This window comes from Lissotriton vulgaris, chromosome 9 (genome assembly GCF_964263255.1).
Source record: "Lissotriton vulgaris chromosome 9, aLisVul1.2, whole genome shotgun sequence".
In the NCBI taxonomy this organism is placed as follows: domain Eukaryota; kingdom Metazoa; phylum Chordata; class Amphibia; order Caudata; family Salamandridae; genus Lissotriton; species Lissotriton vulgaris.
In genome coordinates this window covers 694,541,816-694,613,904 of record NC_141697.1, presented here as the reverse complement: position 1 = coordinate 694,613,904, position 72,089 = coordinate 694,541,816, and the positions used below count along the sequence as shown (strand labels likewise).

The window sequence follows — 72,089 nt, the reverse complement described above, 5'->3', positions numbered from 1 at the left end:
AATATTTAAGTCACTTTACTTACTAATTTTCTTTTTCATTGATTCATTTAATTATTGAAGTTATGCAAAACGTTACGGCTGCACCCTTCTTCCTGTCAAAACCAGGGGATCCACCTATTCGCTGGTCTAAATGGAAAAAGGTATTTTTAAATTATGCTAGGGTATGTGGCACTTCTCTTTCCGCAGAAAGAAAGTCTGCGCTCCTAATGCACTGCTTAGGCTCTGAAGGGCAAGATGTATTTGAGCATTTGCCTGAATTAACTACTGAAGAGGCTGACAATTTAAATGAATTCGAGGTCAACATTAAAAAACTAGACAAACACTATCTACCAAAAGTGAGTACCATTTTAGAAAGGTACCACTTTGGTAGACGCATGCAGAAAGAGGAAGAGTCTATTGAAACTTATGTCACGGCTTTACGAAAGTTAGCTGCCACTTGCAAATTTGATGGTACCTTAGAAGAAAGGCTGCGTGACCAATTCATGCTAGGATGTTGTCTAGAAAAAATTAAGGACGAACTGTGGCAAAAAGATGATCCTAACTTAGACGAAGTTATTACTATAGCCAAAAGACTAGAACACTCGGATGCATGTGTGAATGTTTTTAAAAAACAGAAGGAGATCTCGGAGGAAAAGGTTTTTGTGGTTAATAAAAATAAATCTAGAGAGAGATCAGACCCGAGATCAACTTCTAAAACCTCTAAGAAAGTGTACAGTACACCTTCTTCTTCCCATAATTTTTCAAGAGTCTCTACCAATTCAAAGTTAAAGTGTTTCCGATGCAATGCCTTAGATCATTTAGCTAATGATAAGTCATGTCCTGCCTTGTCCTCTAAATGCAATAATTGTGGTAAAGTAGGACATTACTCTAAAGCTTGCAGGTCTCAGGTAATCAGTAAGAAAAAGCAAGTTAAGGAGGTATTGGTTGAGGATGACTCTGACTCTGATTCTGATGAATTACATTGTGAGGAAATTTCTATATTTGATGATGACTATGATCCTGATTCAGACTGTAGTGAGGTATCCTTATCTGATGGGAAAAAATGTAAGGGTGCTGTTGATGTGGTTTACATTGATAAGTGTGAAGTCAAGATGTTATTTGACTCCGGAGCAAAGATTACTTTAATTCCTGAAACTTTCTTTGATGAAAAACTGTTTGGTAAAGTAAAAGTGTTTAAACCCGACATAAGGCCATTGGCCTATGGTAGAAAGCCTATAAAAATCGTGGGTTACTTCATTGGTCATATTGACTACAAAGGACGACTCACTGCAGGTAAAATCTCCATCTCATGTAGGGGTGACAGCATTTTAAGTTGGTTTCATCAGGCTGATTTACGTCTTGCCTTATTTCCGGGTGAAGACCCTTGCATTGTGTTAAGGGATATAGTCTCCCACTCTGGGGACAATCTTTCTTCCTTAAAGGAAGTGACTCCATCTACATCTGGCTGTAATAAGGTCTCAGTTCAAAAATCCCCTGATGTGTGTAAGAATGTTGGGTCGTCAGTTCAAAAGTCCTCTGATGTGTGTAAGAATGTTGGGTCTTTTCCTGATTGGCGTAAGCTTTTTGAGAGAGTTTTTAGTGGCAAACTTGGTTGTCTTTCTGGGTATGTTCATAACATTGTCTTAAAGACAAATGCTATTCCTGTGGCATGTAAGGTGCGTAATGTTTCTTTGGCCATGCAGGAGCCAATGCGGTTAGAATTGGATAAACTTTTAAATGATGGGATTATTGTTAATACTGAGGTGAGTGAATGGGTTTCGCCAGTTGTTTTAGCTCGTAAACCCTCAGGCGAGATTCGTTTTTGTGTGGACCTCAGGGCTCTCAATAGGGAGGTCGTGGCAGATAGATACCCTCTTCCTAATATCAACACCATGTTGACTCAGTTAGGGGACGCCTGCATGTTCTCCACTCTTGACTTGAGGGCTGCATACCATCAGGTGAGGATTGATGAGACTTCCATGGGTTTCACTACTTTCATCACGCCTTTAGGAACATTTAAGTTTACTCGCCTGCCTTTTGGTTTAATATCTGCAGCCTATGTTTTTCAGCGAGTGATGGAAAATGTATTGAGAGGTATTACGGGAGTCAAAATTTATCAGGATGACGTACTCTTTTTTGGCTCATCGCAGGATGAGCATGACTTAAGAGTTAGGTCTGTCTTGGAACGATTTGAAGACAGAGGTTTGACGTTGAGAGAGAATAAGTGTAGATTAAATTTGACTGAAATTGACTATCTAGGTCATTGCTTGACTCCTAATGGTGTCAAACCTAAAGACAAGTTGGTGAAGACCATACATAGCTTGCCTACTCCAAAGTCTAGGGAAGAGTTAGTCACCTTTTTAGGTATGGCGGAATATTATAATAAATTCATACCACACTTCGCCAATAAAACTTCCAACATGAGGGCTTTGTTAAAGAAAGGTGTGAAATTTTCTTGGTCTCAGGTTTGTCAAAAGGAGTATGAACTTGTTAAACAAGATCTAAGTCTGGCTCCCTCATTGCGTAGCTTTGATGTTGACAATAGTTCTATTTTGGTCACAGATGCCAGTTCCCGGGGGTTAGGTGCTGTGCTCAAGCAAGTGAGAGATGGAAAAGAGGTTACCATCTTGTTCTTATCGAGGTCTTTAGTTGGTCCAGAATTGTCATACTCAGTGATTGAAAAGGGGGCGCTTTGTATCTATTGGGCCATTAAGAAATTGAAGAAGTTCTTGTGGGGTAATGCTTTTGTAGTTCACACTGATCATAAACCACTGAAGGAGGTCTTTTATAAGAAGGGTCTAGATGCTATTTCCTCACGTATCTGTAAATGGGTTATTGCTCTTCAAGAATTCGAATTTGAAGTGAAGTACTTACCGGAGGTGAACAATAAGGTTGCTGATTGTCTCTCTAGGTTGGTAGTGGAGCAAAATAACCAGAATGATGAATCATCTGAAGATTCATGGGAGATTGATGAGTTTAAGGTGTGTGAGGTTGTAGAAGGGATTGTTCAGGAGTGTGATTGGAGGGATGCAATATGCACAGATCCAAGAGTTACAAGAGGTCTGTAAGTTGGTGAGTGATGGTTGGCCATGTCTCAAGAATCTGAGCGATAGTGCCAAGAGATATTGGAACGTCAAAGACGAGTTATCTCTATAGGATGGTTTGTTGTGGAGAGGCACTAGACTCATACCACCTTCTTTGATCTGAGAAAAAATTCTTCTCTTGGCTCACCAAGGACATCAGGGTATATCCAAAACTAAGGAAAGGATACGTTTGCATTTCTGGTGGCCGTGTATTGACCTTCTTGTGGAACGTATGATTCGTGATTGCTTAGAATGTAACTCCTCTGATAAGGTTTGTAAAACAAGAACACAACCAATGGTTATTAGGAATGCCCCTGTGCGTTGTTGGCAAGATGTTGCTTTGGACATCCTAGGTCCCATTTCTTCAGGGAACAATTCTCAACGGTATGTCTTGGTCATGGTAGATATGTTCTCTCGTTGGCCAGAGATAAAAGTCACTCAAAACATTGAGACTAAAGATGTTGTCAAGTTTTTACGTGAGGTGTTCAGTAGGGAGGGGTTTCCTGAAACCATCCTTACTGATAACGGGGTACAGTTGGTTTCAAAAGAGATGGAGGATTTTTTAGCTAGTAAAGGTGTTAAACACAAGCGTTGTTCACTTTACCATCCGGAAAGTAACGGTATGGTGGAAAGGTTCAACCGGGTCCTTAAAGAATCCATTCAGATTTCTGAAGACCAGGGTTCTGATTGGAAGGATAATCTTATGGAGAGAGTCATGATCTATAGAATTACGCCACATTCCTCCACAGGTGAGGTACCTTTTGTACTTTTTCGTGGTCGCACTCCGAACACATCTTTATTTCAGACTTGGATGAGGAATTTGGGGGTGGAAACTAGTACTTTTAACAGGGATCCAGTCCTGAAGCAAAAGGTGAAATCTGAGATGCGGAAAGAGAACTTTGATAGCAGACATGCTGTCTCTCCTACCAAGGTTTGTGTTGGTGATCAGGTGAGAGTTCGACTTCCACTCAGATCCTCAGGTCCTAAGTTTTACTCCCCTTTTGTGGTTTCAAAGTTGTTTCGTAATGCTGTTAAATTAAATGATGGAAGAATCTGGAATTTGAATCGCATTGCTCCCTTTTTAGGTTCAACTGGGAAGCAAGCTACGAACAACAATTTGGCCAAGAAATGTGTGCATTCCAAATCTGATGTAGTGTCTCATGTTCCCGCCCGGAAAAGTATGCGTTTATGTCGTGTTCCTACTGCTCTAAATGATTATATTTTGAAATAGGTTTTTTTTGTTGGTTTTTTTTGTGTTTCAGGGGAAGGTGTGTGGTATCCTTCTCTATGTTTGCTTCTGCATCTTAGCCTTACTAGAATGTTATTCATAGAATCTGATGATGTTGTCATGTTATGGTTCTAATCTGAACAAGACTGTGTCAGTTGATGCCTGCCTATCTCTGCTGTGGATGAGATCCTTTCTTCCTTTGATAAGAATAAAGAAACCTGTTTATCTATACCTTCAATTGAGATGTACTTCTTCACAGGGGGTCCATAGGGTACTCGAACCAGAAAACAAACAGCCTCTGTAACTAGTTCACAAAAGGTATGTAAATATTGTAATTGCATTTATATAGCGCTTACGAGGCTCAAAGCGCTTTTTGGGCGATTAGTACGCTACTCCCGAAACCCATAAAGGTTTAGTGGTGAATTAGTATAGTGAAATATGAAAGTAATTTGAGTGGTGGATATATGTAACCCACCCAAAAAAATTGATCAAGTTTAGCAGCACTCAACTCGTGCCTGGCAGGCCAATTACACAAGGTGTATAGCTAGCTACACCTAGGAACATGGGTGAAATATGGACACGAATGTTCAGAGTTCATTTAAGTTAATTTAAGGAAGCACCAGGCTCACCTCAGCTCTGAAGCTGGGTCAAGTCCATTCACTGAGGTAGTGGAGCCTTGGTAAAGCGCTAAACAAGTAGTCCTGCCCCTTTACCTGCGACATCGAAACAGTAGTAAAGGTCAAACAAAAGCCCGAACAAAAAATACTTCATAAAAAGATACTGTCTAGGGTCAGGTGTTTTATTTTAGATGATGCTAGTTCTTTTAGTGTGACCTTAACGTTTGTACGATTTGAAATAGGTTTTGAAGCAAGCGAAAATCGGAGTGGCAGCATTGGCTGCATTTGACAGACAGGGCAAGGATCCTACTAAATTCGGAGCGGGATGAAATTTGCATCGGGTGCTAAAGGGAATATTTTACTCTCCAGCAGCTGCAACAACCGTTTATATCCCCAACATTTCAGTAATGTGACTAGTACATGTGACAGTACATGGAGCCCTTGAGAAAATCAAAAATATGAACTTATGGCGCAGGTAAGCGCCGCGTAACTCTGCATGCCTTAGACGGTTCTTTCTTAGTATCTGTAGGTACCATTGGGACTCATCTGCTACTTTGGATTGACTACCGGCCGCATAATATTGATTATTTCAGGAGTCTCAAGTCTACAATTACTTCGATGCTGCTCACGTTTTGATGTTAATAGTTTATCAATATCTAATTACTTTATTATTAGCCCTGAAGAAGTCTATGGTCCATATACCAAGACGAAACACGTGTTGGCGGCTAGTTTCTCTAAGAAGATTTACATCAGAATAAAGGAAGATATGAAGATCATTTACTTCTTAAGACTCATTTGAAAAACTGTATTGTCTCTTGTTTATTAGCTCTGGATATATTTGTCTATTTGTAACATATGTGGGTTTGTTTTACATTTCCCATATTTGATTGTTGGTGGATGGCCATCAGCTTATCCTTGGAAGTTTAACAGATTGGAATTTGGATAATAGCACAACCCAGCGCAACTTCGCTCAGCCATCCTTCATCTTTTGTTCTAAAATCGAAATTAAACCGTGCATTCTAGTCCGCAATCAAATTCACCTGGCCCGATATGTATTCTGCTTGTATCGCAATCTGATTCTCCAGACAACAATAACAGAACTTTTTGGCGATCTCTGCTAGGAGATTAGATTTGAGAACCCCCCAGCTTATTGATTTACAGCACAGCAGAAATGTTGTCCATCTGAAGGATAATAAAAAAAATTGCCTTGTGAGCGGAGAGTCTTCAGTGCAGAGGAGCCTGCAAGGGGTTTAGGACAACTGATGTGTGTTGGACCTGGCCCTTTTTGGCAGGTTCACCCAAAACGTTTTGCTTTTTCCTAGCCGGTTTCTGTGACCTGGTGTTGGTGATTTTAGGCCTCTGTGAACTTTTTCACTGTGGTACAGTGTAAAGTGCGTGAGCTCTCTGTGTGTGTGGTGAGAGTGACCTGCCCTCCCATAGGAATGAATGGGGAATATGTATGCCCATGGTAGTTCCTGATGTGTGGGGAGTGCAGGGTCGAGTTTGGTATGTGCGAACTCGTGAGATTGAATGCTGCGCAATGACATATGCGGCATGATTGTGTCTAGTGTGGAAGTGCCACTTCTAGAAGTTGGCATATTTGTGTAATTTGTGTCTGGCGTGTGATTGGCTGAAGCTGGCTGATGAGCCTGGCTCCAAGAGTCTGGGTGGGTCTGCCCCGGTGGTGAATGGAGTGATAAGCATGCTGATGTTAGGGGAGGGGTGCACCTGGGCCTGAATAGGGCTGGGCTTTCCCCACACAATGCTGGCTCCACCCCCTGTGGTGCGTCTGATGTCCCTAGCCTGGCCAGTGAAAGGAGTTCCCTATAACCAGTTGTAGCTGGTTCTCACATTGCCTGCACCCTGCTAGACAAAGGATTTTATGGTATAAAAAGTAAAATGTTCTTGTTTCTACTTGAATCCTGCCAGGGGCGTGCTGCTGCTTGGGCCCAGGGGAAGGCTTGCCTCCCTGGGCCCTGCTCAGCCCCTGGATGCCCTGGATGGCTGAAGGACTTTTGCTGACTTTTTGCTGGACCTTTATTGCCTCTAAGCGCCTGGGAGCGCTGTTGACTGCCTCTAGCGCTTGGAAGCGCTTGTGTTGCTGTGATAGCGATCGGGAGCGCTTATTTTTGCTGCTAGCGCTCACAGCGCTTTATTTTTGCCTGAGCGGCTGCCACGCCGCATATTTGCCTTCGTTATTTTAATCGGGAGCCTACCCAGAGTTCTGCTGCCGAGTGCTGGGCCCGCCTCCCGACCGAGGGCCGCGCTGCCATTGGCGGCCCCCAAACCGGAAGTCAGGCAAACTGCAGCGTGACAGGGCCAGGCACCACAAACTGGAAGCCCGGAGCCGAGAGAGGAAGCGGCGGAGGAGTCCGGGCCGCGCACGCCCAAGAAGCTGCACCGGCGGAGGAGATTTATTTATTTATTTATTTATTTAGTATACTTGTAGAGCGCGGTACTGTCACCCAGAGGGCATCCTGGCGCTTTGAACTTCAGGTGGTTGCACTTTTCACTGCTCAAGCAATTTTAGGAAAGAGATGCGTTTTTAACGCTTTCCTAAACGGCAAGTAATCCCTATGGTTTCTCAAAGAGAGAGGCAGGGAGTTCCAGAGTTTGGCCGCTGCAACACTGAATGAGCGGCCACCCATCCTAACTCTCTGAAACCTCGGGACTACAAGTAACTGTGCTGAAGAGGAGCGGAGGGGCCGCGATGTAGAGTACCAGGCAAATATATTCTGCAAGGGTACTGGGCCCTGTTGGTGTACTGCCTTAAACACCAATCACGCGGCTTTGTACAGCACTCGCAGATGTACCGGGAGCCAATGTGGGTCTCTTAGAGCTAGAGTGGAAGAGCTAGACCTAGGGCGGGAAAGAGCCAACTTGGCGGCCATATTCTGCACCCGTGGTAACTTCCCCAGCAGATTTTTTGGGGCCTCCAGAAGTAGCGCATTGCAATAGTCTAGACGACTTAGTATGGTACCGCGAACTACTTCCGGCCTGGCCTGGGGGGGGAGGAGGGGCAGAACTTTACGCAACATGCGTAACAGCATCATGCACGTAGAAGTGGTTTTATTGACGTACATGTCAAATTGTAAGTTTGGGCCGAAGATCACCCCCAAGTTACGAGCTGATTCCGCCGCCGACACTGGCTCAGGAAAAGTATCAGGCCAAAAGTTGTCTGGGAGTGCCCTCGGGATCCGATCTATGGAGCAATAGAGCACCTCCGTCTTTGAGCTGTTAAACTGTAAAGAGTTGGCCCGTAGCCAGTCCGCTGTGGCTGCCATACAGCTGTGGAACGTCTCCAGCGGGACAGCATTATTTCCTTCCAAGGAAAAGACCAGCTGGGTGTCGTCGGCGTAATTAAAAACCGAGACACCAAAAGATTTTATGAGCTGGACCAAGGGGCGAAGGTGCAAATTAAAAAGTATAGGACTGATGGCCGAGCCCTGTGGGACCCCCTGACCTACTTTCCTTGGCTCAGAAGAAAATGGAGGAAGCGAGACCAATTGTTGCCGGCTGCCAAGATAGGATATCAGTCAGTCTCTTGCGCCCTCTGTGACCCCACACTCCTCTAGTCTCCTGATAAGGGTCCGATGGCAAACCGTATCGAACGCGGCCGACATGTCGAGCAGCACTAAAAAGGCTGCCCGACCGCTGTCGACACGCGAACGAAGATTGTCCAATACGGTTACCAGTGCGGACTCCGTTCCGTGCCCGGGGCGGAAGCCAAACTGTGCCTCATCGAACCCCCCGATGTTCTCCAGGAAGCCTGAGAGTGAGCGGGTCACCCATTTTTCCATGATCTTAATAGGAAACGGGAGCAAAGAGTTTGCCTGTAGTTGGAAAGGCAGGCAGGGTCCAGCGTTGGTTTCTTGAGCAGAGGTGATACTACTGCTAGCTTCCAGCACTCGGGGACAGATGCCAGCTCCAAGGACTGGAGACAGATGGAGTACAAAGGCTGAAAAAGTTCCGCGTGGAAGACCTTCCAGAATTTAGGACGCAGTGGGTCGAGCGGAGAGCCCGACGACACCGTATGTGCCAGGCTGCGGAATTCCTCAAAGGAGGGGCAGGGAAAGAGTCGAGTCTCAGTTGGGGTCGACTGGAGAAAGTATCCGGAGCTCCCAAACCAAGGACTGGGTCGATCTGCTGGGGTCGACTGGGTGGCCCGACCGGAGCTCCCAGACTGGGGCCAGAGGCATCCGTCTGGGGTCGACTGGGCGGGTCAGCCGGAGCTCCCAGGTCGAGAGTTACCGATGTGAGGACTGCAACCGTCGGCTGGGGTCGATTGGGTGACCCGTTCGGAGCTCCCAAGCCAGAGCTAAGGCCAGCTGGCCGGGGTCGACTGAGCGGGCTAGCCAGAGCTCCCAAGCCGCGAGCAGGGGGCAAAGGATTTTTTAGACCCTCTAAGATCTTTGCAGTCTTCTCCTCAAAAGCACTTGCCAGGGAATCGCACAAGGCCTGCGACGCAACGACCGTGTTGGCCACACACACTGGGTGGGACAAGTCCCTGACAATTTTGAACAGGGCTTGAGATTTATTAGGCGCCTGAATCAAGGTGGATTCCAAAAAAGCCACCTTAGCCAGCTTGATCTGCGCTTTGTAGCCATGCAGTGCGAGCCTGAATGAGGCCTTTGCTGATGGTGAATACTGCTTCCTCCAAGCTCTCTCGGCACGTTTGCAGCTCAACTTCAACTGTCGTAGCTCTTCCGTGTACCAGGGAAAAGCCCGGTTCACTCTCCCTCGCGACTTACGAAGGGGCACCTCCTTGTCTAGCGAGTCGGTAATGGACAGGCACAAAGTAAGGTAGCTTTCCTCCACCGAGCTACTCAGACACAAGTTGTCGGGTAGTAAAGAAGGCAGTGAAGATGAATTGAATAGTCGGGACCAAGGTCTACCCAGTTTCGACAGTATGGGGAAGCAGGGCTCCCACAGCTGCAGTCAGAGCCCTGCATGTGTCTCCCACAGTGAAGCTCAATGGAGAAGAAACGGAGCTCCCATGTGAAGAGGAGAGCCCTGTGTGTACAGTCAGAGGAGTCCCAGCGCCAAGTCCCGGTGAGTGGGGCCACGCGGTGTTGGGTTCTCAAGGAGGGGGAGGCATCGGGGCACATTGCCAGTGCCCGACCCCGTGTGGCTGGTTAGAGGTATGGGGCGCTGGTGGTCATAGGGACCCCGCGAGGGCCCGGGCAGAGTACTTGAGCGGCCCCGAGAGGCAGTGGGCTGCTCCAGAGGTGTCTCCGCTCCCCCCCAGGGCATTTTACGTGCTTCTGAGTCCCCCGAGTGGGGCTCCAACGACCCCGCATTTGTTTGTAGAGCCGACAAGAGGCTCTTGAAGGCAGTTTTGTTTTAAAGCCCTGAGAGGGCTCCGGGGGCAGTTTTTCTGATCCTGAGTCCCCCGAGTGGGACTCCTGCGATTTCCTGCATCATTGTTGTTCTACGAGTCCAGAGAGGCTCTTGAGTGCCGCATCTGTTGAGAGCCCTGAGAGGCTCGGGGGCACAGTTGTTTTGGATGCTAGAGCCTGTGAGGCTCACAGGTAGTTCTTCAGTATTTCTAGTACTAAAAGTGTTGATTCTGACAGTGGCCCATGTGGCCCTGTCCTGTAAATAATTCCTTGTGAATATTGCCCGTGCCAGTTGGCACAATGTATATTATGTGATTACTATCTGATGTGTTTTGAAAATACAAAAGTTATTGTTATATAACCTGGTGTGGAGTTCCTTTTGTGGTGTGCCTAGGATGTTGTTGCTGTTGTGTGCGTGCGCAAATGCTCTACACATTGCCTCCGGGATAAACCTGTCTACTCGTGCCAAGCTACCAAAGGGGTGGGCAGGGGTTATCTTGGTGTGTGACTCCCTTGCCCTGACTAGAATGGTGGTTTCTACCTGGCTTTGGCGTCAGCCTTAGCCAACCAGAAATAGCCAGTTCTAACAATGTGAAGCTGACGCTCCTCTTGAGACCAATGCCTCCCCATCGACAGAACCGCATCTCGCTCTCCAGCTCCATCGGCTGTCATCTGACTCTAAGATCTTCTCCGGAACTGAGGTGTACAACGCATTGCCATTTCAGGTGTCCATATGAGCCAACCACCAGGAGAGCTCCGTCCTGGCTTCATCCAACAGTGGATGCGTTCTGAGTAGGAGAGACCATTGCAGAGATGAAGAATCTTGAGCCTTTGTTGGGCTAGATAATGGAGAGGCCCCAGAAATATGGCCTGATTAGGTGAAGCAAGAAGGCCCACTAGCCTCAACAGAACTCGCAGAGATATGGAGGTAGCTAGCCAGAGCCCCTCTCAACTCTCTCTTTATGGACAGAATCTTTGAAAGGAGAAGTTTGAGTTGCACAGCCAAAGAGTCCACTTAGATCCCCAGAAAGTCCAGGTTTTGAGAGGTTATGAGAAAGGGCTTTTTGCTGTTTATTATGAACTCCAGATCCTGAAGGAGTTGAATCGCCCAAGATAGGTGAAGCAAAACAGTGTTGCGTTGTTAAGCCATGATGATGATATCGTCCAAGTAGATGATAAGTCTCACCCCTTTTCCCCTGAGGCACTGGATGACAGGCCGCAGAAGTTTGATGAAACATCATGGAACCAATGGGAGGCCAAAGGGGAGAGCTGTGATTTTATAATATTGGTTGCATCATAAGAACTGGAGAAACCTCAGATAAGGTGGAAATATCAACATCGATAGGTAAGCGTCTTTCAAATCAAGGCATACCATCCAATCGCTCTGCTGGAGAAGGTTGTGAAGAAGATGGATGCCCTCCATCTTGAAGTGTTGACAAACTATCCAAGAGTGAGTTAAACTGGCGCAATTTGAGAACCAGGCAAAAACCGCCTCCCTTTTTCTACTACAAAAAATAGTGAGAACGAACCCCCGTGGCAGAGAAACTGAACGCACTATCTCTCCTTTGCAAAGCAATTCCTTCACTTCTGAAACTATAAAGAGACTGTTGGGTTGGGAAAAATGGAGAGGATGAGGAGAAGTTACCTGGGAAGGAGTGTCATAAAATTCTAGGTGGAACATTCGAACTGTCTCTAGATCCCAAGAGTCCTGGGTCAGGCATTCCCAGTTGTGAAGAAATAGCAGTACCCTGCTCCCCAAAATCACAGTTGAATAATGAATGATCGGTACCTGAATATTTTGTGTCGGTTGGGTTTTGTCCCCCACCATAGTTTTGATTGTTGTAGCAACCTCTGTCTCCCCTGGGACATGGGGGTAGAAGTAGGTATTGCCTGAGTAGACATTCCTCAGCCTCTGTGGGAGCAGGAACCTCTCTGAGAGGCCTAGAATTTGCCCCAGGCCAGCGTGCGACCTCTATCGCGCCCAACAAGCACAAAAATGGCACTATTAAAAACTCTTTGATATTGGTCTGGGCTTTATCCAGGGCTGAGAAAGCGGCAACATATTTTCCTAAATATTTAACAAATTTGTTTCCAAAAAGGAGGCTGTTCACCAAAGGGCCGGCATCAGAGGATGCTAGTTCAGCTAATTGGGGATTGATACGAATTAGAAGGGACTTGTGCCTTTCGGAGTAGAGCATTATGAATCTTTATCCTGTACTGCCAATTCCAGAATTTCTATAAGTGGACCGGAAACGATTAGGAGCTTGTCTTGGCATCCACACCAGGCTCTGTTGCTCCTGTCCTTAGGGTCCTTGGTGTCTCTTTAAAGAAAAGTGGACATGTTAGGGTCCAGGGTGGGAGTATTGGCAACTTTGCCCAGGAGAGAGGGGCGAGGGCACTAAGAGCGCAGAGTACTGCGCATGTCATGGTTGAAACCTTGATGTAAACACGTATGGACATAATCAGTCACTTCAGGGCATGGGACCCAATCACTGGATCATGGGTGCACCATCTCCTGAGGATTAAACTTTAAATTCTTCCTTTGAGGTTATTTCATTAACATGTCATTAACATTATGGCACTTTACCCTCATGTTTGGAAGCGGGTGTGATTCATGCTGGGATTTCTCAGAACCACATGACTGGGAGCCTGAGTCATCTGATGCATGGGCAGGTCCTTGCACACACCCTGAGGGGCCTGGAGTGGTCATGCAAGGCTGAGGTCTGAAACCTGTCAAGGTCCTCATGACAAGGTTTGTTGAGCTCTGTATGTTTCACTTCCAAGGTGGGTGTGGAAACCCCTGAGCTTGCAACACATTCCCTTCTTCCATAGTTAAACAATGGTTGAGTAAAAGGGCTTAAGGCCCTGACTACGGCTTTATTGGCTAAGTCTTGTACATGGGTATCGAAGGCTTTCATGAGTCTCTCTTCCATTTGCTGCTCGTAGGGAGCATCCAAAATTCTCTATTGGAGCCCTCCTCCTGAAAGTAGCGTCTATAATGGTGCATTACACCTGAATGAGCCCCAGGGAAGCAGAAGTGAGGAGGCAAAAGGAGGGAATGAGGTGCAAATGCATCTAAAAACACTGTAGCAGTTAAATAGGGTGTGGAGTGAGGCACCAAAACCCTGGAGCAAAGCCATGTAAAGTTTTTTAGGACCCCAGCGGACATGAGGGCAAATCAGAGTGCACCACTGGAGCATCAGCATTGCTGGAGCTGGAAAGCCGGGTGCTCAGTCTTTTATCCCAAGGGTGGCATTACCACGCATGTGCACGGTCAGAAAGGAAAAAAGGACAGAAAACAGCGGTCCTCGTTCTGACCGATGCACACTGAAAACTCCCACTTCGATCCGGGTACAGAAATCAAAAACAAAGGTGCACGTCTATAAACCCATAGAAAATACAATAATGAGATAGGAGTGATATACAAACTGTGAAAATCATGTCGCAATCAAACAGTATAATGTGTGAGATCATCTATCTGAGCTGTGTCAGTAGCGACAAAAGGGGAAGGACTAGAAGTCTTATTCTCTGGCTGTCAGGTTCCTTCTCACAGTGGTGTGTTTTCATTACTCCACGTTCACTTTGAATTTTTTAGCCGCAGTTTTGGTTTTCTTATTGATCTGTTAAACTTTGTCACAGGTGAACTTGGTTCACATGGTCAGCGCTGTGATGGACTGCAGATGGCGGTCGAACAGGTTTGCAGAAATGCCAGCAAGCTTCTTGATCAGTAAGCTTTCCTTTTGATCTAATCCTTTGTAGAATTTTGAGTTTACAGAGATGGTGGTCCAACATCTACTCCTACGTCTCTGTGGCGGTCTGCTGTTCTTGCGAATGAGCACCTGTTGCTATCCTTAAGGCCTTGCTCTGTACTCTCTTAATTTCGTTCCGATACTTCGGATGGCAACCACTCCATACTGGTAAATCGCATGTCATGGTTGGTCGAATAATTGAGTTGATTGTGCACACCTTGCATAGGCCTTGACTTGGTCCTCAGAAGTGGACACAATGCCGCCAGTTTGGTTGATGCTTTCTGGCATGTCTTCTCTATTTGGTTCCTCCGGCTGAGTTTGGAGTAAAGTGTCACCCCCAGGGTAGGAGCTGTTGCTTTCCCACTTGATCTCCTTTCCATTGAGGAGGATCTGTGAATGATTGTTGATTCGATTTTTGGTGAATTATGTTACTGTGGTTTTGCTTCTGTTGAGTTATCTGCGAGTCAGTATACCATCCGGAAAATATGCTGAGCGATGTTTCGAGGTTCTTAGCCACTTCCTTTTCGCTGAAAGATTGGGAGGTGACTGCAACGTCATCGGTGTAAAGAGCAAGATCTGTTTCCCCTAAGTCCGTGGGGATATTGTTTGTAAATAAATTAAAGAGGTCCAAGAATTGATCCCTGAGGCACTCCAACAAGAATAGGGCGTGCTGCTGAACATTCCTTTCATACCACCACGTGAAAGGTCCGTTCTGTCAGGTAGCTAGTCAGCAATTTTACCAGGTAGCTTGTAAACTTGAGACTGATAAGCTGGTAGATCAGCCCTCTGTGAGATAGTTGGTCAAATGCTTTGGCTACACCCTGGAAGACTACTCCAGTAGACTTATTAATGTTGAATCCATGGCTAATAATGTCCACAACTCTGATAAGTTGATGACTTGTTGAGTGTTCTTTCCGGAATCCAAACTGGTCTTTGAGAGAAGGTTTAAGCTTGAAGCAAAGTCAATGAGACGGGCCAGAATAACCTTTTCGAAGAGCTTTGATAAGCCAGATAGAAGACTTATAAGGCGGTAGTTTGCAGGATCTCTTTGTGGTTTGCCAGCTTTAGGGAATACACCAACACTTGCTTCTTTCCAGGTGTAGAGAAGTACTGGTGATGCATACCTGTATTGAAAATCTCAGCAAAACTATCCACTGCTGCATCTGGGAGTATCTTGATGGCTTGGTTGGGTATTCCGTCTTTTCCTGGAGTCTTGTCGTTTTTCAGTTTCTTTTCCAGGCCTAGTACTTCATCAATTGAGCAGCTTCCGTTTCTGGTGGGTGCTCCAGGTGATGCTTGGTGACTTCTTGCTCTACTCCTGCTGACAGTTTGCTTGTCTGATTAGTCTTGAAGAATGCCTCTAGTGGGTCAGCAAAGACCTCTGCCATGTCTCTGTTGCTGCATGCCAAGTGAGTCTTCACTTGTATCGGGGGATTTGGTTTCTTTTTTCCAGTGAAACGTTGGGCCATGCTCCAGAGAGAGTTGTCCGAGTCCTTCAGATTGGCTGTAGCTGCTTCCCATTTTTCAGTTCTGTGCTGGCTCATTTGTGTCTTCATGGGTTTTGTCAGGGGGTTGTACTTCTTCAGCAGGTCAGGGGTGTGATACTTTTGCCACTGTTTATGTTTTTGTCGGCTATCAACTGCTTGATGACATTCGGGAGGTTATAGATGGAACAGCATTGGGGTTTCTGTTGAGGAACACTGCATTCGATGGCAGTGTGGACTGCAGCTGTGAAGTGATGAACTGCTTGGTCAATGTCTTCAATGCAGCGTAAGGTACCAGGGGCCAGTGCATCATCCAGGCTTATCTTGTATAGGCTTCAGTCTGCCTTCTTGAAGTTGTACCTGGTGCCTTGTTGTTGGTTTTCAGTTAATCTCCAACTGTGATCAATAATGGGTTGTGGTCGGTGTCAGGGCTGTTAAAGACTCTAGTACCATAGACGCGAAAGGTACTCCAGTTTCTGCCCTGCATCGCCTGGAAGTATGTTGGATGAGTTGGGCCAGCAACTACAAAGTCCTTCTTTCCTGAGTGGGTGGGAAGAGCATGTTCTTTGCTGTTTGCAGGATGAGAGTTCCAGCACTGGTGCTTGGGATTAAGGTTGCCTCCCAATAATATTAGGATGCTGGAGTCCGGTAAAGCATCTATGTCGCTTGGACATAGCTGGTTGATTTCTTCACCATGGAAAAGTCTGGTGATGAGGTCCGCCACCTGCCAAGCCTGCAAATACACCTGCCTCCGAACCTGCAGACCACCCACCGGACCTCGCAACAACAACCACCTCAAATGCATCCTCCTCAACACACGCTCCATCCACAAGCACGCCGTCGAACTCTGGGACTTCCTCGAAACAAAAACAGCACCAGACGTCCCCTTCCTCACGGAAACCTGGATGAAAGCCTCCTCGGCCCCCGACATTGCCATAGCCATCCCGGACGGCTACAAAATCACCCGGAAGGACCGCGTCAACCAAACCGGGGGAGGAATCGCCATCGTCTACAGGAACACCATCAACATCGCAACCATCACCGAAGGCATACTCTCCGCCGCCGAACACCTACACTTCCAGATTCACACCAACCCCAAGACCACCCTTAGAGGAACACTCATCTACAGACCCCCAGACCCACGCACGCAATTCAGTGAAACCATCGCCGACTTCATCAGCCCGCACGCCCTAGCCTCACCAGAATACATACTCCTAGGAGACCTTAACTTCCACCTGGAGAAAAACAGCGACAACAACACCACCACCCTACTCGCCAACCTCGGACTCAAACAACTGGTGAACACCCCAACCCACATCGCTGGCCACACGCTCGACCCCATCTTCTCTGCCAGCAACCACGTCTCCTTCAGCCACTCCTCCGGACTACACTAGACCGACCACAGATGCATCCACTTCACCTTCAAAAATAATACATCCCACCACCGCACACAACAAATCCCCCGCAGACACTGGAGCAAAATCACCACAGGCCAGCTCCTCTCATCGCTGAGCCAGAACCCACCAACAAACACCGCTGAAACCAACGACGCTGCCCACAACCTCACACAGTGGATCACCAACTGCGCCGACGACCTTGCACCTCTGAAGAATCGCCCAGGCAAGACCGGCTACAGGAAAACTCCATGGTTCACAGACCCCCTCAAAGAATCAAAGAAGTACTGCCGAACCCTCGAAAAAACCTGGCGCCACGAACAAACTACAGAAAACATGACAGCCCTCAAGACCGCCACCCGCAAACACCACCAGCTGATCCGCACCACCAAAAGGACATCATTCAAAGAGCGACTAGACAACAACACCCACAACAGCAAGGAACTCTTCGACATCGTCAAAGAACTCTCCAACCCCAGCGCCAGCAACAAGGACATCACACTATTGCAAGAACTCTGTAACTCTCTCGCCACGTTACTCCACCGAAAGATCGCAGATATACACGACAGCTTCGGACCCCAGACTCCGCCTCCAGTCACCGAACCAACGACCCCCACCACCACCCTCAGCGCCTGGACCCCCATCAGCACTGAAGAAACCACCACCGTCATGAACTCCATCCACTCCGGCTCCCCCTCGGACCCATGCCCCCATCATATCTTCAACAAAGCCGACACCATCATCGCACCCCATCTCCGGAACGTCATAAACATCTCCTTTGCGTCAGCCACCTTCCCCGAGAACTGGAAGCACGCAGAAATGAATGCCCTTCTGAAGAAACCCACAGCAGACCCCAAAGACCTCACGAACTTCCGCCCCATCTCTCTTCTTCCCTTTCCGGCCAAGGTCATCGAGAAGAGCGTCAATAAACAGCTGACTGCTTTTCTCGAGACAAACCACTCGCTCGACCCTTCCCAGTCCGGTTTTCGAGCCAACCACAGCACCAAGACCGCCCTCATCGCAGCCACCGACGACATTAGGACTCTGATGGACAACGGAGAAACAACCGCCCTCATCCTCCTGGACCTCTCGGCAGCCTTCAACACCGTGTGCCATCACACCCTAATAACACGCCTCTTCAACACTGGGATCCAAGGAAAGGCCTGGACTGGATCACCTTGTTCCTCTCCGACAGAACCCAGAGAGTCCGCCTCCCTCCCTTCCGCTCAGAAGCCAACAAAATCATCTGCGGCGCACCCCAAGGATCCTCGCTCAGCCCAACGCTCTTCAATATCTACATGAGCCCCCTCGCCATCATTGCACGCAGACACAACATCAACATCATCTCCTACGCCGAAGACACCCGGCTTATACTCTCCCTCACCAAAGACCCAGCCACCGCCAAAACCAACCTACAGGAAGGAATGAAAGACGTCGCAGAATGGATGAAGCTCAGCCGCCTGAAGCTGAACTCAGATAAGACGGAGGTCCTCATCCTCGGACAATCCCCTTCTGCCTGGGACGACTCCTGGTGGCCCTCAGCACTGGGCTCCGCACCAACACCCTCGGACCACGCACGCAACCTGGGATTCATCCTGGACTTCACCCTCACGATGACCAAGCAAGTCAACGCCGTCTCGTCATCATGCTTCAACACCCTGTGCATGCTCCAAAAGATATTTTGGTGGATCCCCACCGAAACCAGAAAGACGGTCACCCAGGCCCTCGTCACTAGCCGACTGGACTACGGAAACGCCTTATACGCAGGAACCATCGCCAAACTCCGGAAACGACTACAACGCATACAGAACGCCTCCGCACGACTCATCCTCGACATCCCTCGCCATAGCCACATATCCGCCCACCTGAGATACCTGCACTGGCTCCCCGTCAACAAGAGGATCCCATTCAGGCGCCTCACCCACGCAAACAAAGCTTCCCACGACATGGGCCCCGAATACCTCAACAACGGCCTCACGTTCTACACTCCCACCCGTCGGCTCCGCTCTGCCAGCCTCGCCCTTGCCATCGTCCCACGGATCCGCAGAGCCACAGCCGGAGGAAGATCGTTCTCCTACCTGGCCGCCAAGACATGGAAATCCCTCCCTGCACACCTACGACTGATCCAGGACCATCTCACCTTCAGTAGGCACCTCAAGACCTGGCTATTCGAGCAGTAGCAGCACCCCCCTCTCCCTTCGGGGCCTTGAGACCCTCACGGGTGAGTAGCGCGCTCTATAAATGTTTTCATTGATTGATTGATTGTCTCCACAGGGTGGATGTTGTTCATATCTGCAACTACTTTTGTGATCTTCAAAATGAGTTCCTGTCAGTTGATGGCAGTGCTTATTTCATAAGATTAAGCTGGGGTTGTTGTTGTTGGTGGTCTGTCTTGCTTGGGTTTTGTAACCTCAGCATAGGTCCTTCCATCCATGTATGCATTGCTATGGCTGTTGTTTGAGGTGTGGGTTGGGATCCTGTGTGATGTACCGGGTTTGTGGATGCATGTCTTCCGATGGCACTTTTCTGTTGCTGGTGAGTGGCTAGATACCCTTTGTGGGTGTGGGAGTTCTTTCTGTGGTTCGTCCTTCTTTGCTTTCTGCATGAAGGGACAGCCGCAATATCTTGCTGGGTGATTTCCTGTGCAGTTTACACATATTGCTGGTTCTATTTCTCTATTCCTGGTGCATTGGTTGGAGGTATTCTCCCCTCCACAGCGTGCACACCTTGGCATCTACTGGCAAAATGCAGATGTCTGCCCCAAGCATTGGCAGTAGTAGCACATGACTGGGTCCTGTCTCCTCTTAGGTGGTGCTGTGGTGACGGTGCAGTTACAAAGTATTGTAACTACTGAAAGATCTGCAGGTTTTCATCTTGGCTTGCAGACAGGTTTATGACGAACAGGGGAAACTTCTTGCTCTTGTCCGTAGGCGAGGCAATTGGGCTATGTTCTTAATAGGAAGTCCAAGTTCCGCTAACTTCCGAGTGGTGTATCCAAGGGATGCATTTACCAGTAGTTCACATATTACAAAGCACTAGGCTTTTACTGTGGTCTAGGAAAAAGTGTGGTATTCCTGCTTCTGATCAGTAAGTATGCTAGTCACACTCCTGTAATCTTCTGGTGTGGTGAGCAGGGTTCAGCTTGCACTACAAGGATCTGGGCGAAGTCATCTAAGTGAGGAATAATCCGGACTCTCAAACCTTCCCCTCTTCAGTGCACGGCCTGGCCCCAGTCAAGCCAGGGTGACAGAGGTCCAGCGCCTAAAAGGATCTGGGTTCAATCATCAAACTGAGAGGGACGTTGGAACAGTGTGTTAACCTGAAGCTGATTGTGGGTAAATACACTATACCCAAGGGGTGGGGGGTGGGGGGGGGGGGTTGCCTGCACTTGGCTTTTATGGATCTTACCTTGGCTTTCGATTGAGTTAACAGATCCAAGCTTTGGTATCTCCTCCTGGATTTGGGCTTTGAACCCGAATTAGTGGCTTTTCTACATAGCTCCCATTCCAATCTATATGCCTCAGTAAGGTATGATGAGAACAGTAGTTTGTCTGCCTAGATCAGTCAACTAACTACCCCAAATCACACAATGACGATTGGCTGTTGGGTCCAGGTTCTTTGGGAAAGGGGTTGAACTTACCAAAGTTTCGACCTTTCCCTATTTCGTGGTAGTTTTTGATGATGGGGGTCCTGGAGTGCACAAAAATCCCTTAAAAAGAAAACTCTAATGAGGGCAGTAGAAGCAACTATGGATTTTGCCAAGGACTTAGGGCTAAACCGGTGCAAACCCAGCTAAGGTTATATAGAGAGAAGTGTATAAAAATGGCAGGCTATGGGTTTGATGTATGGAGTATAAAGACATTGGAGACCTGCAGTAGGTCGAAAACAAATCCCTGCATAGGCTTCTTGCTTTTCCCAGCAGTACCCCATCGTTCATGATTCATGAGGAGGTGAGTTTAGGTTACATCACTGACCTCATTGCTCTGGCACCCATTATGCTACGGCTAAGGATTTGATCTAGCTCTGCCCTCAATTCAAACCAGCTTGTGATGAGGATTGTGGATCCTTGGAGGGTGCACTGCATTGCCAGTGGTTAAGGTACGTCAAGATGATGCTGAAGAGTGGGGGATGCATAGACCTGTTTACTAATCCCAGACAATTATGGCAGAGGGAATTGCAGGGTATAAAAAAAATGTTTTAAGCCAGGTGGCAATGTGAAAGAGAGGATAGGGAGCTTCTCAAACCCATTGTGAAACAATACATTTTGTTGAAAACATGCCCCCATGGGGAACCTTATTTGTTGTTTGTTAATAAAGCCCACCATTGTTTTCTTATTGAAGAGGTTTAGGTTTAACATAGTGCACTGGTCTCTAGTCTTCCTTAAAGGATTTTATAAGCTGGATGATTTAAAAAAGTGTTATTGTGACAACTTTTCCAAGCAAGATATTTTACATATCATGTTCTTCTGTGATTTTATCGGGTATTAAGGTTTAGATACATTCTTCCGCTGGTAAGAAATACTCAATTTGCACAAGTAAGACCAGCTTTGCTGTACTTACAAGTGTCCCCCTCGCCCCCCAGTCTGTTTTGGGGTTGCAAGCTTTCTCACAAGCGCATTAAGGCTCAGGAAGAAGGTATTTAATGATTAGAGGTCATTTTTAACCATTCTAGTCCATAGAAGTATTGCCTAAAGGCCGTTCCCTGCCATTTTTATATTTTCAAGGATAGCCCTATATAGGAATAGGGCAGGGGATGACTTTGTGTTTGTATCCTATGTATTCCGTACTGTAATGATGCACTTGCACTTTATTCAAATGACTCATGCAGTTTATGCTCCAGCACCACTTTGTAATCTCCCTAGAGGTTTTAAAGTTTGAGATATTTAATCGATATATTAGAGTGATGATTTTTAGGCGCAACTCAACACCTTTTGCAAACAAAGCAGACCCGAAAAAATAGTTTTTTTTGGTCAGGTTTTTGTTGGGGTGTGCCCCTGTTGGACTTGGCCCTTTTTGCAGGTTCCCCCTAAACTTTTTGCATTCCTCACAGTCTTTTTCTCTGTGTAGTGTTAGTGGTTTTAGGCCTCTGGGTACTTTAGCACTGTGGTCCAGTGTAAAGTGTGTGCGCTCTGTGTTACATTTAGTGAGAGTGGCCTGCCCTCCCATAGGAATGTATGGGGATTCTCTGCTCAGGGTGTCAGTGGTAATTCCTGTTATGAGAGTAGCAGTATGGTCAAGTCTGGTATATATGAAATTGTGAGAATGAATGTTGTGCAATGGTCTGCGCAGATTTATTATGACTATGTGAGAAATGCCACTTTTAGAAGTTGGCATTTCTGTGTGTTATGTGTCCGCCTGCCTGATGTGAATTGCATGTCTGGTTTTGGAGGGACAGGGCAGGCTGAGCCAAACATGGGTTGAATAGAGAGATCTGCAGTTGGAGTATGGGGAGGGGTGACCCTTTGATTTGAGCAGGACTGTGCCTGGCAAGGTGAATGATGGCTCCGCCTCCCACTGTGTGGCTTAAGGCAGACCCCCTCTTCCTCAAAGGCAGGATGCAGCCTTGTAAACAGAGTGCTTCTTGACCACACCAAACTTGTTCTGGCTGGGTTCAGTGACTTGTAACTTTTGAGAACAAAGCCTTTTGGTGGTATAAGTAAAGGAGCTGTGACCCCATGAAATTCTTCAGTTCCATGATGCCATGATGCTGTGCTAATCCTGCTGGGGCATGCTGCTGCTGGGGCCCAGGGGGAACTGCCATGAGGGCTTGCCTCCCTGGGCCCTGCATTGCCCCCTTGATTGCTGAGGACTTTTGTTTTTGGAGCTATGACTCCCTGCGCCCTGTGAGCGCTATATTTTAATTCTTTCCTGGAGGAAGAACGTTTTACTTCTGGATGTCAAGACGAACCTCTGTTTGTGTAACTAGAGGGAAAGGACTTTGACATTTTCATCCATCTTGCTGAAGCAACTACCCAAGAGCCTGATTTGAGCTTGCCTCCTGCTGAAGTCTCAGGGACATTCGATTTCACCCATCAACCGCCTGGATTCCTATTTGAGGGGGATTCTACTTGCAGGTGAGGTCTCTGTTGAGAATTCCAGAGCCTCTGATTCTACTGCGGGGAACGCAGATTGCAAGTCATCGTTATCGCTATTGTGGGCCGCCGCGGCTGAGTAGCTGTTGCTGCTGAGACCCCGCATTTGCCTTTGTTACCGAAGTCATCGTTATCTCTATTGTGGGCCGCCGCAGCTGAGGAGCTGTTGCCGCTGAAAGCCCGCAATTGCCTGTGTTACCAAAGTCATCATTATCGCTATTGTGGGCCGCTACAGCTGAGGAGATGTTGCCGCTTAAAGCCGCTTTTGCCTGTGTTACCAAAGTCATTGTTATCGCTATTGTGGACCACCGCAGCTGAGGAGCTGTTGCCACTGAAAGCCCGCATTTGCCTGTGTTACCTAAGTCATCGTTATCGCTATTGTGGGCCGCTGCAGCTGGGGAGCTGTGGCCACTGAATGCCCACATTTGCCGTCCTACGAGAATCATCGCTATGGTGGGCCGCTGCAGCTGAGGAGCTGTGGCCGCAGAGTGCCCGCATTTGCCGTCCTACGAGAATCATCGCCATTGCTATTGTGGGCCGCTGCAGCTGAAGAGCTGTGCCGCTGAGTGCCTGCCTTTAAGCCCCGTACTTTCACAGCTGTGCAGCACTTAGTGCCAGCTGCAACGTTTAGGTCTACGTAATTGCACACATGGATTCTGCTGCATTGGCAGCCGCCCTGACACTTTGGACATAGGGCATTTTGAGCCCCCTTGAGAAAGCCAGTTGGGCAGGAAGACTGTTAGGTTTGTAGGACGCCAGGCCCTAATGTGAGGGATGTGGTGCTAGAAAATGCAATTTATGTAGTATGATTTACGCACCCTGTTTTATGCCTCTAAATGTGGTTTATGATTACGAGGTTTTGCATACTGTATATATGTTTGAGTTATCCTCTACTGTGATTTATGATAGTGAGATTATTTCCTAAGGTGAGTTATGCTTAGGAGGTTATGGTCTAATATGTTTAGGCTTATGAGGTTGGCGCAGAATGTACTTCACGCCTAATGTGATACTGTGCATAATATGATTTTTGTTACAGGATGATGCTGAGTCCAGTGTTTGCACTGGTTGTGTTCTATGCTTATTATATGTTCTCCATTTACTATCTTTACTAAGAGATGGTTCTGACAGTGGTCCAAGTGGCCCTGTCATGTGTATATAATCCCCTGTAAATATTGCCCGGTGCCAGTTGGCACTGTGTATATTGTGTGATTACTATTCTAATGTGTTTTATGATAATTCAAAGGCTATTTTTGATATAACCTTGTGTGGAGTTCCCTTTGTGGGGTTCCTAGTATGTTGTTGCTGGGTGTGTGTTGTGCAAATGCTTTACACATGGCCTCCGGGATAAGCCTGACTGCTCGTGCCAAGCTACCATGGGATGAGCAGGGGTTATCTTTGGCGTTATAAATCCCTTGCCCTGACTAGAGTGGTGGTTTCTGCCTGGCTTAAGCGCAAGCCCTAGCGAACCAGAAATACAATTCCTAACTTTGGTGGTCAGCGCTGAGGACAGGACTTGTGTTTGCGCAGTACCTCAGCGGCAACCAGTTACACTGCAAGCTCTGCATTTTAGATAGTCACATGTATGGGGATTATTGTTTCTGATTGTGTTTAAGTATCATTCTTTGAAATGTGTTTTCTTGTTGCACTATGAGTTAGGTGTCCTGCCAAGGACAGAAACCAGAGAGGAGTGACTGCCCTTGTACAGACTGCTATTTTCTTTGATTGGCCTGAAGCTGAAGGGGTTTTGTACTGCCCTTGTGCAGATTGCTATTTATGGGGTTGGCCTGCAGCGCAAGCTAAAGGAGTTGTTACTGCCCCTATACTGTCTGCTATTCCTTGGGTTGGCCTGAAGCTGAAAGAGTTGTACTGCCCCTGTGCTGTCTGCTATTTCTAGGGTTGGCCTGCAGTGGTAACTTAATTGGCATGGAGTAACTGGCTCGGGAGGGTAGATTATCCCCTAAGTGCAGTTTTAGTTTTCTGGTTTCCCCAGTAGGGTGGGATGCAGTGGTGGCAGCAATATGTAGTCCAGTGCAGGAAGTCTCATTCCCAGTTTTCAGAGTATGGTACCTGGTTCCCGGTTAAGCGGGGACAGGTTGAGATTTAGGGGCAGTAAGATGCTGTCTCACCAGTCTTGTGGGGGGAGTGTGGATGAATATTGTGATGCACTGGACGTTTGAGTGATTGGTTAGCACGGTAAATGGTGTTAAAGGGCTGTTCAAAATGTTTTGTCAGACCGAACATGCCCTGTAATTGTTTTCTGGAGTCGTGCCAACACCTGTTGAACTGTGTAAGTTCTATGGTTGTAGGGAGCTTGCATTGGGGAGGGATACTGGAAGAATGGTGCAGGTGTCTTCCAACCCAGAGTGGTGGAAGTGGTTCAGAGTAGCCCAGCTGGTTGACCTTGTAAGTGAGGAGGTTGCAAGGCCTCACATCCTGTCCCGCAGGGGAAGATGTGAGACTGAGCCGTATTCCGAGCCTCAACCTCAGTCTCCAGCACTGGATGGTTCTCAGAGGGAACACCAGGTAGGGAGCCTAGTCTGTCCTGTCGGACCGTTCTTCGAGGGGGCTCTCCCCCTGTTAGGTGAGCTGGGAGTGTCTGTAATCAGGCCTCCTTCAGTTCTGGTGTCTGGCAGTGCCACTCCTAAGTGGAGGGTGCGGAAGTCCAGATAGAGGGGTGACAGGGGGAAAGATTCCCCAGTGTAAGAACCATTGGGTCAGGGGTTAGCCAGAAGTGCTGAGTCACCAAGGATTGGCCATGGTGACGCCACTTCTGTCCTGGGGCATCTTTGCGCACTGTCGGAGAGACAGGAGGTCGTGAGCTCTGCGCGAGGGAGACTGTCACACAACACATTAGGTATGTGCTCCCCATGAAGTCCTGGTTCGCCAGGCAACTGACCAAAGGGTACCGTCCCTGGGTTGGGGAGCCAGGAGCAGGTGTTTCCTGACCTGGACGGCAGGGCAACTATAATCAGTGTCCTGACCGGTTTGCCTTCTAGGGGTACCACTCCAGAGGGGTGGTGCAGGCCTAGCCGGTCTCTTTAGGGTTCCTGGCTGAGTGACATAGTACTACCCTGAGAGCAGGTGGGGCCCATCTTAAGTGAAGGGACCCTGCTCTCCTGATGGGAGGGTATAGGGGTTTGGAAGTGGGTGCAGAGGGAGGGAGTCCTCGTCTCTGACCTCGGTGCAGCCGGGAAATGTGAATCCCAGGTGGTAGAACAGTTGATGGAGAGAGGTCCTAAACTGGTGGGAGAGTGTTGTTCGGGTGGGTGCTTCTCCTGGGAGAGTGCGGAACCCAAGAATTAGAGGTAGGGTGAGGAGACGCTTCGCCCATGACCTCTGGTCAGCCTGAGGGTGGGGACCCTAGGTTGAAGGATCGGTGGTAGTTTGGAACTACACTGAGAGGGAGAGTGGAGAATGGCTATTATTATTCCAGGGGTTTCTCCCCCCCACTCTGTGCTTTGGCAAGGACCAATGATATCTGGATGACCTAGGGTCTGGTCCTGGTTGTGGTCAACTAGGGAGTACCAGTGGGGTAGCCTAGTTGGGCCTGAGAGGTTTTTTTCAGAGGGAACCACGTGGGTTCAGAGTGGCGTCCAACCGGAGGGTGTCCCTGCAATGCTGGCCCGCGTCCGTGTTCTATCGCCCGAAGTAGGGAAGCCCATCAAGTTAATGATTGGTCTACCCTGCATTTTGTCTTGAAGGAGGTTGTGTTGGACTTGGCCTTTTTTTGCAGACTCCCCTAAACTTTTTGCATTCCTCCCAGCCTTTTTCTCTGTGTGGTGTTAGTGGTTTTAGGCCTCTGGGCACTTTAGCACTGTGGTCCAGTGTAAAGTGCGTGCGCTCTGTGTTTCATTTAGTGAGAGTGTCTGGTTTTGAAGGGACATGGCAGGCTGAGCCAGACGTGGGTTGAATAGAGAGATTTGCAGTTGGAGTATGGGGAGGGGTGACCCTCTGATCTGAGCAAGCTGTGCCTGACAAAGTGAATGATGGCTCCACCTCCCACTGTGCAGTGATGGCAGACCCCCTCTTCCTCAAAGGCAGGATGGAGCCTTGTAAACAAAGTGCTCCAGGACCACACCAAACTGGTTCTGACTGGGTTCAGTGACTTGTGACTTTTGAGAACAAAGTCTTTTGGTGGTATAACAATCCAATCCAATCCAAAAATCTTTATTTCGGCCATTTAGACCATAAAAGATACATGAAAATACATACAACAATATTAAAATCATCATTGAAATGCATACAAGAACAAATAACAGCATTTCTTGCCATTTAGAATCGAATAAATAAAATGCATAAAAGCAGGTACAACACAATTCATATCAGTGGGAATAAAATAGTCAATATGATGGAAGGCATTACCAACGGGAGCCAAAAGTTACAATAAAACAGTGGCAGAGACATTCATCTTATGTTGGTTTAACCTTAATCAACTTGGACCTAATACGCCACATGGCGAAGAGATATTTTGAGACTGCAAAAACAATGTGGGGGGAGGAATCAGATTTCAATATTCTGTAGGATGTCAAACAGTTCCTTATTTCCATGTTCCTACATAGGGGCACCAACCAATATTTCCTTGGGGACTTGTAGACGGGGCAAAAAAACAGAACATGGATTTCCTCCTCATTACACGAATTACAGCCAGGGCATAATTTGTCCCCTCCATTGGTCCATTTGCTAGTGAAAGATTTGATAGGTAGGGTGCCAAACCGCCACTGTATAAAAAGCTTCCTTGCTGTAATCGGGTATATGAAGTCCATAAAAGTTTCAAACTTATAAGAATTTTTGGATTGAGTAAAACAGTGAGTTAAGGTGCCCATACTAAGTGCAGTCATGTGGGATGCAAGATTTTGTTCCTTGTATGCTTCCACTAGTCTTTTCCGGGGGACCTTATTGCAACCAATTTCTGGAGCCACCCACAGCTCCTTAAAACCAAGCCGGAACAATTCTTTTTTAACAAAGGCTAGCCAAGGGATCTTGTCATTGTGGTTTAGGTTCATAACATGCACAAGATCTTGCTTATAGTGACTAAGCTCCTTTGTTGACCAGAGTCTATGCCAAAATCTTATGGGTTTGGATTCAAGGTCCTCCCTGATGGACGGTAAACCCAGATCAAGACGCAGGGGAAACAAGGGAGTTGCAGTTGGGAGGGCCAGAAGACGCCTCATGAAGTTATTTTCAACACATACCAGCTCAATTGCAGCTTGGTGCCCCCATAGTTCGCTACCGTAAAGTGCAGCAGATTTCGCTTGTATTTTATACATCTCAACTGCAGGAGCTATAGGTTTGTATGTTGAGGTGTTTGTAACCTTTAAAATAGCCCCAGAGAGTTGGGAAAGCCTTATTCATGAACTTGCGATCTGTGGTCCCCATGAAAGGTTCTCTTGGAGGGTTACGCCCAGGTACTGAAATGTTTTGACCCTCTCTAGAACCGTAAAATTTAGGGATGGATTGGGTCTAGTTGTGGAGGAGGGGTTAAAGATCATGTACTTGGTCTTCCCTGCATTGATCTCAAGGCCATACTGCCTACAGAAAAGATCAAAGCCATCAAGGATTCTCTGGATTCCCATGGGTGATTTGGAAAGCAGGAGGGTGTCATCAGCAAACATGATTGCCGGTACCCTCCTGCCTGCCAAGACCGGGGCGTCATTGTCCCCAACATTAGCTAAGTGTGAGATGACGCTGTTCACATATAGACAAAAAAGAGTAGGGGCAAGGACGCAGCCCTGCCTGACCCCCCGGGAAACAGGAAACCTCTTTGTCAGTGCTCCACCCCGCCCACATCGTACCTGGGCAAAGTTGCCCTGATGGAGTCTAATTATGGCCTGGAGTAGATTGGTGGGCACTCCCATCTCCTTCAGGACCTCCCAGAGTTTTTTCCGTGGTACCAAATCAAATGCTGACTTCAGGTCTACGAACACCATGTACAATCTCCCGCCCTCGATGGTCACCGTTTTCCAGAAGAGGAGAACGAGGCGGAAGATTTGATCCATGGTGGACGTATTTTTCCTGAAGCCAGCCTGGAGAGGACTTAAGATTTCATTTTACTCCATCCAGTCCATGAGTTGATCCAATAAGAGTCGTGAATAAATCTTCTGGGGGACATCTATCAGGCTGATCGGCCTGTAGTTGGATGGGAGCAGAGGACAGCCCTTCTTGAAGATTGGGACTATCTCTGCCCCCAGCCAAGTACAGGGGATCGCCATTCCACGTGCAAGTGAATTGAAAAGGATGTGAAGGTAAGGCGCCCAGATCTCTGGATGGGACCTAAAGAGGTCGCCTGGTAGTTTGTCAAGGCCAGGGGCCTTGCCCAACGCTAGACCATCTATTGCGCTAACCACTTCCCCTAGCGTGAACTCCAAGGTATCTCCAGGAAGGGAAAGGAGTGTTGCAACAGTAGCATCGGTATTCTCTAGGACATCTGCATAGAGTTTCCCGAAGTGTTCTTCCCATATATGTGCTGCTATATTGGGTTCAACTGCAGCTTTGGGTTCCCCTGAGCCAGTAGTAACTAAGGACCAAAATCTTCTTGAGTCCCTAGTTATTAGGGCTGCTGAAAGATCCTGCCATCGATCCCAGTCCCAGTCTGACCTCGCACGAGCCATTGTGTCCTTATACTGTCGTCGCAGAGCGGACACCCTGGTACGGGGTACGCCCTCTTTGACTGCGGTGATAAGGTCAGATTTGGCCTTTCTGCAATCAGAGTTGTACCAGGTGGAAGTTCTAGTCTTGTGCTTGGGCTTGGGCACCTCTGGATAGAGAACCTCTCCCAATGCTCCCACTAAGTCTTCGTGTATAAGAGGTAGGGTTTTATGTAAGTCCTGGGTACTGGATTGGCTAATTAGTTCATCCAAGGCCTCAAATTTAGGCAACACCAGGTTGTAGATTTTCCCAATATTTTCTTCCGACTTGGAGAATTTCTGCCATCTCACCCTACGCCTGTTTGAGGTTAGTACCAGGTTTCCCCGTTCGTCTCTTTCCTCCGGGGGAGAAGGTCCGGTAGGTTCAGGAAGATAGGCCAAGGAGAGTAAGAGAGCATTATGATCACTATCAGTGCGGGGGATTATATTAAAGTCCTCTACCTTTGGCCAAAGACTGGTATCAACAAAAATGTAGTCCAGACGTGACTCATGATTTAGTCTGTTAAATGCACATTTTGAGGGGGTGTCTGAGGGTGTGCGTCCGTTGCAGGCTCTTAGCGCAAAATTAAGAGTTAATGACATGATTTGGACCGCAAGTGGAGACCAGGATCTGGGATGGGGCGATTGACACGCTGGTATACCCCAGAAATCGTCTTCTGCCGTGAGGGCCCCTTCCCTCAAGCCCTCCAAGGGCTCAAAATGGCAGTTAAAATCACCACCCATTACCACCTTATAGTCTGTCGGCAACTGACCCAAGAAGGACGCAAGGTCTTCAAGTGTAGTGGACTCCGCCGTTGGGCCTACTGGGCGGGAATAAACATTTATTATTGCCAACTTGGGGGCGCCCGTCCAGTCTAATAGAACGCACTGGATGTCTTGGGAGAACGTGGCTATAATTTCCGCCGTACAACCAATATGAGATGCTATCCACACCGCCAAACCACCCGAGGGCCTCCCCTTGCCATTCCAGGTAGCATGGATTTCAAATATAGCGTAACCAGTTTTAAGAACCGGTTCCCTCGCCCATGTCTCTTGAAAAAGGCAGATGTCATTATTTGTTATTAGGGAGTCCCATTCTTCAGTGTGTATTTTATTAAAAATACCTGCAACATTCCATGATAGTACCCTCAGGGCTCTAGAAAGAGTGTGCAATGTGGATCCCTGCCCCCCTGAGGTGTCACTACCACTGCATACATATGAGATAGGAATCCCTGGAAGGGGAGGTGGACTGTGATTAAATGTGACTGGAAGGGTTTGGATCGTGCCATAGGAATCACCTGGGAACCATTCTGTACACTTAAGCCCCTCTCTACAGCAAAATGACCAGGGTGGTATAAGTAAAGGGGCTGTGACCCCATGAAATTGTTCAGTTCCATGATGCCATGATGCTGTGCTAATCCTGCTGGGGCCCAGGAGGAACTGCCATGAGGGCTTGCCTCCCTGGGCCCTGCTTTGCCCCCTTGTTTGCTGAGGACTTTTGCTTTTGGAGCTATGGATCCCTGTGCCCTGTGAGCACTATATTTTAATTCTTTCCTGGAGGAAGAACGCGTTACTTCTGGATGTCAAGACGAACCTCTGTCAGTGTAACTAGAGGGAAAGGAACAAATGTTCATCCATCTTGCTGAAGCAACTACCCAGGGGCCTGATTTGAGCTTGCCTCATGCTGAAGTCTGAGGGAATATAGACTTCACCCATCAGCCGCCTGGATTCCCATTTGAGGGGGGTTCTACTTGCAGGTGAGGCCTCTGTTGAGAATTCCAGAACCTCTGGTTCTACTGTGGGGAACGCGGGCTGAAAGTCATCTTTATCGCTATTGTGGGCCGCCGCAGCTGAGGAGCTGTTGCCACTGAGAGCCCGCATTTGCCTGTGTTACCAAAGTCATCGTTATAGCTATTGTGGGCCGCCCCAGCTGAGGAGCTGTTGCCGCTGAGAGCCAGCATTTGCCTGTGTTATCAAAGCCATTATTATCGCTATTGTCGGCTGCTGCAGCTGAGAAGCTGTTGGCGCTGAGAGTCCGCCTTTGCTTGTGTTACCAAAGTCATTGTTATCGCTTTTGTGGGACGCCGCAGCTGAGGAGCTGTTGCCGCGGAGAGCCCGCATTTGCCTTTGTTACCAAAGTCATTGTTAACGCTATTGTGGGCCGCTGCTGCTGGGGAGCTGTAGCCCCTGAGTGCCCGCATTTGCCATTCTACGAGAATCATTGCAATCGCTATTGTGGGCCGCTGCAGCTGAGGATATGTGGCCGCTGAGTGCCCGCATTTGCCGTCCACGAGAATCATCGCTATCGCTATTGTGGGCCACTGCAGATGAGGAGCTGTTGCCGCTGAGAGCCAGCATTTGCCTTTGTTACCAAAGTCATTGTTATCGCTATTGTGGGCCGCCGCAGCTGAGGAGCTGTTGCCGCTGAGAGCCCGCATTTGCCTGTGTTATCAAAGTCATTGTTATCGTTATTGTGGGCCGCTGCAGCTGGGGAGCTGTGGCCCCTGAGCGCCCGCATTTGCCGCCCTACGAGAATCATCGCTACCACTATTGTGGGCCGCTGCAGCAGAGGAGCTGTGCTGCTGAGTGCCCGTATTTGACGTACTACGAAAATCATCGCTATCGCTGCTGTGGGCTGCTGCAGCTGAGGAGCTATGCCGCTAAGTGCCCGCCTTTAAGCCCCGTACTTAAGCAGCTGTGCAGCACTTAGTGCCAGCTGCACCGTTAAGGTCTGCGCAATTGCTCACATGGATTCTGCTGCATTGGCAGCCGCCCTGGCATTTTGGGCATAGGGCATTTCGAGCCCATTTGAGAAGGCCAGTCGGCCAGGGGGACTGATAGGTTTGTAGGGCGCCGGACCCGGAGAACGAAGGGTAGGTCAGACAGTTAGGACACAGGAAGGAACAACCTTTAACTACAGAGGTCGTCATCCACTGTACCACCCGCCGGGTACTGTTGTTGCTCTTAGTCCTGACCATATAGGCAGGGACAGCGCAACACAGGTACAACATTGTTTTCACTTTATAGGTAGTTACACTTAACTGAGGAGAACTTTTAATGTTGACAGTTGCCCTGTAACTAGTTGTTACTGTCATAGGTCCTGAAGAATCACTAAGTCAGTGTACGTTGGCGAGAAACATGTCGACCAAATCCTACACACACTAGTCAAGTCTCAAGCTTGGGAACATTATATCCCATCGAATACAGGCTAGTTTCTTTCTTTTATTTGAAGCAGGTGACCCCAGAATAAATTCGATCCTGGTACTCCGAGCTTCATTTTAAATTCACTTAAACATCTACACCAACCTGACCCCATACCCACACTTCACCTATACGGCTGTTCGATTGAAGATCTCCGCCAAAGAGCCCCTCTATGAGGTGTCGCCCATTGGGAATTGCACCCCCGACCCAACGAGGAGCATTGCCGATGATGAAGCATGACACCTGCAAGGGTGTGTGAGGAAATTATATCCAACAAAATGGATGCCAAACTGTAGGTCTCCACCGAGATCCTACTGTCTTCAAACACCTTGGTGACCCCTACACTCACTCCCACCAGGAACAGCGCAGTACCATGTTGTTCATATTGTAGGGCGCCAGGCCCTAATGTGATGGACGTGGTGCTAGGAAATGTGATTTATGTAGTATGATTTACGCACCCTGTTTTATGCCTCTAAATGTTGTTTATGATTATGAGGTGTTGCATACTGTATTTGTGTTCGAGTTATCCTCTACTGTGTTTTATGCAAGGAGATTATTTCTCAAGGTGAGTTATGCTTAGGAGGTTATGGTCTAATATGTTTAGGCCTATGAGGTTGGCGCAGGATATATTTCACGTCTACTGTGATACTGTGCATAATATGATTTGTGTTACAGGATGATGCTGAGTCCAGTATTTGTCAGTAATTACTGGTTGTGTTCTATGCTTATTATATGTTCTCCATTTACTATCTTTACTAAGTGATGGTTTTGACAGTGGTCCAAGTGGCCCTGTCATGTGTATTTAATCCCCTGTAAATATTTCCCAGTGCCAGTTGGCACCGTTTATATTGTGTGATTACTATTCTAATGTGTTTTATCATAATACAAAGGCTATTTTTGATATAACCTTGTGTGGAGATCCCTTTGTGGTGTGCCTAGTAAGTTGTTGCTGGGTGTGTGTTGCACAAATGCTTTACACATGGACTCCGGGATAAGCCTGACTGCTCGTGCCAAGATACCAAGGGGGTGAGAAGGTTATCTTTGGCATGTAACTCCCTTGCCCTGACTAGAGTGGTGGTCTCTGCCTGGATTAGGCGCAAGCCCTAGCCAACCAGAAATCCCATTTCTAACTGCCCCTTTCATTGAATGTCATGTATTTAGGCTAATAACGATGTAGTTGTTTTTATTCTGTGCCATGTTGTGTTTTAACTTTTGTTTTGTATATTTATGTTAAGGTATGTTTGTTTGCCCAGGTGTAATACATGTTGTTGTTGGGTTTATATATTGTGCGTTATGGTCTATCTTGGCCAAACAAAGATCTATTGATTGATTGATCGCTGTGAGTGGGCAAGTTCTTCAAGGTGATTGGTGGGATCCGCGGTCTCTTATTAGGGCATGAAGTGGTTCCAGCTCCAGTCGTCCTGTGGTCTTGAGGATCAGCGATGCAGTCCTGGGTATTTTGTAGTATTTGAAACGATTTGCAGTTACAATTTCAATGCTTCTGGGAGCTGCAAAGACGAGATTTGGCATTTTTTCCAGTGAGTTTGGGCACAAGTCGCCTACTGTTTGATTTTGTGTGTGATTCCATGTTGTCCTCAGCATCGGTCGAGTGAGTATTGGCTTCGCCATTGATTGTGGGTAATCTTTTGTTAGAGACAGAGTGTGAGCTCTTAAGGTAAATATATTGGCTTGTTTGCCACTCCTATCGTTGTCCTTTGAGGTAGATATATTATCTTATAAGAGGTAGATATATTAGCTTGTCTGGTGGTCCTACAGCTATGTGCAGGGTCCGTAACTGGTGAAACCCTTCCCCTTATGTCCCCTTCCCTCTCAGAGCAGCCTTGCTCCGGGCAAACCAGGGAATAAAGGCCCAGTCTTAGGTTGACTAGGGTACAGCTTGGACTAAAAAGATCTGGGCTAAGCCAACCAAATGAGGAAAAACTGGACTCTCGAACATTCCCCTCCTTAGAGCGCAGCCAGGCGCCGGTCAAGCCAGGGTGATGCAAGCTTAGCACCAAAAAGGATCTGGGTTCAATCATCTAAATAAGAGGAATGTTGGACCAGTGTTTTAACTTGCAGCTGATCTTGGGTAAATACAACATAGCCAAGAGGGGGTTGCCTGCACTTTGCTTTTATAGATCTTATCTCGGCTTTCTAGTGAGTTAACAGATCCAAGCTATGACATCTCCTTCTGGATTTGAGCATCAAACCCAAGTTAGTGGCTTTTCTACATAGCTTCCAATCCAATCTATCTGCATCAGTGAGGTATGATGAGTATAGTAGTTTGTTTGGCTCCTGGGGGGTACAGTTATTCACCCTATATATTAATAAACTGGGAGAGGTTTTGACAGCAGCCTGTAGTGTTATTCGTAGACCGGGTTCTAAATTGATTCTCATGCTACTAAACACAGATGACGCTGTTCTTTTTGGAAGAACCACCGTGGAACTCCAGCATCTTTTGAATACCTTTATAGATTTTATGGATTCTCTAGATCTGTCCTCAGCATCGGCAGAGTGTGTATTGGCTTCTCCCTTCATTGTTGGTAATCCTTTGTTGGAGCCGGAGTGTGAGCTCTTATGGTAGATATATTTGCTTGTTTGTCATTCTAATTGCTGTCCTATGAGGTAGATATATCAGCGAATATGAGGTAGATATAGTAGCTTATACGAGTTAGATATATTAGCTTGTCTGGTGGTCCTTCAGCTATGTGCCGGGACCGTAACATCTGGTAAAACCCTTCCCCTTATGTCACCTTTCCCCTCAGTGCAGCCTTGCACCGGATAAGCCATAGAAAAAAGGCCCAGGCTTAGGTCGAGTTACGCAGGGTCCAGCTTGGATTAAACAGATCTGGGCTAAGTCATCCAAGTGAGGAATAAACTGAACTCTCAAGCATTCCCCTCCTCAACACTCAGCCTGGCCCCGGTCAAGCCAGGGTGACTGTTGCAATCACGAGGAGTCAGGCAGATACTTGTTTGAAGTTTATTATTAGAAGACAGCTTGTACAACCACCACGAATAAGTAAACAGGCTTAACTGAAGCTTAACAGAACATTACTCACCAAAGAATGTCTAAGTAGAGTGGAACCATAACAATTCCAATTAGAACATGGGAGATGGAATACTACACACCTTCCCCCCTAAAAAAAAAACAAAAAAAAAACAAAAAAAAAAAATTAATGAAAATAATCACGCAACTTTACAGGAGTGTGTTTACCTCGTACACTTTTCCTTTGGACAGAATCATCATTAGGAACATCAGGAAACTGTATAGGAACATTATCATTAACAGAATTTCCAACATGCGTAGTACTAGACTGTTCATTATTCTGATTACAATTGTCAGACACAGGAATAGGACTATCAACATTTTGACTTTCACATCCAAAAGTGTCAAACAACGGAGAATAAGATGCATCATTTTGTTCAACAGAAACATTGAGCTTAGAAAAGGAATGATCATTGGTGGAAGGCAGAGCAGAGCACAATCTAGTGTCTGAAAGATTTAAACCTTTGCATAAAGAAATCCTTCTAAAGTTCCATATCTTGCCATCCTCCACTCTCACAGCTTTGGAAAATACCTCAGTAACCTTGCAAGGGTCCGACCATTTGTTCCACTTGTTATCAAAAGCCCTACCAAACTTAACACGTACAAAATCACCCACCTTGACCTTCCGGCCAGAACTTTTAGAAGACAAAAAATTAGCTTTCACTTTCTCTTCATATCTCAAAACTCTGTCCTTAACTCTGTCAGGATCTACTGAAGATTCGCAGGAAAACTTAACCTTCATCCACCAGGGAAGAAGTTTGGATCCAGGTTTCCTACCTCTAAGCAACTCAAACGGAGAAAAACCTGTAACAGAGTTGGGCGAAGTGCGATAAGACAGTAAGGTGGAACGCAAAGCTTTTTTCCAATCTAAGTTACTCTTAATAGCTAGCTGGATAGACTCTTTGATGACTCTATTGAAGCGTTCTGTTTGACCGTTGGCCTGGGGATTGTAATTAGACACCCTTTTGTGCACAATGCCAAACCTCTGGATAAAAGACAAGAACTCTTTGCTAATAAATTGCGGGCCATTGTCCGACACAATTTCAGCAGGAATGCCTTCCCTACAAAAAACCTCATCTAAAAACTGAACCATTTGGGTAGACCCAACCTTGTCAACGATCTTTAATTCTGGCCATTTGGAAAAATAGCCGATGAGGACCAAACCAAACACATTTTGGTGAGGAGATATATTAAGTGGTCCAATTATGTCAATGCCCAACTTCTTCCCGGGACAAGAAACAAATTCAATAGGTGAAATATCCACAGCCAAAGGTTTGACAGTTTTGTCACTTTTACCGCAAGGAGAACATGAACTAACCCATTTATCGACCATTTTATCTATACCAGGCCACCAGTAAAATTCACGAATGCATCTCTTAGTACTAGACATACCCATATGTCCCTCGTGAGCCATAGAAATAATTCTTCCTCTCAAAGAAATAGGAGGAATGATCTTATCACAACGGAGAATGAAACCTTGGTCAAACATAAGTTCATCCTTCACCTTGAAAAAGGAAAGAATGTCACCAGACAAATTTCGTTCCTGAGGCCAACCATACTGCAAGTACCTAGTTAACAAAGGCAAATTAGAATCATTCGCCATCGCTTCTCTCCACTCAGTTTCAGAAATACCACTAGAAGAACCTGCAATACCACAATCATTAACATCACCGATGTTAAAAACAACATCAGAATCATTGTTCAAATTACCAGAAAAGACAGAATTGATCAAAGGCAACCTAGACATGCAATCAGCGTGCACATTTAAACGACCAGGAATGTACTCAACAACACATTGGAATTCCTGTAATTTAGCAGCCAGGCGTGCTAGACGCGCAGTTAACGTTCTTCCACCACCAGCTGCCAGCATGTTAATTAAAGGTTTGTGGTCAGTTCTTAAACGGAATCTGGTTCCCCAGAGAAATTGCCTAAAGTGTTCGGAGGCCCAAGTGCATGCTAATAACTCTTTTTCTATTGTAAAATAGTTGTACTCAGCACCTCGCAAAGTTCTTGAAGCATAAGAAACTACATACTCTTCACCTTTGTCTTTTTGTAAAGTAAAAAAAAATATTTTGAAGAAGAAGTGGGTCCTTTTCTTGCTTCACGCTTTTAACATCCTGATCGTCGCCAAATTATGTTGCAATCACGAGGAGTCAGGCAGATACTTGTTTGAAGTTTATTATTAGAAGACAGCTTGTACAACCACCACGAATAAGTACACAGGCTTAACTGAAGCTTAACAGAACATTACTCACCTAAGAATGTCTAAGTAGAAAGGAACCATAACAATTCCAATTAGAACATGGGCGATGGAATACTACAGTGACGCAGGCCATTGCCTAAAACATAGCTGCCAAGGTTTCAGATTGCTATGTATGACATTTTCATAATTTTAGTATAATTATGAGTGACATTTCAACGCCTGAGTGACACTTTCTCGCAAGCACAAATCAAACAGTGAAGATGAGGGAAACACAAAAATATGAGAAATTACACACATTGGAGCACTGGAGGTTTGCAGATTTACGTGTGCCGTGTGTTAGAGCAGGGGTTTGCAGATTTGCATGTGCAGTATGTTAGAGTGGAGGTTTGTTGGGTTTCACTGAACAGTGTGTTTAGAGGAGGTTTGCTGATTGGACTATGCAGTGTGCTAAAGCCTAGTTTGCTGGATCTATCAGCAGCCGGTTAGACAGGATCTGCTGGGTTTAACTGTGCTAGAATGAGGTTTGCAGATTTTCATGTGCAGTGTGTTAGAACAAGCTTGCTGACAGGACTGTGCTGTTTTAGAGCTGATTTTGCCGGCGCCCCTCGTGATATGGAAGTATTGTCTGTCACCTCCCCAACTCCTCCTCCCCATTTCCTTCTGAGATACACAGCAGCTGGAAGGCCAGCGTTAGGAGCTAGGCTTCTTCAACATTCCTGGGAGGCTACATCTCTTTATAGCCAAGGAGGAAGGCAGAATGCAGCAAAAAGCAGCATTGGTTGGTTGTGGCTAGATTGAGCCAGGGAATCACAATGCATATTTTTTCTTTCATTCGAGGTGGCTGTAAGTTAATTAAAGGTGGTTATAATTTAGCTCTGTCTGCAAAGCACTAGAGAAAAATCCAGAGGTAGTTGGGACTGATGACTCCTCGAACTGAGCTTGGTCTTGTCACAGTCGCTTGCTTACCCGCTCGCTCAGAGATATTCGTGACATGATCAAGTAGGGTTACATGTGGGTATTCTTCTGGCTACTCCCGTACGTGAAAAGAGATCTTGGAAGTTGTAATCCATAAATGTATGCAAAATGTTGAAGTTAGCCATCTTTAGTTTACTTTTTTTATTCAAAACATTTCTATTTCTATTATAATTTCATGGCAGCGGTCGGGTGCTGTCCCTTTTCTACCTTCATTACTGAAACCCCTACGTCACATTTCGGAAACACGTCACCCCCTTTCTCAGCGGCAAACAGAACACAATGGCAGACTAATAATTTTTGTTATCTAACATGAGTCTTGAGGCGACAGCGGCTACTGAAACTTCTGAGACCTGGCAGTTCAATGTTATCCAAAAGATGTCCAGTTTTAAGATTACATTATTTTAATATTTAAAAGAAGTCCGTGGGATCCTTCAAAATTAACAATTTTCTCCTGTTGATATTAAACAACAATGAGTATTTTTCCAACACAAATATAAATAAAAGTATGAATTTTGAACACTTTAAAAACAAATTTGCTGTAATACAACAAATATATATTATGCTACTGCTTCAAAGAAGTGAAAGCCCGTCCCTACAAGGACATTCCAACATGGTGGCGAGACAAGCCATAATCTGAAACCACTCTTACGCTCGTTTGTGCCATACGAAACGGAAGCGGAAGTTGTTCTGTAAGCGCCACCGTTGAGAAGACGTGAAGCTGTGGTGTGTTTGAGAACGGGGATCGCCAGTGGAAAGAGCAATCATGTAAGAACGGGAGAGGGATCTGGGAATGGGGGACGTGTGGTAAAGGGACGTATCGATGCTTTAATGTTATTTTTTTATAGGGGCGTAGAAGTGAGCGGTTTTGGCGATGTCGGGACAAAGGAGCGGCGAGCAATGCTCTGCGTCTCACAGATCGCCATAAGGCACCGCGTGTTTACAGCTTTGGAAAAATATATTCGTTAACTCACGCTCCTCTCCGGGGACCTTTTTCGCCATTCGCATCAGTGTATGCCTTTGTGCCGTGAGAGAGGGTTGAAAATATGTATTTATATGAACGCAACAGATAGGCTATGCGTTTTGTTTCCCTGCCTATTAAATCCACCTTTGAGCGCCAAGTTCCAGAATAACCAGATGTTCGTCGTAACATTGAATGGGTTATCAATGGGCGCCTCTACCAGAAATTAGATATGCCAGCACCTCGTAATATTTAGGGAAACGTTGGTCATGCTTTGTAAAACCTGACATATTGGACCTTTTTTACAAAACCTGAACGTTGTCCCTGTTTCGTTGCAAACTTTACCCTTCCATCAGTAGAATAGTCATAGTATGTTATAAGATGGTATTTAGGTAAACCACAATTAGCAGCCGCTTTACAAACTAGCAGTCCAGTGCTAATTGGTCCTCACAACCGAATATAATGTTAGTCACATTACGCCACTTGCTTATTCCTGTCCTATTCACCACATTAATGATTCTTTAAATGCATTCAGCCAGTATCTTTGATGGAATCACCAAATAGTTCGCAACGGCTAAGCCTATTCTGCTGTCCTTTCTTATCGAATTACTACAATTGTTCGAAGGTATTTAAACGAATGATTGGTAAATGGGGACAACTAATTAATTTGGGGATACAGCATCTTGGTCTATCTTGCATGGTCTGCAGCATTTGTGTACTAGGTAGCTGAAAACAACGACGGTGAAAGTATCGTCAACAGTTCTCGAAAGTAAAATCTGATAAAAGCTTCTCTGACCGGGAATATTAGACGTTCAACCATATACACTTGTGGAGTAAGTTCTGCATAACACCTGTTAAGTCCGACGTGATTTTAGCATAAACATAGATTTATTATTATTGAACCTATCGAAAATCAATGAATAATTATCCAGTTGGGCTTTAAATACTATGAGAGAATAAGTTAAAATACCGTTTACTCAGAAAGTCTCAAGCCTTAATAGATGGGCTAATGCAGTTCCCTTAAATGGATTGAAAGGTCTTTTGATGACTTCAGCCCTGGGGTTTGTTCTCTGTAACCTGAATCAGTACTCTGCTGCTGTTTTGGCAGCTACCAAAGTTCAGGATGTGTTTCCCAATTCTTATCTCTAGAATGATTGAGAGGCCCCTTTACAATAATTTAACACGTCTCAGTACATTACTAGCAATGTAATTCCTCGTCAGCTGTACCCGAGAGCGCAGTCTCGTCAAAAAGCATGCGGAAGGACATACAACCAGAGCATCTCCGCATCCATCCCAACTACTTTATTGATTCAGCATGTTCAGACCAGAGTAATTATACATTTTGCGTCACAAAAATAAATTACTTCTCCCTCCAATGATAAATGGGTATTAAGATCCGCCCCCACCCCCCCCCCCCCCCCCCCCCCCCCAGTGTACCTTTTGACTTGGCCTGTATTCCTTGACTATACCACTCGAAAATATTTTTTCATGTCAGGGTGTTTGTTTTGGATAAATTAATTGTAAGGTAGTTAAATATACGGTTGATGGTCGGACTATTACTTAATTCCTAAAGCCCAAAAGATGTTTGAATGATTAAACCCAAATAAATCATCTGCGTGTTTTGGTATGATAACTGGTATCCCCCTAAAGAAGCGACAAATGTGGCTTCTTTATTAAGGTAAAAAAAGTATATCAGTTAACTATAAATTAAAGTTGATCAGTGCCATCACATACTGTTTAAAGCTATTTAGCATAGATGCATAGTCTGAGGTGATACCAGCTTTACCATGATCGACCGAATCCCAAGTATCACAGTTAAACATCCGAATCTGAGATAAAAGGCCGCTATCAGTTCCATTAGACAATAATGTAAATTGTTGTGTAAATCGTTTTTTATTGCCAAACAAGTTAAAGCCATGATGTTGTCAGTAGTACATGAGTGAGCCGTAATCTCTGCTTATGCAAATACTAAAGTGCCCCTACTCGATTCACACTAAAATGTTTCAGAATTAATTTACAAATATTTTACCCTTAGAATCATGGAGAGCAGGCATGGCCTGGCCCTTTTTCTAAGACCCTGCTTCTAAGAATATAGTCTCAGTGAGTATAAGCTCCAGACTTCTTGGTTTAGTTCAATCAACGTGATTGTTATACCATTCACACCAGGATTTCTAGAGCCTTTTCGACAGTTAATAGCTTCACAGGTGTCTATGCTTGAAACCCTAAAAGTAGGTGAAACATAGTCTACCTGTTTATTAAGCATAGTAATATTCAGACAGGGGTCCCCACCATAAATGTTGGTGATAGATACTTCCCTTTGTGCTTACACTCCGTACCCCCTATCCCCAGACATTTGCCTCTGTTGGCCTTCATAGACACATTCGGACCATTCTTCGTCGTACTTAAGCATGTGTACTACCCCCACATCCCTTTGTCCACCCTATCCATGCACATTCTCATTCTATCAGGTATGTGCCAATTGGTTGTCCTCATTGGCATGTTAACCATTGTTTCTTTTTGCACCATGCAGGAGTCTCCTAAATAAGCCTAAGAGTGAGATGACCCCAGAAGAGCTGCAAAAACGTGAGGAGGAAGAGTTCAACACTGGCCCCCTCTCTGTATTAACTCAGTCTGTTAAGAACAACACACAAGTTCTGATCAACTGTCGCAACAACAAAAAGCTGCTTGGGCGCGTGAAGGCTTTTGATAGGTAAGAATGTCGTCTGAGAGATTAGGTTTCTGTGTCTTTGATGGCCAGAGACTAAATCTTCATGATATGCTCCTGGGTCTGCCATAGCTGCTACTACCTGAAGTTAGGAACCATGACTGTCTAAAGAGTGTGACGTTGACTTAATGTTACTTAAGTGCTGAATGTACTGCCATGTGTATGTTGTCTGCTCTTTTAGAAGTTCCTGTGTTCTCTTTCTTTTAGGTTAATAATTACATCTTATTAGTGCAAAGACTGCTTCAACTATTAACTGGCACTTTACAAATAAACTTATGCTTTGTTAGTTCTGGGGCAGAGAATGTTGCATTGTCATTATTTGCGCTGAATGTTTCCCCTGGTGCTAATGGCTGTCCCTGAGGTATCCTGGTATTATCTGCTCTCACTAATGTTACCTTCAGTACACTCACAAACAAGGGGGTATGTGGAGTGCACAAACACAACAAAGGGAAATTCACAAGTTTGGAAAAACTGCCCTCTCACATACCGAAGTATGTGACATGCTTCATCATAGGGCCTGCTACAAACACCCTGGTGTAGCCACATCCAGGGCGGAGCATTAGGGAGGGGAAAAAATAAATTCCACGTTACAAGACGTACAACACAATCAGTACGTACAACGAGCAACATACATGAGTGATAAGATGTGCAAAAGAACACCTTGTGGATCTGATGTGAGTGCGACGAAAAAACAGTTGAAATCTGGAAATCATGCTGCAGAATTCTGATTATGCGGCAAGTGTTTTAATTATAGAGGTGGAAAATGCACCATGAAAACCTAGACACACACAACACGCTTAGATGCATTGAAGAACCCCCCTCATTTGATTCTATAAGTTACCCTATTGTGTTGTCCTACATGTACTTTTTCCAATGTCATTGTGCTGTAGTAATTTGGTTTCATGTTGTGTAATGTCCATCATTTTTCATATAAGTTAATCTGTTAAACAAAACCATTTTGTGTATCTAGGTTAATGTTAATGTATTCTTAATATCTATATACAGAATCTTAGTAACTATTTACCTTATTGATATTTTATCTGATACGATTTTTGTAATAATAAAAATTAATTTGCCATAGTTCTGCGTGGTACATTGAGTTCATTGTTTAAGATTCTAGGTCTCACTACCGTTGAGACATCCAGTTGCCTAGAGATTGTCTTTATGTCCGATTGTTTGATACAATTGATATTGTTTATTGTAAATCATTTTTTTTAAAGATTTGGTCCGTCATCTAAAACATGTCTTCCTGATTGCATTGTCCATCACAAACATAGACTAGTACATGGAAGAGAGAATTGTTTACATTTATTAGCACTCATGCATCAGTCAAAAGTGACTACAGAGGTTCATATCCAGGATCTTCCCTCTGAGCTGGATCGAGTATAGCAGGATACACATACCATCACTAAGACTGCGTATAACCCTCTTGGAAAATAGCTCTTGCTGTAAAAGAGCAGCCTCACCTGGTGGCACATTTTCTAGAGAGCTATTACATTTGGTCACCACCATTCTTCAACACTCGTTAACAGAATCTGTTTTAATGTTCTTATTGTATAATCTAATTACAAATTGCTGAAGCTGACAAACTGTCATTTGAAATATCTGATGGGCCATGAGAGAGCTCAATAAATGTTTCAGTGACAGCCTGAACATTTTTCCAGGTTTCCAGACCAGTTTTCTTGCCACAATATGCAAATACAGTGTCGCAACCTGTAAATGCATGGAAAAATAAAATGCAGTTACAAACACTTTAGCCAAGTTAAGTAGCATACTCGTGGATAGGCAGTAGCCCATGATATTTCCCAATACCAAAATCAATTCAAAAATTAGAAAGATTTAAGCTGCTAAATTCATAAAGAGCAATAACTGCTACATCGGAATCAACAGTACGTATAGTTATAGACTTCTGGCCACTTCCACTAGCATGTTTTGCATGTAATAGTATTCTGGTATCTGTTTCTTGATAACATGGTCCACGTTCAGAGACTTTCAGATTTTCAGAAATATTCACCACATCATCATCCTTTGTTAGTACTACAATTTTACCCTCTGGTATCTCAAGGGTCAAATAGTTAGAAGCCCAGAATTGGAGCACATAATTTATCTTTTTGTAGAAAAGTTGCCCAGTTTTTTGGTATGTTTTTTGAACTTTTTACACAATAATGTGGACAAAATCTCACCTATTTCTTTCTTCCTCTTCGGAGAACCCCTCTATGCAACAGTTAAATACTATGTCTACTCGTTTTGATTATGTTAATTACATACGGCTAAATATATGTGCTGTAATCAAGTTTCTCATAGGCAAGAAAATTCCTTTAAATCTCCTTCTCTATCTTTGCAAGCAATATACAGCCTAGTGAAAAGTGAGCAGTATCGTTTTAAGAGGGTGGTTTGTGGTTCACTGATTTTGGGACTACCGTATGAAGTAAACCGCTTATTTCTAGGCGTACCATGCGTTCTTGAACAAACGCTCCATGTTGTTATCCCCACATCATCCGCAATGTGCACATTATGATGCATTATCACTCATAATTAGTTGGATGCAATATTCATAAGATTTTCGCCATACCACAGGCATAAGGATTTCTGTTATCATGTGAAAACACATTTGTAAGTTCCTTAACATCATTTACAGATAGTGTTGCAAGAGACGTCTTCATGGTGAATAGTTATTTTCTTTTTCACTGAATCCCATTTCTTCATCGAATTGTCAGAATAAGTTGGCAATTAGAGGTCCAGACACCATCCATTTTATCAGTGCGCTAAGATTATCAAGAATACCAACTGCACACCATCTGATTTTTATATCCTTGTTGCACTGCTCATTCATCAGATCATGAGATATGCAGGAATAAGGTCTACCACTTTTACAAGCAACAAAATGTCAGGTTGAAAATTCTTCATAAACATCTGTAATTCTTTTTTTCAGCCCGGCAAGCGTTTTAATGAATACTGGCATAGTGGATGTGGTCCATGGCAAACATCCAAGGATAGCTAGTACATGTTCCTTTAGGATTTGCCTTCTTACACTTGCTGTTATGATACCTAGCAAGCTGTGAGACTGACAAACCTGCATTCCTCTTACCATTTACTGTGCTGTCATTTGAAATATTACAACCTTCCATAATCCTTCATATTGGATTTAGCATGGCAGTCCCTACGGACTTTTCTTGACAATTTTACTCAAACTGACCAATAAGTTCATCTACTTCCATTTGATAAATTTCTTTTCGAATAATATCTGCATTGTCCAGGCTGACACTGAATATATATTTTCTCCTATATCGTTTTTGTGTATTCGCGGAATACCCTTAACTTTTGGTTCATCTGGAAGTTCTGGTATGAATGCAAGAATCTTTTCTTTTTTTTTGTATGCTGCTTACATATGTCTGCATTTTCTGCACCTAATTCTGTCATACAACAAACTAAGAGTGATTTGATAAGTAAATACTGGCAATACTTCGGAATTGGTAAATGTTATGTTCGAGAGAGTTGACAATCTCACCAAATACCATGGCATAGATTAATTTCAATATGTTGTCTATACTTTTTTCTTTGTTCTGTATTTGCCAAAGCCGAATATAAAAATCAGCAAGACACTTTTTGTGGTACTTTGCTTCGGTCACAACCATATCACCACCACTTAACTTGTTGAGTAATTTTGAGTCCCTTAATGCAACTGTAGCATCTGAAACTTGATTATTCAATTCAAGTGTACGCACATATATAATCTCTTCCCCTGACTCTTCATCACTGAAGAAACATGCGTCTTTCAATTCTCCATCTAAAAATGAGATACCCGCCACCCCCTCTCAACACAATCCCCAAGAATGGGAATACGGAAACATTTCTGAACTTTTGGAAGGCGGGAGGGAGTTACCCTCCCGGCCGTATTTATTAAAATATGAAAAAAAATTAAAACATTAAAATAACAGTTTCATATCATGTGGAAAGGTAGCAAAGGTCCAAGGGTTTCAAGGCTTTGGACAACACTTAAATAAGTATGATTAGTTGGTAGACGGAGGCACACTCGAAGCTCTGGACCTCTTGGGCTTCAGGTTAGAAAGACAGGTTTGAAAAGTTGTAAGTGTGGTCTCCACATAGAAATAATTCAATTAGCCAGGATTAATATCCGTTTTTTCCAGCTCGTAGTATGGAGGACAGAGACATTTCTGTTTGCAGAAAAAGTTTCTTTATTTTGATTCACACAGCAAAGACAGCCGACACGTGTTTCGCCCCCTCTTGGCGATTTGCGCCGGGGCTTTCTCAAGGCTAAATGGGATAAGTCTCATAAAAATTTCGATTCAAGGTAAGTACAGTGTCCAATATATAAAAATATAAATCTTCAGTAGTAAAATATTTCATTGAGTGTGTTCTATACCAGTTTATTACAATAAACACGGTCTATGTATCCTCCCCGGTCAGTCTGCAATATTTCTCCTCTTTGAATTCAGCACATGTTTCCATTAATTCTTGGGCCTCCTGTTCCAAGAGGAGGTACGAAGGCTTCCCGGGGGGATCGGGGTACTCCACCATACGTTCGGGGGGACCGAGTGGTCGCCCCTTTCCATATGGCTGAGATACCCGCCACCCCCTCTCAACACAATCCCCAAGAATGGGAATACGGAAACATTTCTGAACTTTTGGAAGGCGGGAGGGAGTTACCCTCCCGGCCGTATTTATTAAAATATGAAACAAAATTAAAACATTAAAATAACAGTTTCATATCATGTACAATTTCATTTCCACATTACGATGTTTTGGCTGACCTTAACACATTTCTAATACAAAGGTTCTCCTAGCCGATACTAACATCCTACAAATGCATTTTCAAATTGAAATTGTACATCCTAACGTTAAGGGCCAACGGCAAGGTTGAAACCGGTGTCAGATCCCTAAACCAGAACTCCCCCCTCACTTGTGAGGGGCGGCCGCACAGAGGACTGCACCTCATGTGCACATACCAATTTCCCTTTTCTTGACGGGGGCCCCAATTAACTCGACGCCATCTTAATGGTCATCCGAGGACTCGTGTGAGGTGTCTAGAAGGTAGCGTAGACCCCCCCTCCCCACCCCACACAACTTACCACATCTGCCGTCGCAGATGTCCTGGCCCCGGGAAATTCCCAGGAGGGGCCCGTAGCCCCTCCTATCCAGGGAGGGGCCTTGACCGCCTTCCCTTTCCTTTCGGCGTCCCATCCTTAGAAGGGACCGCCTCCCCGTTGAGGGGCCAATGGCCACCTCCCCCCGGGCGCTCCCATCCGCAATGGGTGACGCCCCCCCCTAGGGATCTTCCAATTACTGCTCACCGATCATGACCTTACCGCCACAGGCCGGATAGTTGACCGGCTATCCGGACCCCCCAAAAAACTCCTACCTAAAGGTCATGCTGTAAACTCTTTAACCAAGCTACGAGGTCTCCTATGAGTAAAGAATTCCCCACTCGGGACAAATGGACCCCATCTTCTAGATACATATGGTCCCCCCTGATACACCCATGAGGAATCGAATGCAATGTACTTGTACGGAACAGTCTACCAAGCTTGTTATTCACCTTTTTCACAGAATGATTTATAGCAGACACTGAATTAGCCCCCCGCCACACCTTTCGTGGAATCATATGGGACCATGCAATCGTGCACCCTGGAACCCTTCTCGCCAACCAACTTACTGTGGATAGTATCGCCTCGAGAAGTAGTCGTCTACCAGTGGTCACCAAATCATTGCCCCCCAGATGCACTATGATTATAGATGGCGGTGACCTTGTCCGCCCTAACAAACCCTCGAAAAAAGGTTGAAACTGGTCAATACAGAGCCCGCCCCTTCTGTAGAAGGTCACCCTGTACCCGTATTCCCCAGCCATGTGAATCATGTCACCTGCTTTGAATACGTCCGCGGCACGCCTCACGTATGAGTGGCCCACGACCCACACCACTTTTTCCTCAGCCGGTGATCTTTGACCGCTGGTTCCCAGGTGTCGGGTCGACTGCACAGTCCACCCCGCCTCGTAAGCTTGCGAAACTGAACCAAACAAAAACAAGAAGCGTGAGTACATGATATCAGCTTCACAACATGTGCAACCGCACATACCTTTTGTAACAATTCGAGGACCAACGCCCCAACTGTTTCACCTTTTCCACACTCAGACCCCTGGCTGTAGCCTCTGTAGCAGCCCCTATCCGGAAGGAATGGGTCCCAAACTCGCCCGGGTTCAAGCCCGCGGCCGAAATTGCCATTGCAAGCACCCGCTGGAACTGAAACCTCGTCAGTGGGGTGGCATCAGCGTGTCTCAACAAGGTCCCCCCCCATGATGCCGCCCTCTGCGCCAAATATTCCTCAACGCATACAACGGGGCACATGGGAGATCCGGGAATCCGATGGACTACTACACTGTCCCTGATCGCACCCTGATCGGTCTTGGACCTGGCAAACGAGACCATCATCGTCTCCCCCTTAACTTGAATGTGCTCTCGGCACAGTCCCCCTGTATCCTGCTTGTTCTTTGCCACCAGTTCGCTTACCCGCATAGCCCCATGGAATGCTAATGCAAAAGCGGCCCGGAATAACACTGTTTCTGACTGGGATGAACATGTCGCAGGGAGTACGGACAGTAACAGGGCCAACCTTTCCAGACCTATCGGGTGCCTTTCATCTACTCTGCGACCCTCAAGGCGTTGCCACCCACGCAGCGCTTTCTGTACTACGAAAGGCGCTGTAGGGTCCTGGATACCATGAGCCGGTGCCATGAAGGAAATGGCGGCCCGATGCCTCTGGGCCGTGGCTACCGATTTGCCTGCCTGATGTAATGACAGCAAAAACTTTAGGACAAACTCTTCCTGGCCCCAAAGCTCCCCCCTAGCAGAACCCAAAAAGGACCAATAGGAACGGAACGCCCCTTCATATGCCTTCCTTGTCCTGGGTGCTAAACTCTCTCCCACGAGGTTTTGTAGTTCGGGGCACCGAGAGACCAGAGAGCTTCGGGAAATGGTGCCGCCACCGGGTCCGCTGTGGGCAGAAAACCCCAGAAGGCCTGCATACGGAAACGAGAAAGCGCATCAGCAGCCTGATTCAGCACCCCTGGCACATGTCTCGCCCTAAAGAGCACGTTCAATTGCATACATAGTAAAACAATTTCCTTGAGCAATCTCAGAATCCATTTGCATCATGCTGCCTGACTATTGATACACTCAACCACGGTCATGTTATCAGACCAGAACACCACAGAGTGATCCCGAAACCCCTCAGGCCATGTTTTCAAGGCCACCAGAATAGGGAACAGTTCGAGAAAAGCAATGTTACTTGTAAGCCCACACTCGTGCCACCATGACGGCCACGTTTGAGCCGACCAGTGATTACCAAATATGGCGCCAAAGCCTATACTCCCCGCCGAATCTGTCCACAGCCCCAACTCCTCGGAGGACACCGCCGGCTTGTTCCAGACAACCCGACCATTGAAATCCGCCAGAAATGCCAACCAAATGCGCATGTCCTGGCGAATCTCTGCCGAGAGCCTCGTGCGGTGGTGCCCCTCTTTAAGACCGACCATGGCTTGTGCAATCGAGCGGGAAAAAGGGCGGGCCATTGGCATCACTCTAAGGGCAAAATTCAACTGACCCACAGTCTGCTGCAATTGATGCAAATTCACCTTAGTCTCCCTAATACATGTTTCAAGCGAGGCCCTGAATTTCCTCACCTTTTCTTTGGGCAACCGGAAGCAACCCTCTTCGGAATCGAGCTCTATTCCAAGAAACTCGAGCGAAGTTGATGGCCCCACAGTCTTACCTGGCGCCAATGGCACACCAAACTGACTCATCAGACCACAAAATTCTTTTAAAGCCTGTGCACATTCTGGGTCCCCGGCTGCCCCCAGGAACAGAAAATCGTCAAGATAATGCATAACATGCTGAAACCCCGTCATTCTTGTAAATGCCCATTGCAGAAAACAACTGAATTTCTCAAAATAAGCACAAGATATGGAGCATCCCATTGGCATACATTTATCCATGTAATAGCGCCCCTGAAACATGAAACCAAGGAGACGCTGATCGTCTGGGTGTACCGGGAGCAACCGGAACGCTGACTCGATGTCTGATTTGGCCATCAGCGCTCCGGGGCCCCAGGCGATTCAACATGGCGACGGTATCATCGAAAGATGCGTACCGCACCGAACAAACCTCCGGGTCTATCGCATCGTTCACCGAAAGACCTCTCGGGGCTGACAAGTTATGTATCAATCTAAACTCACCCGGGTCCTTCTTGGGGACCACTCCCAAGGGTGAACAAACAAAATTAGCAACTGGTGGCATGTCGAATGGTCAGGCAACCCGACCCCGGGTCACCTCCTTCCCAATCTTCGCTTGTACCACCGCCGTATTCTGCAGGACCGACAGTTGGTTCCTACAACGTACTTTACCCTGAAAATTCCCCACTGGGATGCGGAAACCATACGAAAAACCGTCTCGCAACACCCCAGCGGAGACATGATCCGGGTATTCATTGAGCCAAGGAATCATTGCCATGGTATCAACCGGGGTAGGTAAAGGCGCCCCTCGGACTATTTCAGACCTGTTTGGCGCTTCCCCTACTTCCGTTATCACTCGTTTTGGCTCTGCACATGGTCTCGGGATGCGAGGACTGTCCACACCCCCCACAGTCGTGCCTAAACTTGCATGACCCCTGGGGCCTTGTACACTTTCCCCTGTTAAAATTCCAGCAGACCCCTTTTTTACCTGTATTGCCATTCGACCTTGAGTGATGCTCGTTACTTGAACCCGCCCGAAAGGGCGCCCCAGATGAATGGCGGGAAAACTCGCCCCCGTTTCCCCCCAACAATGGCGCCTTTGTCATGCCTGATTCCTCCATTTTTTGCCAGGAAATGGAGTCGTAACAATCCCACGTCAGAGATGTGTCGAACTCCTTGGCCTTACGAAAAATATTATCATAACAAAACCACTGATTGCCCTCATATGTCTGAGAAAACTCCATAATACGTGTCTGGTACACGGGTAACTCGGCCAACAGTTCAGGCCTCCGTTCCCCCATAATCGCAGTGAATATGCCAAATGCTCTGCCCCAATTACCCATCGTCTCATCGACTCTGAAAGCGGCCATCTTGGCGCGCCAAACACTTGGGTGCATAAACTCTTTTTGAACTTTCACATGCTCAATCTCGTAATGATCAGTTAATAAAGAAAACATGTTTATATATTTCTCAGCCCATATCCTCTCCTTGATTTCCATCGGAATATGCTGAGCCACTTTCTCCCTTCTCGAGGGTACTGACCCCTCCCCCGCAATCGGCAGTAGCTGCTTACCTGAACCAGAAGCTGTAACCGTAGTCGCTGCCGAACTCATGCCCGCTGCGGGTTGACCCACTGGAGCTTGCGGGGGAACAAAAGGACATGGAGCCTTTGCAGCCTCTCTTGATTGCCGCAACTGCCTCATTACTGCCCTGGCGTCATCTGCCGTAGCCCCCTCACTCTCTTTCCCCAACCATGCTGCCAGCTGTGCAGCCAACTCGGGAGGCATATCATCCCCGTTCACAGGGGTGACTACAACAGGAATTGGTTGCCCCTCCTTCGGGACCGGGATCGGCGCCTGTCGGTGTATCAGGGTGCGCCGGCGGCGCCTCGGGAACCGGGGCCTCTTCCCCAGTTGCTCCCTTCTTGGCCCTTCTACCTCTCCCGTTAGGGACTACTCCCGGCAATACTGGTCCGACGACTCGCTTAGGGCCCCCTACACCGTTCATTGCCGCCATCTGTTTCTTCATCTCGGCCATGTCTTTTACGAGCATGCGGAGCATCTGATCGGTTCCGACCCGCTTTCCGGCCTTCTTGCCCGGCATTCTCCAACGCTGATTCTCTGGAAGAACAAAGACAAGAATTAAAACGCTCAAAATTGGCTCTCTGTTCCGTCTCGAGCTCACGTGCAGCGGGGAGGTGCAGCTTCCGACCACAGGAACAAGAGGATGCTTCCTTGGCTTGTTGCTCCTTTTATCCTTCTTCGGGCGGGCGTAAACCCGCCTCCGCCCGCCTCCGGGGGCGTGGCTGGCGGCTTCAGTGTCTAGGACAACCCACTCTTGGGCGGGAAAAAGCGCGCCCCGGCTACGCCGCTTTGGGCATACCAGCCGAGACTCGCCTCCCGCCCAAGATGGCTTCCCAGGGGGATCGGGGTACTCCACCATACGTTCGGGGGGACCGAGTGGTCGCCCCTTTCCATTCTCCATCTAAAAATGGACGCGTACACGTTGAATTATTCTCTTAAACTGTCTTGTACCAGTTTTTTTTATTTTTTATAGCCATGCAAGTTTGTTTGGCAAATTTGTTTCTACATGTTTTATGGAATTTTCCACAGTTTACATTTACCAGTTGTTAAACTGCATCATGATTCTTTAAACAATTTTGACTTGATGATTGATTTAATCCTTTTAATCGTCAAAGGCTGGCAGATCATCAAGCAAACTTTTGTACCCAAATTCTTTATCAGAACATTTACTGTTAGCTGGGCACACTAAAACTGATGGTAAATCTTGTTAACACAATACTTTATTTATTTATTTTTATTTTTAGAGTTTTATATAGCGCGAACAAGATCTTTGCAGATATCAGAGCGCTTTACAGAAACAGTAGGTAGGAAAACAATCTTTTGAAAACAGTGTAATATACGGTAGGGAGTGAGTTGCAAAGTAGGGTAGTACTTGCACAAGAGTATGCACACTAATAACAATCTAGAAGCAATAATATTGAGGCCGTGCAATGACGATTCGAGTAAGATTATAGCACCCCAGAGGGTGAGTAAACACTGTTGAGAACGGAATAATAGGCAGTAGTGAATGGAATGCAAGTTAGTAGGGCACTCAGTCACAGTGTACATCCCTAGTAACACTCTGGAAACAAATATTAAGGCATCCGTGCTATGATTTTAGTCCCGTAGCAGTCGTATAAGAGTCTAATATAGATAAGCAATCAGGTAGCCGGTAGACTAGGGGCCCTGTATTGTCATTGATCCAGTAGCAATAGGGTTCAGGTGAACCTAGCCATAAGGATGGCTTTTACCTCTTTCTTGAAAAGTACAGAGGAGGGGATAAGCCTAGTTTCTGGCGGGAGTGCATTCCAGATCCTGGGTGCCATTCCTGAGAAGGAGCGTTTGTATGTTTTTTCCTTCCGAAATCTGCGAGGTTTCAGGAGGAGATTCTTTGTGCTTCTGTTGGATCTTGAGCCTCCTGATATAGTCAGTTTGTGAGTGAGGTAGTTGGGTGCCTTGTGGTGTACGGCCGAATGTGTCATACAGGCAATTTTCAGCTGTACTCTGGCTTCAAACGGCAGCCAGTTCAGGGCTTTTAGGTCAGGGGATATGTGCGAGTGTTTTCTTGAACCAGTGATGAGCCTTGCGGCCGCGTTCAAGGAGGCTCGTAGGGGCGCCGTTGTTGTTAGGGGGAGCCCGCTGAGAGCCACAATTCCGTAGTCTATGCGAGGAATGACTAGGGCTTGTACAACAGTTCGGAAGTCCTTGGGTGGTAGGAAGGGTTTGAGTTTTCTCAGCGTGTTGATTTGGAAGTTGGCACCCTTGGTTGCTTTGCTAATATGCTGCTGCATGTCGAGATTGGAGTCAAGTGTGATGCCAAGGGATTTCGCCGAGTCCACGATGGTGGGGTGGACATTTAGTGCGGTTAGATGATTGAGCCAGGTTTGGGTGATGGCCTTTTTCGCAGGAGGCGAGATCAGGAGGAACTCAGTTTTCAGAGCATTTAGTTTAAGGTGATTGTCGGCCAGCCATGCTTGAGTGTTTCTTAGTGTGGCATTCAGAAGTTTGATGTCTTCAGGGGATTGAAGTTTGAGGTAGAGCTGAGTGTCATCTGCGTACATATGGAAGTGTACATTTGATGCTTGAAGCAAGGTGGTGAGTGGTTCCATGACGAGGTTGAACAGTGTGGGCGATAGGGAGGAGCCTTGTGGGACGCCTAGTGTTACGGGCACAGGCGAGGACAATGCATTATTGATCTTGAACTTCTGAGACCGGTTGTGCAGAAAGGAAGTGAACCATTTGAGAACCGTCCCAGATATGCCCATTCTGTTGTTTAACAGCTCCAGTAGATTCTCGTGTTTGACCGTATCAAATGCGGAGGAGAGGTCAAGGAGGATGAGGAGGCAGGACTCGTTGTGATCAAGGATTTCGAGGGCATCATCAATTATGTGTGTCATAGCCGTTTCCGTGCTATGTTTTGCTCTGAATCCTGATTGGTGAGGGTTGAAGAGGTCAAACTGCTCAATGTGTTTTGTCAGTTGGAGTTGTACACATTTTTCTAGCAATTTGGCCAGAGTGGGGATATTGGTGATAGGTCGGTAATTGTTTAGGTCGGCCGGGTCGGCTGTGGGTTTCTTGAGTATAGGCGTGACTTGCCCTATTTTGAGGGAGTCTGGGATGACTCCTTGTTGCAAGGAACAGTTGATGATTTTAGTCCAGAGTGGGAGGAGCATGGGGGTGAGGGCTTTAACAGCGTTGGCAGGTAGGGGGTCTGTGAGGTGATTGGCGGGTTTCAGGTTGCCGAGCAGCTTCTGAATTGATTCTTCAGAGTAGGTGACAAAGGACGTCCATGAAGCGTTGTTTTTAGGTTGAGTGTTAGTTATACCTATGGAGCAGGAGTATTGACTTACGTCGTTGATGAGATCATTCCTTATGTTGTCGGTCTTTTGCTTGAAGAAAGCAGAGAAGTCTTCGCAACTTGGAATATCCTTTGCTGAGCTGTTAGGTTGTGGAGGCTGCATCTTGGTTTGGGTTTTGACTAGCTCGAACAGTTTTCTTGGTCGGTTTTTTGCTTGGTCCAGCTGTTGGCTAAAGAAGCCTGATTTTGATCGTTTGATTTTTCTGAAGTAAGCGTTTCTCTTACTCTTAAGCGCTCTAAGGTGCCGTGCTGAGGGGTCAGATCTCCACGTGCGCTCTGCCATGCGCATAGCACGTCTGTCCTCATTGAGTCTACCATCATACCATGGGTTTGAGTTCTTGGTGGCGACTCTCTTCATTTGCAGGGGTGCGGCTTCATTGATTATTGTAGACATAGTGTTTAGATAGTGGTCGGTCAGTGAATGCACATCAGAGACGCCCGTCGGGGGAAGAAGGAGATTGCCTGTGTGGGCAGGCAAGGAGTTTGGGTTAAGATTCTTCATGTCCCTCTTCCAGATCTTGGTTTTGGCAGGTTGAGCCGGGTTAAGTTTGACCTTTTCGTTGATGAAGAAGGTGATGATGTGGTGGTCTGACCAATCACAGGGTTCGATTGCCTCCAGCTGGGTAGAGTCTTCTTTGGCGATGATAAGGTCAAGGATAGAGCCTTTTACATGTGTTGGACGGTTGCAGATTTGGGTGAGGTCAAGCGCGTTGAGGAAAGTCTTAAGACTATTCACCACAGCATCTTTCTGGTCGTTCCAGTGGAGGTTGAAGTCTCCCAAGTATATTTGATTGATCTGTCGACCGGCGTTGGTGGATATCGTGTCCATGATTTGTTGGGAGAAGGTGAGGTTGTCCCTGGGTGGGTGGTAGATAACATGAAGGGAACACACAGGTTTGCACTCGCTAGTAATATCGAGGCAGATGAGTTCGCAGGAGGAGAGGGAGGGGGAGGGACCTTCAGTGATGACGAGGTTGCTCCTGTAGATGCAAGCGATTCCCCCGCCCGTCTTGCCATCTCTGTCGAGTCTAATAATGTGATAGTTGGGGGGGACTAATATGTCCATTATAGGTGTGGAGGCTTCAGTTAGCCACGTTTCAGTCAGAATGGCTAGATCGAGGTCCATTGATGATACGAGATCCGCGATGCTGGCGGAGTGTCTCGGGGCCGATCTGCAGTTGAGCAGGATACACTTTAGTTTGGGGGTGAAGAGAGTGGGTGAGTGTTCTAGGGCGAGGGGTACTTTTCTGAGATTACAGGTGACGGAACTTCTATTGCTCCGTGTGGGGGGCCTGAGGGGATTTGTGATAATCGTGGGTATGGGAAGGTGTGTAGTGGGTGGGAGTTTTGTGGGACCTGGGCCATATGAGCGGAGTAGAGAATGCAAGTCTCGGTCAGAGAGGGGGTGTAGGGTGCGACGGGGGCGGCCGGTGGCCTTGCGGTCGGGGATCGAAGGCCAGCGTGGGGAGTGCAGGGTGAAGAGGTTTGAGGGGCGAGTGGTGTACTTATTAGGCACAGAGGTGCAGGGTAGGGGGTGTCTGGGGTATGTGAAGAGAAGTTCTTTGATGGAGTGCAGATCTTCTTTGACTTGTAGGAGGGTGGATATGATCATGTCCAGAGTAGGATTGGAGATGGAATTGGGACTGAGAGCAGTGGGTGCGTCATTGAGTGGGGCAAAAGGGTGGGCAGTGGGACGCGTGGGGCGGGATGTGCACGCGATGGTACATGGCTCTGCGGCCGTAGAAGGAGGGGTACAGGGCTCTGTGGCCATAGTAGATGGATGAGAGAGTTTGTGAGCAATGGGCGGGGATGGCGTGGATGAGGACAGGGGGAGGTTAGTAGCATAGGTGATGGCGCTGGAGGAAGGTGGCGCAGGTGAGTTGAGGGATGAGTGTAGGCTGGAGAAGGAAGGGGTGACATTAGGATGGTGGGGGCTAAGAGTGGGGGGGGCTAGAGGGTAGGGTGTTGGGTTGAGGGAGGTGGAATGTTCCGTGAGTCCGGTCACTCTCGGTTCCAACATTTTGTGTACTTAATCTCTTCATTAATATTTACAAATTCATCTTATGGTAGACATTTTACTAATTCACAGCTTATAATCTTTTCACAATTTCAGAAACCTGCAACAACAAAATAATTTGTTCGTTTACAAGGGCAGTACACAGAGAAGTGTGGCTCACTGGTTAGAGGAGGCAGACCTGGAAGCAGAGGTCAGCCCGGGACCAGGGTTCAATTCCCGGCTCGGCGGGGGCTTGAGTCCTAAAATGTCCATGGACTCGACAATTCTTGCTCCGGTGCCTACTCGATTCACGGGTTCACACTCTGCGACTATGGGCAATAGCTTGCTTAATCTCCACAACGGCCCCTCGCGGCGGGATGCCTGGCTTTCACCTTGCGGATACCCTGCCGGGGTTATCTCACAGGAGAATACCAGGACGGGTTCCTTAAGCAAGCGCTTGGAAACCGCTCGGTGATGTGGGCTATATAAATTCCTGTACATTTACATTTTACACACATATTTACATCATAAGGTATTTACTTTCTGATCCTTGAAAAATTTCTCATACTTCGTTAGGGGCATACTAAAATGATTAATTTTTACAACTTTTGGCATTCCTGACCAGAAAAATGTGTGATGTGATGGATACCCAACATTAGATTCATGATCGCTATACAAATAATAGCGACATTAGTTTACTTTTTATACTGGCAAAGTAGCCATCCAATGTTTGTGGTCTGTATCATCGCACTTTATTTACCATATTATTAAGCCCTGTGTAAAATATCCTCTTTTTTGGGGTATCACATTTTGCACAATTCTAACGCTAAGCTACCTCACTATTGTGCTGCACAGTAATGATCTTACTGCATTGGTTGTGGACTATCAGTGTTTTCTGCACATGAGAAATATTGCTATAACTGGTGCAAATAAAACTTCAAATAGTGAATTTGATTAAATTACATTGAGCTGTTATCTCTGACCACTCAAACATGCTGTAGTTAGTTATACAAAACTGAAGTAATTTTGACTGGCCTCTTATATATAATTTCAAGTGAAATGCATCAATTTACATTTTGATATTTTGAGCCTGTATCGCTGAGTCTGTGGTTGGGATGTTTTTAGCTCTGCATGCACTATAAGAGGTTTTCCTTGCAATGAGTGCAGATGCGCTTTGCGTCTCTTTTGGGTGAGATTGCCTTGCTTGGCAAGTTCACTCCTTTGTATGTTCGTCGGAGACTTCAGGCGCTGATACCAATAGCTGTGTCCAACTACCAGTAACAACACTTAACTATTAATGTTTCTTAAGTTTAGTGAACTCTTTATCCTAAAGGGGCCAATCTGCTCCAGTTGTGATTGGTCCTTGTACCTTTTAAATAAAACTGTTTAACTTTTGTTGCAAATAAGCACTTGCAGTGTGAAAGGGGATTTCCCTAGTTCCAGGTTTAGATTTGCTCATTTGTTTTTGTAGAAGCAGTTGTGAATGTTATCAAACAAACACAGTACAAATGGATGTTGGGTAAGAGAAGTGTAGCGTTGCATTGTATGCATGTTTCACAGTCCAATGACATTTCTGTCTTGTCCTGCAGACACTGTAACATGGTGCTCGAGAATGTGAAGGAGATGTGGACTGAAGTGCCAAAGAGTGGAAAAGGCAAGAAGAAATCCAAGCCAGTCAATAAGGATCGCTACATCTCTAAAATGTTCCTTCGAGGTGATTCTGTCATAGTGGTATTGCGAAACCCTCTACTAGCTGGCAAATAAAGGACTCTCCTAAGCCATTATCCATCCAGAGCAGCGACTACGCCTTCCTATGATACAATTGATTGCAGGTTTCATTGCATCTGATGACATCCCATATCCTTGGTTTCATATTTTGTATTCCTCCCCTTGATTTGTATTTGACTTTTCAGTCGGACAGAAAGACGAGATTTTCCTGATAAGTGCCAGCCTCATTTGGAGGATTGGCATTTGTTTCTCGTTCCCAGCACCAAACTCACCTGCACTTCTGTACATTTTGGATTACTGGAGTGTCTTGATTTTTGTTTTTTAAATAAAATTGTTGTTTGAACTGCATTCTTTTGGTCCTTTAGTCCGCGACAAGAGAAGAACACAATAAGTGCAAGAGTTTGTTTTATATTTTTTAATTACAGAAAATTATTGTCAAAGTCTGAGATGTATGGGGAGCTCATTCCTTGTTCTGATAGTAAAAAGCATAGCTACCACAGCGTGACCTTTTGAATCTGAGGAACCTCAAAGGTTAGCTGTGCAGCCCTCTACATAAATACGGTAACTTAATGTTTGGCGGGCCAGGCCCCATGGCTGGTTTGAAGGTCCGACAGATGGTTTTGAAAATGGCTTTTTCCTTTACCGGAAGCCATTTCAGGTTGTCGAAATGAGGACATACAAACATGTAAGATAGGCCAAGAAAGGCTCTATTAGCAGCATTTTGATTTCTTTGAAGTTGGGCTATGATTCTGGAGGAAATTATTAATTGCATTTAAGGCATTGAAGGTAACAACATTTTGGGCTATGGATATTCCGGAGTTCTCAGGTACACCTGATCAAAGATTGTTTTTTTTTCACTGAGCCTAGGATATGGGGCCACCATTCATTGGACCAAGCATGGTTTGAAAGCTAAGAAGTAGCACTTCTTTTTAAATTTATTTTAAGGTAGTTAACATGCTTCTAGCTTGCTACAGGTTGCCTGCATTTCTGAAACTTGGTTTTGAGATCTTCTGATCTTTTGAAATTCGGACTATCATCTGTGAATCATCTGCATATGATATCTTAAATCCAAATGACTTGGTAAGGGCCGCCAGAGGGAGCATATACACATTAAATAGAGTAGGGCTCAGTCTAAAGCCTCAAGGGAACATCATACTGAATAAATTTTCCGCTTAGCTGAAATAGGTGGCTTACACGGATTGCAAGCGGCGAGTCAGAAAGGATTTGATATACATAAGGGGAGCAGCATTGCGATTACCTACACTCTCTGGTCTCTCTTATAAGGTGGAATGATCCACCGTATTGAATTCAGCTGACCAATCCATAAGGGTCAAGGGAGTAGAGTTGCCCCAATCCATTATGTAATTTGGACTGATGGTAGCGTACACCAAAATGTTTTCAGTGCTGTGGTTAGCGCTAAAGCCAGATTGATCAGTTTCCAATAGGGCATTAGATCCCAAGTATGGTACCAATTGTTTATTAAGTATCTTTTCTGTGATTTTGACAGAAGTAGGGAGCAAAGAGTTGGGCACCTGTGTGATTCCAATAATTCGGACATGATCTGTGAAATAGGTTGTGGAGTGCAGCGAGGTAAGGCACCACTAACATGCAGGCTGATGGAGGAATTTTGGTGTTGGGGGCAAAGGTAAAGAGAAAGCCCATGCTTCGTGGAAATAAGAGCAGATTAAGCTTCGATTCTGAGCAGACAGACCAATGCCTCATTTAAAGTTCCTGATAAGATTAGGAGAAGTGGTGGGGTTAACAGCACAAAGTCCTAGATTTTCTCAATCTTATTGGAAAAGTATTAACAATTATGCACATTTCCCTGAAGGAATTACACCGAATACAAATTTTGAGTGTCGAAGAATGCACAACACTTGTCCCTTATTAATCAATGGTATTCCTGGAAGGCTTTTTTTCCTTTTCATTAATACCTTTATCCATGAGTAGATATTTAGAACACCGTTTCTATTCAAGACTTTTGCAAGTCTTGTTTCCCAGGCAAGGGAGACTGTTGCAAGTGTTTGTTGTTTAGTCTACCACCCAAATTAAGTAAAAGAAATACGGTAAATATTCAGAACAATGTAAGTGCTTTTTGATTCTGATGAATCCAGAAAAACTGAATAGCGGTTTCTCGATTGTGTGGGTACAATCCATTCCACCATCATAAAATCTTTAGTTACTCAAAACCATAAAAGATACCTATAATTAAAGCTATGAACAATTAGAAGTGTTTTATGATCAGATTGGCATAAATAAAACATACATTAAATAATAACACCACACTCTTATTCATAATTGGATCAAATAAATAATCGTATCAACTTATTTTCTTTGATAGATCATAGAGCTAGCTTCTCAGGCTGTCCATAATACCCCATTATCAAAGTCACTATGCCTGTTTTCTTTCTAAGTCCAATAGCCCCTATTAAAAGAAATTGACCACATTTAAACCTATACATTCTGTATACATTTGCAAAAGAATTGGAGCAAGTCTGGCGTGTATAAATTGTCTCCCTCTCAGTAAAGATCATATATATTGATGACGGAGAGCTGTAATAGTCACAGAACAGTGCAAAGTGCATGGTATCCTGGTCTGAAAATTAATCTCTGCTACAGGAGCCTATGTTTTCAACTTTATTCCAGCCCAATGACTATACCAAAAACGAATGCACAGGATTTAGTCCAAATCTTGTTAAAAGGAAGTGATGCTGAGGGTTAGTGACCAGTGTGAGAGAAGACTATTGGCCAACATGTTTTCATAGTAATATATGCTCGTACAGAGTTTGCGCATGTCCCTCCTCTCTCAGGTAGCTTGGCCTACAGCTATAAAGTGTTTCTTGACCAATTCTAGGTTCTCGCAGACAGTCCTTTCAGGAGCCTTGTATAAATCAGTAGGTCCCTGTTCTGTAAATGTCGATTTGAGATTGCTGAGCCAAGGACTGCTGCCAGTCCTCTTGAGTTCCATACAGTTCGCCAATATGGCCTTATTCAAAACCAGCTCTGGGTTTAACCATAGCTAGATCCATTCAAGTAGAGGTCGTAATTTTAGGAGATCCAAGATCTATCCCATGCATGATAATAAACGTCTCAGGAACTTATTTTCAACTACTTGTTAGTCCGAGGCCTCTTTATAGCCCCAAATATCACTACTGTATGTTGCCACAGAGATGCATTTGCATTGGTAGATTTTAAACATCATTAATAGGCTTAACTCCCAGACGACCAGCAAAGCCAAACACTGAGGTAGCCCCCCTGGTCATTTTATCAAGTTCTCCCGAGAAGGGTCCAAGAGTTATTATCATTGAATAAGACCCGCATTTATGGAAAGGCCGTTGCTTTGGTGATCTCACATCCCCCCCAAAATATATTTACTGTGCCCCAGGCCTCCTGAACCCAACCATTGTGTGAGATTTATTACAGTTAATACTCCGGGCCAGACTGTTCATGAAGTTAGCAAAGGACCTAAATACTGTAAACCAACAGAAGTTCTCGCTATCAGCACTGCAGCGCCAGTGTATATTAAAGCAGGAATAATCTTCAATCCTGCTCATGGGATATCTTCACAGGCAATAAGTAATGTTCCAAAATCGTATATATATATATAAACAACAAAAGTTGGGCCAATATGCACCTCTGTCTTACGCCCATTTGGAACTTGAAAGGCGAAGTTTAGCTCCCCGACTGTTCATACACCATGGACAGATCTGTACGTAATACATGCAGAAAATATATTATCTTTATAACTATCCTTGTTGAGGATGATTGACCACAGTTTGTGCCTAATGACTATCTGCTGTGAGATCCATGAAGGCTTGATGTAACTAGCCTCTTTTAGCAATTGTCTATTTCGCTATGATCATCTGCAGGTCCAGACACCAATCTAAGGTACTTCTTCCAGCCCTAAAACTATACTGGACATTACACAATGTTATTTTTGAATGAAACTTCCCTTAACCCTGACCACTGAGTCAATAAATGATATGGGCCTATAACATGGGTAATTTCTCTGTCCTTTTTTAAACACAGGTATTATCGACTTTGACTATGATGGAGGGCTACATACTTTACTTTCATGCGTTTAACACATTGGTAAAGATTTTTGCTAATTTCATAGGGTCTCTATATAACTCAACAGGTTCACTGTCTTGGCCTGGGGCCGTATTTTTAGACCTCTAAACAATAGCCTCACTTTGCTCATCTTCAAATAATTCTGCGTTAGATTTACCATAAGAATCCTCCATGTCCAGCATTAGCAGTGACTGGACCATATATCCCCTGGAAATGCTGCACCCAAGCATTGGGATATTTGGCACTCCACCATTCCATTAGCTGCTCCTGTAAAATAAGGGTGATCTACTGGCTCCCGAAATAAAGCTCTGCATTTTAAATTTCTGACTTGGAGAAGTTGATAGCAAGCTTCTCCAGTTCGTTATTGCCGTCTTATAATTAATCCTCCACAGGGAAACGTCATTGCTTTTTCTTGGGAGTTTGTTTTAGAGCTAAAAGTAAGCTTTGACCCACAGACCAAATATGGTCAAACTAGCTGTGAATAGGTACCTTGGGTTTACCTTACATAGAGGTTAAGCTCTTTGAAACTTGCAGGCAGACTCTGTTGAAGGCTGATAACACATTGAGTTGGGTGGTATCCTCTACACAGGTGCTTATGTCCTGACCATATATAGTGTAAAGATTGTCTAGCAAGGTCTCTAGAGCAGTCGTATTTCATTTCAATCTGCATCCCTGATCTACAGGACCTGGGCATTTTGGGTTTTGCTCTAAAAGAACCAGATTAAGGTTGGGCAGAATAGAGCTAAGTAGATCTTGTCTCCTATGTTCAAAATTACAATGGCCATTTATAACACTCATCACCAACGTGAAATATCAAGACAGGAGTGAATATTAAAGTCAGACAGTATGATCACCACAAACTACACTGCTTTTCAGCATAACAATCTAAAAAGGTCTTTAAGGCCAGTAGATGGTCAGAATTTTTTTTTCTGTGATTGAGTTATAAAAATTAATCACTAGTATAACAGGGCATTTTAAAAAGTGCTGCTAATACATGTAATGAGCCAGTGTCAACTTGAAGGTTTTATAGGTAATATCTAAAAAAGACATGCTAAATAATCCACCTGTAGCTCTGCTCGCTAAGGAGGGCGAGGCTGGGGAGAAAAAAGAAATCAACCCATCTAGATGGAACAAACGAACTATGTCCCAGGTGTCTTGGAGCACCACAATATCCTTTTATGAATCTCAGCAAACTATCATCCGATTTCTAATTGAGCAGACCGGCAATGTTCCAGCTCAGAAGTATTAAGAGAGTAATTGACTTAAATTGTTTGGATTTGATTGATCAGCTGGCCCTTATCCCCTCCCCCCAAGACAGTGCTGGGTTTTTATCAAAGTTGGTCAGTCAGTCATTACAATCCAGTGTGCTCAGGCAATGGCGCTGACGCGCATCTAACTAGGAAAGGCAGCAAGGCTTTTACTCAGCAAGAGCAGAAGTATGCTTTTTAATTTGTGTGCTTTTTAATTGTTTTAGAACTTTTTAAAAATATACACTTTTCATTGTTATTCGCTCTTCTCTTTTGGGTTTTGGTTTTTAAATGAACAATAGGGAAATCGCTCATTGCACAAACCTAGATCAGAACGCTATCGACTTGGGCAGGTAGCTCTCTTTCTGTCATCGGTATCTCCCCGGTCCACCGCTGCCATTAGTCAGCTGTTTGTGTGGCGGGAGGTCTCAGTAAACAGGGTGACTCACTTCCACTGGGCCACTTTCCAGCCACCATCTTTGGAAGAGGTACGGTCTAGTCTTCCTTTACCCAGCTAGGTTTAGGACATAAAAAGGAGGCAACGGCGCTGACGTGCAGCGGGCGCGCCAAAGGCGAGCCCGTCCACGCCCAGTGCTGGTCCCCCTGGTCCTTTCTCACAAAAAATGGCAGGCACCATTAGTTATTCTAGAAACACTAATGGCACTAAGACCAAACCCCCCGTTATAACTCCCTGCCATCCACCCTACCCGAACCAAACCAGTCGCTTTAAACTCCATTCAGTAAGAAGGCCAGTGGCCCGGGAAGAGCTCTGGCCCCAATAGCTCAAATAACTGCTGTATGCTACTAAACACAAGATCTCTAGTAAAACACCAGCTAGATTTTTATGATCTAGTTTAAACACAGAACGCTGACATGACGTTAGTAACATACCTGGACAGATGCTAGCTCCTGCCCAGATATCATAGCAGCCTCCCCCCCTCCCCTTCCCGGATCTGCCACGTATCGGTTGGGTAGACAGCAAAAAAAGGAGGGGGACTGGTGATATTCTACCACAACCACTTTAAAACCATATTTGAGCCACTAACTACTTCTGGTTTTGAGGCTTTAGCCTTCTCTCTACAGCCATTAGATTCACAAGAAAGAAGGGGACGTTAGTATATCGTCCCCCAGGAGCAAAGAGTGGCTTTATTGATAAACTCAGTATTGTCATATAATCTTCAACTATCAATGAGAACTTTACTGCATTGAGAGATTTACATTTTCACCTGAAAAAAGTAACTGACCTGGACTCAAACTTATTGATGCAATGGACACGTTTAGACTCTCTAAACAACAAAGGTCCAATGCACAGGGCTGATCACATGCTGGATGGTATCTTCTCCAATAATGACATCAACTTACTGCCATCTTTTCCACTGACTTGGTCTGACCACTGGATGGTCAAATGGTTGATAAAGACTGAGAAAACCATCATGCATAGGCACCCCATCCAGCAATCCCAGGGTAGAGCGTGGCATAAAATGCGCTCAGCTGAACTAAGGGAAGCCATTACCTCCAACCCTTGTCAACTAGGGGATAACGTGATGCAAAGTGTTGAGAACTTTAAGCACTGGCTAAACTCTGCATTGGACACAGTAGCACCAATCTATATCTATCTATAGCTATACTACTATTATAAAGAGAGAGCTGAAACCTTTGAGGCGGGTAAACTCAAGAAGTACAGCACCAATCACAACACCCAATACAGCATTGGAAAGGAGAGTTGCAGCAGATGGACTTAGGCTATACAGGTGGCCACCATATACATTAGAAACGTCAAAGAACCTTAGGGGTAAAGTAGTCCATTGTGGGTGTGTCAAACTACACACATTTTACTTTGTGGCCGTAACAGTTGTCAGAGGGGCGTGGGCGTGTCAAACTACACACTCATAGGCCAGGGGCGTGGTCGTAGCCGTGTCAATGTACACACATTAGACTTTGTGAGAGGGGCCTACAAAAACAGCGTTCTCAGATGGGCGTGCCACAAATTTTATAACAAACAAATGGCCGCATCATTCAGTAGCGCGCCTTTCCATTCATGAGTTATAATCACTTCTCACACGTCCGTATAGAAGACACAATGTGTGCCGCATTCACGCACATTGCCATTCAGGTGGCGTTAATAACATATGCTGCGAAGCAACCTTAGTGGGCATAAGCGTTACTGATCTCAACGGGATAAACGCAGGCGTCTTAGGATGCACACGCCCACACACAATGCTGAACAGCACGCACACCTCACGACGTGCACAAACGCTAATCTCACTGTGATGAGATTAGCGTTCGTGCACGTCGTGAGGTGTACGTGCCCTTCAGCGTTGTGTGTGGGCGTGTGCATCCTAAGACGCCCGCTGCATTGGAAAGCGGTGGGGTAACGTTCGTTAAGGTTTGCCGTCCTTCAGGTAAATCTTTTTTTGTACCCGGACAACGTCGGGACGGGCAGCTAGTTACCCATAAAAGTGCAACTAAAAAAAGTCCCAGCCCTGGTAGAATGAAAACCTCAGGCTATCAAGGCAGTATTGTCGTAGACCAGAACAAATATGGAGAAAAAAAACTATCCGGTAGAGGAGAAGAACATCTATAAAGCTAAATTAGTAAAGCATAAAGAAGTTATCCTAGCTGCTAAGACCACTTACTACTCAGCATATAAAAGCAGCCTGTGATGCAAACAAAACTCTTTACTCAGTAATAAAAAAGATGGTAACGCCAACTAGCCCAAGTCAAGCAGGCATAAATCAAGACTTTTGTGAAACGCTAGCAGGCTTTTTCAAAAAGAAAGTTGTTAATATTTACAATTTTGCAGCAAAAAAGCAGCTAAGCACCAATTTACCCAGGGGGTACAATCCGCTTCTCCACCTTTAAGACCCCCTTGCAGGAACATCTCATAGACCTAATTTCGCTAATTAAATCTGGTACACCGCAAGATCCCTGCCCACCCAGCATAATGCACATACCTGCTCAAGTGGCACAATACTTGGGACAAATCCTCAACACTATGTTTACCGTAGGGATCTTTCCTACCCAGTGGAAACTTGCCTCAATCCTCACTTTAAAAAAAGAAAAAGATCTGAAAGCTATGGACCCTAGCAATTATCACCCTATTTCAAGACTCCCTTTTGCTGCTAAGCTGGCAGAGAAAATTATGAATCAACAGATCTCAGAATACATAGAAGTTCACTCTCTGCTGGACAACACACAGCATGGTTTTAGAAAAAATCAGCCCTAAACTGATCCACTGAAGATATGAGAAGCTCTTGACAGAGAGAGGATGGCGGCTCTGATCTTGCTCTGCGGCATTTGATACGGTCAGCCATGAGATCTTAGAATACTGCATGCAAGGCCTGGGTATAAAGGGCACAGCACTGGATCTCCTTGAAATCTTTTGTGACAAATCGACAACAAAAAGCAGCAATGGGTAATTTTGTCTCCTGGCAGTTTTCCCTGCCATGCGGAGCTCCACAAGGATCGGCATTGAGCCCAACTCTTTTTAACCTTTGTTACGCCACTTGCGTCCATCATCAAATACGCCGGTTTCACTTTAGCATCGTATGCGGATGACACCCAAATTGTGGTGTCACTAGCAAACTGAAAACCACCCAGGTGATGCATTCAGTGTGTGTATGAGCAACTGGATGGATTGCAATTGCCTGAAGCTGATTGCCTCAAAGATTGAGGTCGTCCTCTTCGGCAATAACCCCTGTCATTGGACACTGGATTGGAGGCTGCCAGAGCTGGACTCACTGCCTACACCCTCAACCAAAGTAAAAAAAACTAGGATTCTTGGTAGACCGTGAACTGAAATTTAAGGAGCAAGTCAACAAAATTACATCTGCATCCTTTTGATCTATAAGGCCGATAAAAAAAAAATCACAAAATGTCTGCCCCCTGAACTTCTAAAAACAGTAACTATGGCTGTGGTCCTCACAAGGATTGACCACAGTAATAGTCTCCACCTTACTCTTTCATCAGGTCATTTGAAAAGTCTCCAGATTTTGCAAAGCGCTGCTTCTCGTTTCTTCAAAATTCCCAAATATGAATCTGCCAGAGAAGCCATCAGAAAACTGCAATGGTTGCCAGTCAGACGAGTTCAAAGCCCTTTGTCTGGCATTTAAATCTCTGCACGGAATCTGCCGAACCATTTTAAGAGAAAACTTAAATGGGGATACCAGTGTCTGCCAAAAGACCCTGAAACTACAGTGCCCAGTATCACCCTCGGCAGGAGGGCCGCCCACAAACTTGTTTTCGTACTTGAAGTGCACAAACGGGCTGCTGCATGTTGCAGCGTGGGGCGCGGTTGTGCCCGGGCCAAGGGCATGCCAGTCACGCCAGAGTCCAGCCCGTCTGCGCCCGTCCGCGCACGGACGGGCCCGGGGGCGGGGACTCCTGGCCAACGGCTTCTCTACTCCAGGGAGGAACTATACACCCTTAATAGAGGTGAGCAGCTTGTAGATCAGGCAGTCCTGTTGACGCTTAAGAAACACGCTATACTGCATCCCGATAAGGCCACGCCCCGCCGGTTCGGTTTCCTACATTAAAGATAGGGAGCCTTAACACTCGCTCGCTCCATTGCCATCACTTAGAGATCTACAGCATGCTTCAGGATAGTGACATCGATATCCTGACTCTCTCAGAGACCTGGACGGGCGAGAACTCAATGCCGGATATAATCGCCGCTCTCCCAAGCGGATATGATGTGATGTGGCACAACCCCCCAGGTGGCGCCCGGGGAGGCGGGGTAGCTATCTTCTATAGGAAGACCCTGTTAGTTGAAAAGTTACTATCTGAGACAATTGATCTGACGGATGTGATTGGGGTAAAGGTCACTGTGCACGATGTGTGCTGGGTGATCCTGTCAGTCTACCGTCCGCCCAATTCAACTCCACTCTTCAATGATCTATTCTGCCCTATTCTATCCGATTTATGTTCCAGATATATGAAAATCCTGGTAACTGGAGATTTCAATTTACATTGGGATAAACCCAACTGGGACTTACCCACGCGCCAGCTGGACACTTTAATGTCTGCGGTGGGTTTTAAACAAATTGTAGATGTTCCCACACACGAAAAAGGTCACACTCTTGACCTCGTGTGGACCACAGATGCCAGTCTAACCCTTATAGACGTAGCCCCTTGCGTCTGGTCTGACCACCACCTGATATCCTGTGAGGCCCGCATTAAAGGCTGTATCACCAGCTGTCCGCCTGGTATCAGGAAAACCCGGAAATGGGCCGAGGTTGATCTAGCATCCCTGACTAAAGCGATCCCGGCAATATCCCAGGCCACTGATCTGGAACGCAGCTTGGATTGTGAATACTCTGATCTTACCGGGAGCATGACCCGGGCCATTGATCAAATAGCGCCGGTGAGACTACAGCAAATAAAGCGATCCGGTAAAGGAGCTCCTTGGTTTACGCCAGCCTTAAGGGAAACAAAAAGAAAGCTCAGAGCTCTAGAAAGAGTATGGAGGAAAACCAAACAGGACTCTGACAGGAAATGCTATAAAGCTTCCCTTCAACAATATAAAAACTTGATGACCCAAGCTAAAGCGGACCACTTCGAGTCCCGCCTAAGTCAGGCAGCGAATATTCAGAAAGAGACCTTTAAAATATTGGCAGAGTTGAGCAAAAAAAACGACAATTCTAGGGCTCCTATGGATTGCAACACCTTTCAGGCCTACTTTTTAGAGAAGGTGAAGCTCATCATCCAGGAGATAAAGATTGGGGTGGGATCAGGGACTGCTATAACATCAGCATCTGAGATCGTGACCGACTGCTCCCTTGAAATATTCCCAGAGATGGATGCATTGATCCTAGAACAACTGATGAGGAAAATCAAATCTGGTTCCCCAGCTGACCCGTGCCCACCTGAGATCTTCCGTGTGGCGCGCCCCTTGCTGGAGGAGCGTATCATCTCCCTCCTCAATAGATCTTTAGACCCGGGGTACTTACCGGTTGAACTGAAGGAGGCGCGTGTAAGACCTTTATTGAAAAAGCCTGGATCTGATCCGGCGGTGTTAAAGAACTACAGACCTATTTCCCAGTTGCCCTTCCTTTCTAAAGTTCTTGAGCAGCATATACTAAAGTCCCTGTCCCTCTATTTGGAAACTCACCATCTACTCCACGAGCGACAGGCAGGTTTTCGTGCTCATCACAGTACCGAGTTGGTGATGCTATCGGTGTTGGATGAGCTAAGAGGCATGGCTGACTGCAAGAAACCGAGCGCCCTGATTTTGCTGGACCTATCAGCGGCGTTCGATACTGTCAGCCATGCCTTGCTTTTGGACAGACTGAAGGACTGTGGGATTAAGGGCCAGGCCTTTCAATGGTTGCAATCCTTCCTTACAGGAAGGACCCAAAAGATACAACTGGGGGACGAAACATCTGAGGTGGGGATTTTAGAGTGCGGGGTGCCACAGGGGTCCGCCCTGTCCCCGCTTCTATTTAACCTCTACCTGCAACCATTGATTGCTTCTCTGGCCACTATGGGCTGTAAAGTCTATAACTACGCGGACGACACGCAACTGCTGCTAAGTGTCGATGACACCACGGCCGCGCAACTCCAAACTCAGAACATCTTGCGGTTCACAGTGCAATGGATGACAGATAATCTGTTAAAAATCAACCCTGACAAGACCGAGGTACTAGTGATTCCATCTACTGCCTCACCTTGGGGTGATCTCTATTGGCCTACAGAGCTGGGCCCGGCTCCAAAACCAAGCTCGTCTGTAAAGAGCTTGGGGATCAAACTGGATGACGATCTGTCAATGGCCCCTCAGATCTCTGTGGTTGTGGGAAGTTGCACGAACATCATTAGGCAACTGCGGAAGTTAACTCCTGTCCTCTCACAATCCATGATGCGATCAATAGTAACGGCCACCATCATCTCCAGAATTGATTACGGGAATGCCCTGTACCTTGGCTTACCGAAAACTCTGACCAGTAGACTCCAGGTCATAATGAATGACGCTGCCCGGTTGATTTTCAGATTACCGAGGAGATCTAAAGCTACTCCCCTACTACAAAGCTTGCACTGGCTCCCCATCAAAGAAAGAGTGGAATTTAAGAACTTATGCACGGCCCATAGGGCAATCTATGGAAAAGCCCCAACTTACATCAAAGATCGTCTGCAACTTTATTGCCCCACGAGAACACTTCGATCCTCAGACTCCCAACTACTGGTCTGCCCCCGCTACAGGCTAGTGACCAAGGGAGGGAGAGCCTTCTCAGTGCTAGTCCCTCAGTTATGGAACAGGTTGCCGGAGGCACTGCGTCGGGAAGGGAACCTACTACGATTCAGGAAGAGCCTAAAAACATTCTTGTTCAGAAAAAGCATGAGCACAGTATAATCCAGCTCCCATCTTGCTAAGTTATTGTTACTACCATCTTTCCTGGCGCTTAGAGGCCTGCAGGTGATTAGGCGCGCTATAAAATCCCATTAACAATAACGATAACAGACCGGAGGAGACTGGGCTGAGCCACTCCCCTTGCTTCTGAATACGTGTGGTAATTAAAATATTACCCTGTCGGAATTTCTATACTTAAAGAATGGGTCATGCATATAATGAGAGGCAGAGTCCGTGGTGTCCGATTCAAAAGGGCTTTATTTCAGTAACTCGAGTTAAGGGAGAATCGGGTTCCATCACCACTAAGGTTCAGGAAGGGTCTTCTGAACTTTATTCACAGAGTACA

At 45.9% G+C, this 72,089-nt stretch overlaps 1 protein-coding gene across 1 annotated transcript; it reads left to right on the top strand.

Annotated features, from left to right (window-relative positions):
* The first annotated feature begins 39,592 nt into the window (after nucleotides 1-39,592).
* SNRPD2 (small nuclear ribonucleoprotein D2 polypeptide) lies at nucleotides 39,593-59,431 on the top strand. Its single transcript, XM_086938420.1, has 3 exons — nucleotides 39,593-39,777; nucleotides 42,501-42,680; nucleotides 58,945-59,431. Coding segments are annotated over exons 1-3 (357 nt in total). The 5' UTR covers nucleotides 39,593-39,775; the 3' UTR covers nucleotides 59,120-59,431.
* The last annotated feature ends 12,658 nt before the right edge of the window (nucleotides 59,432-72,089 follow it).

Bases quoted from the DNA above. Each gene is read 5' to 3' on its own strand.
- SNRPD2 (XM_086938420.1), top strand. The intron at 42,681-58,944 runs GTAAGAATGTCG...CTTGTCCTGCAG, and splicing joins CGCGTGAAGGCTTTTGATAG to ACACTGTAACATGGTGCTCG.